At 53.3% G+C, this 53,967-nt stretch overlaps 3 protein-coding genes and 1 non-coding gene across 6 annotated transcripts; 2 read left to right on the top strand and 2 right to left on the bottom strand.

Annotated features, from left to right (window-relative positions):
* Positions 1 to 1,370: 1,370 nt before the first annotated feature.
* RLBP1 (retinaldehyde binding protein 1) lies at positions 1,371 to 6,898 on the bottom strand. Its single transcript, XM_063346478.1, has 8 exons — positions 6,627 to 6,898; positions 5,745 to 5,788; positions 5,344 to 5,472; positions 4,843 to 5,044; positions 3,553 to 3,731; positions 2,707 to 2,865; positions 1,979 to 2,089; positions 1,371 to 1,868 (listed from the first exon to the last, which is right to left on the bottom strand). Exons 2-8 carry the CDS (start codon positions 5,754 to 5,756, stop codon positions 1,710 to 1,712), a joined length of 951 nt encoding a protein of 316 aa, XP_063202548.1. The 5' UTR covers positions 5,757 to 5,788; positions 6,627 to 6,898; the 3' UTR covers positions 1,371 to 1,709.
* Positions 6,899 to 9,337: 2,439 nt separating this feature from the next.
* On the top strand, positions 9,338 to 33,890 carry FANCI (FA complementation group I). 3 transcript variants are annotated; one of them, XM_063346048.1, is made up of 37 exons: positions 9,338 to 9,471; positions 9,649 to 9,721; positions 10,291 to 10,421; positions 10,813 to 10,969; positions 11,050 to 11,107; positions 11,568 to 11,609; positions 12,100 to 12,223; positions 13,223 to 13,308; positions 13,487 to 13,619; positions 13,851 to 13,943; positions 14,443 to 14,579; positions 15,387 to 15,567; positions 16,158 to 16,245; positions 17,176 to 17,306; positions 17,949 to 18,019; positions 18,957 to 19,071; positions 19,456 to 19,578; positions 20,681 to 20,749; positions 21,993 to 22,094; positions 22,900 to 23,079; positions 23,174 to 23,295; positions 23,692 to 23,856; positions 24,407 to 24,586; positions 25,910 to 26,073; positions 26,469 to 26,545; positions 27,014 to 27,130; positions 27,883 to 27,934; positions 28,536 to 28,663; positions 28,782 to 28,850; positions 28,979 to 29,066; positions 29,376 to 29,557; positions 30,186 to 30,242; positions 30,331 to 30,390; positions 31,118 to 31,204; positions 32,165 to 32,260; positions 32,820 to 32,945; positions 33,754 to 33,890. In XM_063346048.1, the coding sequence occupies exons 1-37, from the start codon at positions 9,388 to 9,390 to the stop codon at positions 33,817 to 33,819; spliced, it is 4,014 nt and encodes a 1,337-aa protein (XP_063202118.1). In that variant the 5' UTR covers positions 9,338 to 9,387; the 3' UTR covers positions 33,820 to 33,890. The 3 variants fall into 3 exon arrangements, 2 of the variants coding, with proteins under 2 accessions (XP_063202118.1, XP_063202117.1); XM_063346047.1 differs by having other exon boundaries at positions 29,373 to 29,557; XR_010072454.1 differs by lacking the exons at positions 29,376 to 29,557; positions 32,820 to 32,945; positions 33,754 to 33,890 and having other exon boundaries at positions 32,165 to 32,225.
* Positions 33,021 to 45,612, bottom strand: POLG (DNA polymerase gamma, catalytic subunit). Its single transcript, XM_063346049.1, has 23 exons — positions 45,494 to 45,612; positions 44,441 to 45,091; positions 43,926 to 44,121; positions 43,424 to 43,591; positions 43,017 to 43,163; positions 42,714 to 42,793; positions 42,066 to 42,248; positions 41,770 to 41,933; positions 41,427 to 41,550; positions 41,132 to 41,356; positions 40,871 to 40,991; positions 40,610 to 40,681; positions 40,375 to 40,497; positions 39,959 to 40,119; positions 39,786 to 39,839; positions 39,571 to 39,688; positions 38,937 to 39,072; positions 38,587 to 38,833; positions 37,790 to 37,912; positions 37,329 to 37,500; positions 36,850 to 37,058; positions 35,319 to 35,479; positions 33,021 to 34,264 (listed from the first exon to the last, which is right to left on the bottom strand). Exons 2-23 carry the CDS (start codon positions 45,031 to 45,033, stop codon positions 34,203 to 34,205), a joined length of 3,639 nt encoding a protein of 1,212 aa, XP_063202119.1. The 5' UTR covers positions 45,034 to 45,091; positions 45,494 to 45,612; the 3' UTR covers positions 33,021 to 34,202.
* A 68-nt stretch (positions 45,613 to 45,680) lies between these two features.
* TRNAR-UCG (transfer RNA arginine (anticodon UCG)) lies at positions 45,681 to 45,753 on the top strand. The gene has a single exon. It is a non-coding gene; the product is annotated as a tRNA-Arg (tRNA).
* The last annotated feature ends 8,214 nt before the right edge of the window (positions 45,754 to 53,967 follow it).

The raw sequence follows: 53,967 nt of genomic DNA, 5'->3' as shown, positions 1-53,967 counted from the left end.
CTGTGACTGTCCCAGTCCAAATCCCAGAGGCAGCACTGTGGTGCTCCCATCTGTGCATGTGGGGTTTTTTTTTTTGTCTTTCTCTGTTTTTACAAGTGAGCTGCAATTGATCTGTTTCCCAAGCAAGCTGTGCTGTTGTGTTTGCACTGGCCTGATGGTTGTAGGGTTGTCACACGTGGTTTCCTTGGGATGGCTCCAAATGCTTCCTGGCCCCATGGAGGGCACTGCACAGTAAAGAGCCAAACGCAGCAGAAAAGTGGGTGCCTTTTGCTCTCCCTCTGGGCTCTCACACGAGGCTGCCACAGCCTCAGGCTGGGACTCGCCATGCGTGGACCAGACGTGCTGCTGAGGCTGGAGAAAACAGATTTAACCCCAGTCGCCTCTGCCCAGACAGGCCCCATCCTCCCCGCAGCTTCGGAGCCGGCGTCCTGTTTGGTTTGAGCCTGAGCCAGTGCCCTGATGAATGCAGCTCTTGTCAGCACCCTCCACCTCGGCTGGCTTCGGGTAGGGGTCTGATCTTCTGGCTGATGAAAGGCACCCGTGTGCAGCTGCAGAGCTGAGAGGGATGGAGGGGGGACAGGGCACGCTGCAGGACCAGGTTGATAGAGAAGGTGGTAACCTCTCTGCTGGGCAGAGACCAGCAACTTGCTCCTCTCCAAGCCCTACTGCTGGCCAAGGGAGGAGAAGATAGCCTGGAAACGGGTATCTGATCAGCTCCTTGGAGGAGATGCCTGGTTCGTGAACCAGAACAGACTGCCTTGCCTGGGACACAGCTACTTCTGCCTCCCTCCTCCCCACCCTGGTCCTGCTGACTCCACGTTAGCAAGGGATAATTGGCGTTAGCATCAGGCATGGCTCTGTTTGCCATTGTGGCTTTTGGTGGGGCTTCCCTGACTGAGCTCCCTCTCATGATGCAGTACTAGGAGAAACAGCTGTGCTGAGGCTTTTGGAGGATTTAGGAGGGTATATTCTGCTTGTCTTACACCATCCTGTGTTGAAATCTGTCTCCTAGTCCTAGTTGCTGCTGCAGCCTCTGTTCCTCCTGCCTGCCTGTCTGGCTGAGCTGGAATTAGGCAGAACCAGCTCCGCCTGGGCCCCTTGTTGTGTTCTTGTTTGCCTCTGTTGAGCTGTTTTCTCTTTCTTGGTTAGAGCAGATGACTGATATCTGGGGCTCCTTGCCCAGACATGGGGGGACTCATTCTGGGATGCAGGGAGGGTGGAGGTGACTGGTTCTTTGGCCCCTGTACCAAAGGGCGGTCAATGATGGGGGGACAGTGCTGACGCTCCTGGCCTCCTTAGAACCAGCCAGCAACTGTGCCCAAAAAGCTGCACCCCTGTTCCTTGCCACACGCCACAAGGGACCCCGGAGCTCTACTGTTGAACACTTTATTTCTCCCTCGCTGTAGCCCTCCCTTCCCGGAGCAGACGCTCTCCTTGTCCTCCCACCGCAGCTCCAGGGCATGCTGCGGGAGAGGGATGGTGACCTGCTTCCTCTGCTGGCTCCGAAGGGAAGGATGCTCTGCCCGGGAGGGACAGGGCTGCCAGGCAGCCTGCTGCCAGGTTTGGGGAGGGGAGGGACAGGCGTGGAGCAACGCGGCCAGAGCGCCTCGTCACGAGCAGTCATTCAACCAATGCTACAGTAAGGAGGTGGTTGGGGTTAGAGGGCCACCTCTGATCCTATTTTACAGGGGAGAGGAGCAGACCCCGGTTTAGAGAGCCGTGTCTTCAGCCTCGATGCGGGGCCCAAAGAGCTTCTCTGCAGTTGCTTTGCCGTCGTACTTGGGCAGGTTGCCACCAAAGTCTGCTGGCAAGATGTCAGCGTCGAACTCCTGGTAGAAGGACTCCAGCTCCTCCCCATGCACAAAGACCTGGCGGGAGACAGGAGCGACCCTCAGCAGAGGACCTGGGCAACTCTTCTCAGCTTCTCTATTTCACCCAGGGATAGGCCTCTGCCTCCGGGTCCCTTTCCCACACTCACCCTCTCCAGCAGTTTGCTCTTCAGGAACGGTTTGACCACGTTGTAGGTGGTGGTGAAGTACCAAGGCTGGTGGATGAAGTGGACGGCCTTGAATCGTGCTGGGAAGGAGTCCTAGGATCCCAAACCCAGACACAGGTCGTTACACACAGAGCTGGGCGGGCAGCAATGGACACCCCAGCACTGCCGCAGCTCCCCTCACCAATCTCCCCTTCTCTCTGTGATGGCCCGTTTTTTGTTCTGACACACAGGATCAGCTGTCCCAGTTGGGAGGCTCTTCAGCTTCCCTGGTGCTCCCATTGCTCCCACTCCATGAGAAGGACTACATCTCTGCTGTCCTCCTTCCCTGGAGAGAGCCAAGTGTCTTTGGCCTCTGGTCCAAGGGCAGAAATCCTGGAATGCCCGTGAGTGGGCTGGGCTGAGAGGATGGTGAGGAAAGTCCTCCAGGCCATGCTGCAGGATGCTGCAAGGAGTGGTGGATACTTCTCGTTGGCCATTTGAGAGGGCAGGGAGCTGGGGCTGGAAAAATAGTGTCCCTCTTGCAGGATTTAGCCAATTATCCAGCAAGGGAAGGAGTGTGTGATGGGGAAGAGCCTCTCCACGATGCTTTCTCATGGTGCCACTGTGGTGGCAATCCCAAACCCTGCTAGCCCTGCCTTCACCCTACCCTGAGCTCTCTGATCCCACTGGACCCGCTCTGACTCTGCTGTCTGCAGACTTTGCCACCTCACCTGCAGCATGTCCACCATCTTCTTGAGCTCAGAGGGTTTGATCCCTGATGCCTGCTGCATGGTGAAGCCCTTGAAGTTCTCAATGATGCAGAACCCATTGATCTGGGTCTCTTCGTTTTCCAACAGCTTCTCCAAGATAACGCAATAGGCACGAAGGATCTGATGTGGAGAGGAGAGACAACAGGTCTGGTATTAGGTCTCACCTCCCATAGACCCCAGGAGGTTCCCAGGAAGGGTCCCATGGAGAGTTATCCGGGGTCTGCTTGACTCCAGCCTGCTTGTCACAGCCAGCCCCAGGACTTAAGAGCAGGGAGGGCATTTCAGGGGATGCTCAACAACAACCAGGTTCCCCTTTCAAGGCAGGTGTGTTTCCGATCTGGATCAATGATAACTTGCCACCAAATTCAGAGCTGAGCAAAAAAAAGAGCTGGAAGAAGTTGGGCGTTACACACCTGGAGACCTCTTTGCCAAGAAGCCCTTTCTGTGACCCATGCCTCAGTTTTCTCCTCTTCCCTGTGTATCCCTTGTTTCTAAAGCACCTTGATTTAATGGAGTTGTGCCTTTCTTCACCCCATGTTACCTGGGCTGGGGGATGCACACCCTGAATTTGGCCTGCACCACATCAGGGGGAAGGAAGGGGAACCCGTTGGGATGGACCATGGTCTCCCAGGCTCTCTGGAAGGATAAATTCAAAGGGCTACAGATTTTCTTCAATCTGAGTGGCTGGAGGCTGTGGCCGGACATACGTATATGTGTGTAAGGGATGCTGCACTCAGGTGTGCCAGGCAGGACAAGCCCGGGAGTGGGACCACTCTGCTCCGGGAGTAACGGCTGGGCTGGGCTGACCTCATCGAAGGTGATCTCCTCGTAATCCCAGTTCTCGATGTTGAAGAGCATCACCACCCGGCCGTACTTGTCTCTGCTGGTCAGGATGCCAGGGTAGCCGGCTTCAATGGTGCTGCGCACGGCCTCGGGGGTCAGGTTGTCGAAGAGTTCAGGGTACTGCTGGCGGAAGTTCACATAGCCTGGAGAGAGACAGAAATCAGGTAGGACAATGGCTTGGGAAGCCAGGGCAGCACTGGGGCAGCCACCAGAGATGGGGTGGGCTAGTGATGGTAAAACATCAGTCCTGAGCCCAAGAGCTGCAGACCAGTTGTGCCCGGAGTCCCCATGGGTCAGGTCTTCTCCAGCAAAGGTGGGGAGAGGAGGTCAGCCCTGGCCCCAGCACACTCAGTGTTATTCTCCCCATGCCAGGGGCTTCCCACGCCTGCCTTCTCTCCAACACCTCAATGAGCAGATAAAGTCATTTTCCCCCTCATTTCTCTTCTCTCCTTCCTCCCCATTTGGGTAACATCCCTCAGCTCCCCTCCCTTGGCACCCTGCAGGCACAAAATAAGGAATCTCGTCCTGGGAAAATGCGGGCGAACAAAACAGCTGTCTGGGAGCCAGCGCTGATAATTACAACTCATTATCCCCCGAGCTGACACAAAGAAGAGTGGAGCCGGAGCCAGGCAGGTCCCTGCCGGCAGCCACCCCCTGGGCTGCCCTCCCATTCCCCCTCCGTCCCTACGGGTCACCCCCAATGAGGGGAGGGGGTGCCACAAGCCCCCCCAACCTGCCCCTAGCCCTCGGGGGGTTCCAGGAGTGCTGAGCCCACCAGGCACCATGCATAGAAGCATCAGGGCGGGTGCAGGACCAGCTCCTTACAGGGGTACAAGGGGGTGAGTATAGGTCGTGGATACACACCAAGTATCCATAGGGATACATGGAGGGGGTGCAGCCCAAACCAGCTGGGTTTGCTGCACAAATGAAACAGCCTGCCGCTGCCAAACATGGGTTTTTTTCCATTTTGTCCAGTAAATCAGCAAGGAATGGGACTGCCCTGGCATTGCAGGATGCCTGACACCACCCTCATTTATTTCCTTCCCCATCCAAACGCTTTGCCCTCCATCCCAAGCCCCCAGCCCTGCCTTTTTCTATGTATCCTCTCTCCTCATCCCCTTCCCGTGCCAGGGTCCTACTCTGCCGACACAGCCCAGACCAAGAGGCTGGAAGGAATCAGCACAGGACTGGGAGCTGCTGGTGGATGTGTACCCCTGTCCTCACCCAGCACCACAGCCCGGGACCCCTCCCCACCTTTCAGCAGGTCGTAGGCCCTGTGGACATCAAACTTGCGGGCACGGATGAAGCGGAGGAAGAAGGCGTCGTCCTTCCCCTGCACCTTCTCGGCCACCGCCTTGCACACCTCCTCGCCGCCCGCCCGCTCCTGCACCAGCTCCCGCAGCGCCTTCACCGCCACCTCCCTCTGCTCCTCCTTCTCATTCAGCTCATCCTTTGCCTGGTGGGGAGCAGGGAGGGGACCTGGCTCAGTGATGACCCCCCCTCCACCCCCGTGCACCCCAAAACACTCCAGGGGTCATTTAGGCACCCAAAAGCTGGAGGGGTGCAGTGATGCCCCTTGCAGCATCCCAGCACAGGGAGGGCAGGGTCACCCAGGTCCCCTGCTTGGAGACCCTTTGGGGTAAGTGCATCCCACCCCCCCAAGACAAAAGCCCGGCGAGGGTCTCCTCCAGCCCCCGAGAAGGAGCAGAATCCCCCATCTGCGCCTGCCCCCCCGGTTCCCACGGCCACCCTCACCTTCTGCAGGGTGTGCGGGGGGATCTTCTCACACCTCCCGAAGACGGGGCCGTGGTCCTTGGTGGTGAGGCGCTCCAGCTTGGTGCGCAGGGCCTGCTCCTCCTCCGAGACGATGCGAAAGGTGCCCGTCTGGGGGCAAGGAGAGGATGTAGGGGCTCCCCAGCCAGACCCCCAACTCCCTGCCCCACCACAGGTTCCCCGTGGGGAAGGGCAGAGCCTCCACGCAGGCAGCCGAGGGGGTGCAATGGGGGCGGGAAGGGTTGATTGACCCCCAGACTCCCCGCCACGGGCAGAGAGTTGCTGGGGGGGGAAAGGGGTGCATGAGGTCTGCCCCATCCCGACGCTGCAGGGAGGGGATGCTCAGAGCCCGGGGGATGGGACAGCGCGGGGACAGTACTCACAACCGCAGACATCTTGTCCTCTGTCCTCCTTTGGCCACAATACCCTGGGAGATGGAAGGAGGAATCAGCAGCAGTGGGGATCCCCAATGGCCTTCGCAGCCCCTCCCCGTGCCCCATCCCATGCCCCTCTTGCTCAAGAAGGGGCACCCCAGCCCTCCTCTGCTCCATCGCATTCTCCCTGCTTCTCTGCCTGCCTGCCAGAGGCTGAGCAGCTTTAAGAAACACCAGCGGTGTTTGCGAAAGCAGCTTAAAAATGTGGGTATCGATCATCTGACACCTTCATCCATTCTTCCAGGTCTGCCTTTCCATTGGAGGCTGGGGGCATCTCATGGGGATCCCCAACCCCATGAAGATGCCCTGTGCCATTTCATCTCAGACCACCGTCATACAGGCAGAGGTGAGACCCCAATTCCGGCCAGGTGGGCAGCAGCTCATGCTTTTATGCCTTGTATTTCCACTACACCGTTATCCCCAAGGTGTTTCCCAAACCCTCGAGCCCTGCTCCTCCAGCCCAAAGCCCATCACCAGCTGCACGGTTGGACTGTGAGACTCTCGGCATCTTTCTGACGCCATCTGTGTGAAACACCTTGTTCCTATGCATGAGGAGGAGGAAGCCTGCCTTCATCCTCCCTCCAGTGCCTGACCCTGCCCCTGCCAGGCCGTAGCACCAGCTCTGAGCCCAGGTTGCGCGAGGGATGCTTGGGTCCAGCTCAACCAGTTCCCAGGGGCATCCCCTTCCCTGCCAGCTCCCAGGAAGGGACGGGCATCTCCTTTTTCCAGGCACTAAAAGCAACCCCAGCCTCAGAGGTGCCAAGTTAAGGGAGAGACGGATGATGGTCTCCAATGCAGTTATTTTGAGTAGAAAAAGTCCCGGATACTCACAGGGAGAGGAAAAGTTGAACCGTCCGCAGAGGGTCAAGTGCACAGGGCCGAGAGGGATGCACGGATGGTGAGGCCGGAGTGGAGCAGCAAGAAAGACGGACGAAAGCTTTGTAGAGTCACCGGGTTGGGATTAGACCGTCACAAGGCATCAACTCACTGCAGCTTTGTAATTAAGTCAGCACAACCCAGGCAAGAAACCCCATTAAAACATTACAAAAGGCAGCTGAGGAGAGGGAAGGAGGGAGCCGGGGCTCCCCCGGCCAGCCAGAGCGTGCGTGGAGGGGCGGGCTGGGATGCCGGACCCGATTAACAAAGTATAAAAGCTTCTCGTTGTGTAACTCGCTCATTAGCACGGAGCAGGGGCAGAGGCAGGCGGTGGGCAGCCTGCCATCCCGGCCTGCTCCCCCGGGGAGAGCGAGACAGGTCTTTTCCCCGGCTTCTGCCCTGAAAAGCCTGGCAAGGTCCCGCTGTGAATTTGGCCACATGGGCAGGGTTCAGCTGCGGGGACCAGTCCACAGCAGAGGATGCTCCTAGGGCTGGTCCCACCTGGGGCTCTCCAGCTCCTCCCCAACGAGGCCACCCAAACAAGTATCCATACGGGGACTCCTTTCAGCCTCTAAAATAAAAAAAAATATGGGCAGATATTTTGTTTTACAATGTCCCTGAGTGATGGTTGCCTGCTTGGAGCTTTGGGAACTGGAATCCAGTCCATCCCCAGGGTAATGCTGTGGACCCACAAGGGAGGGAAGCCTCACACTGCGGCAGGGATGGTCCTGAGCCCACATGTGAGTGTACTGGAATGGCAAAATGTGTTTTTTTGGGACATCCACATCCCAGCATGCTGAAGCCACATGGGCAGGGGAGCCCTTGCAGCTTTAACTCTTTTCAGGCCCAGGGTTGCAGGAGCTGGGTGAGGACGGGGCTGTGCATGGCTCCTTTCCCAAGCCCAGGAGAGGAGCTCAGCTGTGTTCTTACCACGATGGGGATTTTGGGGAGGTGGTGGGACCAGGCTAAGCACCAGAGCAGGACTGAAGGGGCTTACACAAGGCGTGTTTTGTAATACCACTGGGATTTACGGATTTCATTTCCACGGGGCTGCCCTGCAAACAGAGCCGAGACCCCGCTGCGAGGGAGGGAGGAGGACGAAGGCACGAGACTCCAGATGAAGGGCAGGGGGGAGCCGGAAGGGAAAACCCGGACCTGTGCCAAGGCCCTGAGCAATGCTGCCGTGGCCAAGGACACCGGGCACTGCTCTCCACTGGAGACCTCCCGATCTCCCTGTCCCCTTCCCATGCCAGCCCTGGCACAAGGCTCAGCTCCCTCCTAGAGCTCGTTGGACCTTTGTCTGCAGCCCTGCGAGCAAGACGGTGTGTAACAGGGGGACATCATCAGCGTGGGAGCTCCCAAACCAACCCAATGGCCCTGCGCTGGGGTGGCAGAGGGGGCCTGCGCTCCCCTGGCCACCTGGGCATGCTGGCCATCATGCTCATCGCAGATGAAATGTTTTTGCAGACTTACGCACAACCCCTGGCACCACCAAGTGGGTGCTTTGTCCCAGGAAAAGCCACAGGGGAGGGTGGCAGCCCCAGGAGGGACCCACCCCAAAGAGGACGCACCCCAAGGCGTTGTGGCTGGAGCCCTTAGGGCATCTCTCGGCCAGGTCCAGTTATGCCCCTCCTCATGGGCCCTGACCCCATGCGAACCTGCTTCCCCTCGCTCGGCAGCGCTGGCCCCTGCTCCCCGTGAGCACGGGGCTTGCGAAAGCTCCCGCGCTGTGCTGGCACCGGATCTCACGGATAAATCCCGCTGCTTAAAGGCGGGCTAAACCTCCTCGTGCGCCCAAGGCCGCCCCTCGTGCCCCCGGGAATTAAGGGGTTTACTCAAAGGTATCTGCACCCCACGTGGGTAGCACTCGCAGGGGCTAGCGCTGCTGCTGCGGGGTGGCCCTGAATGGGCCACTTTGTGCCCTAGTCCCCGCCTTGGCTGCCCGCCCCACGTGCCTGCACCCCACGCTGCCTGTACTCCACACTGCCCTGCACTCCACATGTGCGTATCCCACATGTGCACACCCCACACTGCCCTGCGTTCCACGCTGCCCTGCATCCCACACTGCCCTGCACCCCAGGTATGCACATCCCATGTGCCTGCATCCCATGCTCCCTGCACCCCACGTGTGCACCCCACGCTCCCTGCATCCCACACTGCCCTGCACCCCACGTGTGCGCATCCCATGTGTGTGCACCCCACGCTGCCCTGCACCCCACGTGTATGCATCCCCCACTCCCTGTATCCCACACTGCCCTGCATCCCATGTGTGTGCACCCCACCCTGCCCTGCTCCCCATGCTGCCCTGCACCCCACGCCTGTGCATCCCACACTCCCTGCATCCCATGTGCGTGCATCCCATGTGTGTGCACCCCATGCTCCCTGCACCCCACGCGTGCACCCCACGCTCCCTGCATCCCACGCTGCACTGCTCCACACACTGCCCTGCACCCCATGTGTGTGCATCCCACGCTGCCCTGCACCCTATGCTACCCTGCACGCCACGCGTGCGCACCCCACGCTGCCTGCACCCCGCGGGACTCGAACCGGCGGCTTCCCGGGGTGGGCGGCGGAGGCGGAAGCAGCGGGTGGTGCGGAAGGGAAGCGAGCGCGGGGGGGCGGGAGCTGTTGCCCAGGTGACGGGCGGGCACTTCCGGGCGGGAATTTCGGGGCGGCGGAGCGGCGGCCCGGCCGGGTCGGGTGTTATCCCGGCTCCATGGCTCAGCGCATCCTGGCGCTGGCGGCCGAGGAGAGCCCCGAGCGGCTCCGGGAGGCCCTGCAGAGCCTAGGGGAGCGCGAGGTGCGCGGGGGTCCCGCGGGCTGGGCACTGGGTGCGGGGAAGATCTGGGGCGGGGGGGCGCCGCCGGGCCCTGTCAAGGGGGCCGAGGCGCCGCCGGGCCCTGTCAGGCCCTGTCAGGCGGGCGAAGGTGGCTTCTCCTCAGGTGAAGTGCAGCTCACAGCGTCTCCTTCTTTGCAGCTGGGCGATATGGTGACAAGGCAGGCCCTGAAGGGAAGTGAGACGGCGGCTTTGCTGAGGGGGATCTTCAAAGGTGGGTGGTCTGTGGGCTGCTCTTTGCGGGGTGGGTGGGGAGGGGGGGTGAGTTACAGGCCAGCTGTGTGAAGTAGGTGGTCAGCAGCACAAGGAACTGTCACTTTTGGTAAAAACCAGCCAGACAGGGTTGTCACAAGGAAACATGACATCTGAAAATAGATATGGGGAAATGGGAAACTAGACTAATGTGTTTTTAATGAACCTGCTGTCAGTGAGCTTTACTTTTGGGAGCCCTTAGGTACCTCGGAGTAGAACTGAGCTGGCCAGTTAATTGCCAAGCTGATTCTTCTCAACATTTTGACACTTCCTGATCTCCGGCAGCAGTGAAGCACAGGGTGTGATAACAGGGTTGAGTGCTTCAGCTGTTTTTCTCAAGAGATTCTCATTTCCTGGGCTCTGGTTTTGTTTTTTTTTTTATCTGTTTTGTCAGATAGGTAAATTAGGGAGCTTCAGTCAAGTGACAGTTTAGCCAAACTACAACACCCTGACAACTTCCTGTTGTTTAGCAACATGTTACTTGTGTAACTTCTTTTCCATTCTGTGTTTTCTTTATTTCCTCACTATAAGGCTCCCCCTGTTCCCAGCAAAGTGGTGTTCTCAGGAGGCTTCAGGTTTACAAGCACTGCATCCCGCTAGTGGAGTCAGGGGACCTGCATTTGGGCAAGGCGTCTGAAATCATAGGACTGCTGATGCTGGAGGTAGACGCTCCTTTGGGCTGGCTTTCCTGGAGCCTGATGGGTATCGTTTTGTGTTGATTGAGATACTTCACTAGGCCACTGAGGAAAATGAATTGTGTCCTTTCCATGGATCTGCCCTGGACTAAGCTGATATTGGAATTTGCTGTGTGTGCAAATGTGATTATCTTTGTATATTTGGACTTAGACTCCAAACCTGTAATTACACCAGCTTGATTTACTGCTCTGTTCTATAAAGGACAGCACAAAATAGAGATCTTAGGGCTGAAATCCCCTTTTAGGGGAACATTTCACTGTAAGAAATGTCTGTGCGTTTTGGTGACAGTTGGACATATATGTGGAATTTTCCTCTGCACTGCCTCAGGCTCTTTCATGTCATTGTATCTCCTCCCAGGCTCGCCAGCTGCCAGGCCATGCGTTGGCTGAGCTTGCCACTCTGTTTGTTGATGTTATTAAAGGCGGCAGCCTGTCTAACGGGAAATCCTTGGAGTTGTTTGCCACTGTTCTCACTGCATTGCCCAATTCGAAGGAGAGCCTGGTTTATGGGAAAGGTAGCCGCTCTCAGTTCCTTCCCCCCAGCCTGTCCTCCTTTCCTTGGGAATCAGTTCCTAAAAGACTCTTGCTTTTTCAGGTGAACTGAATGGGGAAGAGTTTAAGAAACAGCTGATAAATACCCTCTGTTGCAGCAAGTAGGTACATCTCCACCAGCTCTTAGTTACATGGCAAAACAATATGCTTCATGTTGTGCTTTGAAAAAGACATCATGATGAGCTGGATCTCACCATCTGTGTCCTGTTCTACCATCTTTGAATCTGTGTCCTCTGTGACAGTGTCTTCTCTGGCTGGAAAGGCAAGGGAACACCCTGTTCCCAGATCTTGTCATAGTGTTTTATGAACTGGTCTGAGGAAGTTCTTATTTTTATTCCTTTCTTGGTATTTGTTATTGTGGGGGCTGGGGCAGTTCAGAACCATTATAAGTTTGAGAGGTCAGGGTGGTGGTGATGGATTCTGGTGGAAATCTGTCTTCTAATCTTAATATCAGAACATTAACAGGGAATTGGTGACAATGAATAATTGTGTATAAGGAGAGAAGCGATAAGAGATAATTCTGCGTGCTCTCAATTTTCTGACGTATTTTTGTTTTACCAGGTGGGACCCTCGGAGTGTAATACATCTTACCAACATGTTCAGGTAATTCTTTTTCCCTTCAACATCAACGCTTTCTTGTGCTGTGGTCATGTCCATGTCCTATTTCACATGTAGTTTGGGGCAAGTATGAATAGGAGGTCTGACCATACCAGGCAGAGCCCCATGGATGGTTGAGTTGATGAACATCCACATTGGATCCATTTGGATACAAAATACAGCTGGGCAGGTGTGTCCCAAAGACTCGGCATGGCATCATGGTTTTTGTTCCATGTGTGAGTGAGCCTTGGCAAATTAATGATACATTAATGAGCAAGCATAATGTGGAGGAGATCTAAACACCGAAGGTTGAAGAGTATACTGGGACAGTGGAAAGGTATTGAGAGATCTGTGGCAACTGCTTCTGGTGAGGACTTTGGGAGCACTCGCTGCTGGTGTGTACATTAAGACCCTTTGGCTAGTTATGGGTTGAATCTGCTGTGGGATTCTGAAGGAAATTAGTGAAAATGATTAGGCTGCATCTTTGATTCAACAGGGATGTTCCACTGTCGGGAGAGGAGCTGCAGTTTGTGGTGGAAAAGGTCCTTAGGATGTTCTCCAAATTAGATCTGCAGGAAATTCCCCCTCTGGTCTATCAGCTGCTGCTGCTTTCTGCAAAGGTAAAAGCTCACGGGAGCTGGCCTCCCCCTATGTATATACCATGAGGAAAAAAAGATGCACAGACTGAGCTATAGGCTGGATTTTGGTGAGGATTCTGATTGTTTCCAAACTGCTGTGGGAAGCAGGACACAGCAGGACATCAGTAGGGTTTTTTTTTTTCTCTAAATTCCTGTACGATGAAGAAGCTGGCTGCTCAGAGAAAGATACAATCTTGATCTTCCTTGTGGGGAAAGAAGAAAACCTTTGGGAAATAAGGGATGAGCACAGACCTAGCAGACAGAAGAGAGGATTGGGTTTTAAAGTCTTCTTAAGTGTGGTTTTGCTGACTCTCTGTGGTCTGCAAACTATAATAATAGCTCATACAGTATGACTTGTCTTGGTTTGTAGTCTGGGTTGTAGTCTGAGTCCTGGAAATGTCTCATCCCTTGTGCTCTTCCTGCAAGCAGAGGCTGCCAATGACGTCTCTGCCCTTTGACAGGGTGATTCTGGCTCTTTTGCTTGCTTCATTTGTGACCGAGTCAATGCCAAAATGATCCAGTCAAAGACAAATTAATATGTGTGTTATAGGAGGTCATTTGGGTCCACTGGCCAAAATGTACTGTTAGATTTAAGGGTTAGGAGTTTGAAAGCCTTCCCAATTGATTATAACATAAAGGATCCTTTCTAATTAAAAAAAAAAAACAAACCACAACCAGAACATCTGAAAGCTTTAACTTCTCCAACTCTTCGATAAGTGCAGTCAAAAGAAATATGCAAACTAAATCTTAATCTGGAAATGAGCGCACAGGAGCCTTTCCCCACCTCAGTGATTTATGACGGGAAATGAAGGATGCCGTTTCATTCTAGTGGGAAATGTCCCTGCCCATGGCAGGGGGGTTGGAACTGCATGATCTTTAAGGTCCCTTCCAACCCGAACCATTCTGTGATTTGTAATAGAGTGTAGTTCTCTGGGATACTGCAGGCCCTGCAGTGGCTTAATGTAACGTCCCGCCTTGCAGGGCAGTAAGAAGACTGTTCTAGAAGGAATCATCAGTTTTTTCAATCAGTTGGATAAGAGACAAAAGGAAGAACAGAGGGTTCCACAGTAAGTTCTTTCTCTGTCATCCCCTTTCTTTATTACCTGGGTATTTGTAATCACCCTCGTCCTGCCCAGGGCTCCTTAAATTTGAATTGTAAAATCTTGTAAAAGTACATCCTCCTTGATACATGAGAAATGATTTATGACTTTGGATGGCTTTCTTTTTTTCTGATAAAACTTACAGATCAGTGGACCTTGAGGTAGCCACAGTGCCCCTAGACCAACTCCGCCATGTGGAAGGCACCGTTATTCTCCATATTGTTTCTGTTATCAACCTGGATCAGGACCTAAGCGAGGAACTAATCAGACATCTAAAGGTATGACAAAGATAGAGCAGGCACTGTTCTTGAAGATGTTGAAGTAGAGTTTTTAAAACTTTATTTGTTGCCTGTAGAAGGGATTTAATAATTTTTATGATCACAATCACGTTCACTTTAAGAAGCGCCATGGTATGTTTGAAGAGACATGTGCCTGATGGCTTGCCTGAACTTGTGGGATGCTGCAGTTAAAGATAACAAGCTTTCTGACTGTTGCTTGCCATTTTCTAGACTGAGCAACAGAAGGATCCAGCTAGAGCCCTGTGTCCCTTCAGTGTGGCTCTTCTGCTGTCGGTTGCAGTAAAACACAGGCTGCAAGAGCAGGTACGTAGGTGATAAGCTTGCAGAGAACTTCTGTGGGGGGATGTACACTGCACTCCTTGTAAAGGAAAGGAAGCGAGGTTAGGTCATAGTCCCATCAGAATTAGGCTTAAAATGGTTTCATAATGCTCATGGGGAGGCAGTTAGATCAGTGGTACACTGTAGTTTACTGAACACTATAAAAGACCCCAGAGCAATATCAGAATTTTCCAGAGTTGTGATTCCTGTGAGTTGGTTTTAGCATGAGAAGAAAAGCAATGTCGTCTTTTTCTAATGTTTTGGCTCTGTGGTGGCCACCTGAAGAGCATCTGGCAGCAAGTTACCCTCCTTGAGGCACTTAATGAGGCTGGTGTATTTGTCCTGAGAAAGAAGTGAGTTAAGATTTTTGGCAGGCTGTACTGGAACTTGTGTTCTGGCTGGTGCTCTTACTGGAACATACCCAAGACTATACAGGTCCCGTTTCAAAGATCATTTCCTCACACTCAATGATTTTATGTTCCAGATATTTGATTTCTTGAAAACATCAATCACAAGAAGCTGCAAGGACCTGCAGTTCCTTCAGGCCTCCAAGTTTCTGCAGGATTTGTTTCCTCAACAATATGATGTAACCACTGTAATTCTGGAAGTGGTGAAAAATAGGTGAGTTCTTGCCACCTGCCGCAGAACACTCAATGGGCTTTGGGAGGGGAGAGTTTCAGCCTCGCTAGAATGCTCTGGGGTGCTAAATACTGCTGACCAGGTGCCAGCAGGGAACGGTGTCAAAATCCAAAATTTTTATCCCAGTTTTTTATTGGTGAATTAAAAAAGCAAAAACAATGCAGCTGTATAAATTTGCCCCCTCTACCCCAAATCTTCGCATCTTGTGGTATGAAGGACTAAATTGATCAGGACCCTGTCTGTTTCTTATTGGTAAAGCAGCTGATGGTATGAGTCATGGTGCTGGCTGTGGTTTGTGTTCTGACCAAGGGATGAGTGATAGGTTCACTATTTTCTTCCCCGACATGGTTAGTCCTTTGAACATCCTGTGGGATAGCTCTGCGATCTGTCACCAGTTGTCCTTTAGTTTGATTGAGGACTTCTTCTTCTGCCTTCCTCTCTGATTTGAAGATCTCGGCATCAGTAGGATATTTGTGCATCCTGACTGTAGCCTACTGTCACATCCAGATCAGACCTGAGTGCATGTCATTCCCCATAGCGAGGAAACCTTTGGGCTGGAACGGAAGTCTTGTTGGAGAATCAGGACTCCGAGATGTGTTGCGCTGAGCACCTCAGCCTAAAGACAGTCATGGGGCTGTGAGGGATGTCATCTCTAGAGTGATCGAACATCTCTCACTGCTGCTTTGGACCCTGGAATGACTGCAGAAGATGTTACTTTAGACTGCTCTAATCTAAACTTTTCCTGTGACTAAGTTGTTTCTTTCCTGGTCTATTTAATGTTTTCCTCAGTGCGTTTGGCTGGGACCATGTTACTCAGGGCCTGGTGGATCTTGGCTTCAGCCTAATGGAATCATATGAACCAAGGAAGCCCTTTGGAGGAAAAGCTGCTGATACCACTTATGGTCTTTCAAAAATGCCAGCCCAGCAGGCTTGCAGACTGGGAGCGAGTATCCTGCTGGAAACATTTAAGGTAATTGTATGTTTTGGAGAGGGTGTTTTTTAGGGGGAGAGAACTCTGTTCTTATTGTTTCTTGGTAAATGATGTCAAAGCCTTGTCTGCTGTATCCATCATGAGTGTTTTACAAACAATACTAGATTTAGTCTCCTATTTGCCCTTGTCCATCTGGAAGAGGCCATCCTCATAAAGACTTAATCCTAATCTGTTCCAGCTACCATGATACTTATGTAATCCTTATTACATTTTGCAAGAAACTGCAGAGAAGGTAGAGAAATACAGAGGTAGAAAGAAAATCTGCCAGAGGTGGCACTGAAACCAGCATCTTCAGTGAAGTGGTAAATTTGTATCCCACAGACGATTTGACCCATTATATTTGAGGGTACTGTGTATACCTCTCTGATGTGCTGGTTCTGATTGGCCTGGGATGAAATCTGAATCAATCTGTGTGAATTTAGCTGAAAGGGGACTTCTGGCAACCAGTCCCAGCTTACCTGTCAGATCTGGATTTGCTTTGCACTGCATGATGCCTGTGCTGTGAGGTACAGGAATATCTTAAATTTATGTAGGGGTTGATTTTTATTTATTGTTCTTTCTCATTTCAGGTTCATGAGCCCATCAGAAGTGATATTCTTGAGCAGGTCCTGAACAGAGTGCTCACAAAAGCAGCATCTCCTGTCAGCCACTTCATAGGTAACAGGAAAGAGAATGTGTCCTGCTCTGTGGACACTCAGAACAAGTTATAGAACCGTAGAATATTTTGGGCTGGAAGGACCTTTAAAGGTCATCTAGTCCGACCCCCCTGCAATGAGCTGGCACACCTTCAACTAGATCATGTTGCTCAGAGCCTCGTCCAACTTGACCTTGAATGCTTCCAGGGATGAACAACCCCAACTCTCTCAGCCTGTCCTCATAGGAGAGGGGCTCCATCCCTCTGATCATTTTTGTGGCCCTCCTCTGGACCTGCTCTAACAGGTCCATGTCTTTTCTATGCTGGGGGCTCCAGAGCTGTACACAGTACTCCAGGTGGGGTCTCACCAGAGCAGAGTAGAGGGGCAGAATCACCTCCCTCGGCCCACTGGCTGCACTTCTTTTGATGCAGCCCAGGATATGGTTGGCTTTGGAAGTTCCTGATGAAGTGACCTGAAGCCAAGAAAATCACTTGTTCCTTCCCCTTTTACTGAGGTGTCAGCTGCATCAGATTACCTTGTATTCATCCCAGGTGAAAAATATGTTTGCAGGCAGTTGCCATGGAACAGCTGACACACAGAAAGTTGCTATCCATCAGTCAGTAACTTGTTACGTGTTCCTAGCCTTGCCTTCCTCCTCATCCTTGGGCAGGTGCTTGGGTGTCACGGGGGGCTGCTGTGATGCCTATGCTGCAGCCTCTTCTCTTATACCTCAGTGCCCTCTGGTGGGGTGAGACCCTTCAGCCTGGTTGTCAGCAGTTTACACTTTGTGCCTGCAGCAGAGTTCAGATTTTCAATGCTCATCCTATCATGACCTCTACATGTGATGGAAGGGCTTTGATTATTCTGTAATTGTTAGCTCTATAGACATCTCTTGCTCAGACTTTTCTGACCCCTTGGCAGCAGCTGCTCTTTTTGTCCTTTTATTTTTCAGACTTGCTGTCCAATATTGTTGTGTCTGCTCCTCTTGTGCTTCAGACTTCATCCTCCAAAGTCACAGAGACCTTTGACAATTTGTCCTTTCTGCCCATTGACACTGTGCAGGGGCTCCTCCGGGCAGTACAGGTAAAGCTTTGCATTTCTTCATGAATATCCTTGCTAGTTTAGTTCCAGTGACAGCTTTAGGGCACAATTATATGCATGATCTAATAACCCTCCTCGTAAAATAAGCCTTCATACTCTGCTGTAGGTTGTTCAGTGTAGCGTGGAACTGCTCTTCAAGCATGGATCTGCACGTGCCCTCTAGCAAAAAGCATATGGTGTGGTCTGGGGTGGTACTGAAACTGCTCTGTGCTGACCTTTCATCTGGAAGATGCCCAGATGCTGCACAGTGTAGAAAATTAAGTATACAATGTTTAGCTGAACAGCTGTAGCTGTCAGGTTGATTTTTCTCCTTCCAAGCTCCATGTCAGTATTTGCCTTTGCCTGACCCTGATGTTACACTTTTACCTGCTTCATCCAATCTGGGGATAACAGTTATTTTCCCAAACCCTTGTTCCGTGTCCTCACTAACCTGCTAAGGTGTCTCATTGCTACAGCTCTCTGGGTTTAATTTTATGTTGTTTTAAAATGTTTTGATTCTCCTACTGTACTGATGACACTATTGGAAATTCAGGGCCAGATGGGCCTGAGGAAGATGAGCTCATATGCCCCAAGGGCTTGGCATGCCTTAGTGCTTTTCTCTCCAAAGTATGTCTTCCTTTCCAGCCTCTGCTCAAAGTCAGCATGTCGGTGAGGGACTCCCTGATACTTGTTCTCCAAAAAGCTATCTTTTCCAGGTAAGCTAGGAAGGGGATTCTTTGAAAAGATTTCTACAACTCATTTATGGTTTTGGAGCAGAAGTATTTTTTGTTGGTTTTGGCTAGGTGTATTCTTACTATATTCTTCCCATAACCAGGTGGTGACATCTCCTGCCCCTTTAGCCCTAGGACTGCCTTGACAGGCACAACTCTACCCACTGAGATGCAAATCCCAATCCCCAGATTAATAGGTTTCAGAAATTCAGAAAGCTGTTGGGAACTCCAAATAGGCAGGCAAAATTAAAATCAGTTCCATCGTGTGTCTACATAGCCGAGTACATCCAGATGCTAAGGAGAGTCTGGAAGGAACCATTGATCAAAATACTGAGCTGCCACCTTCCCTCTCATCCCTTGCAAGGTGGCAGAGAACCAGGCTTGTTGTCTTGGTAATGCTTTGAGCAAACCATCCTTCTGTCTTCATAATGCTGTGACTGTAGACTGTATTTCATTGGGCAGTGGCTGCCAGGTTATGAATACAGAATTCATAATTTAGGATTATTATTCAAGGCAAGGGACTTGATTTTGAGAAAGACCCAGGATTTTGATGAGCAAAGCAAAACACCAGCTTTTTGTGAGGCATTTTCCAACTCTGAGAAGACCTCTGAGACTATCCTATTCCAGTTTTCAGGGGACATTTAATGCTTGGGTCTTGGCCTGGGGCTCTCCCTCTGTGAGCGCTGCAAGGACAGAAAGGAAATTGAATGTTGTGAGAGTGTAGAGCAAAGGAGTTCCCACCAAACTGCCAAGCTCTTCACTGCTTGGGACTGTGCTGCCCTCTTATGAAATAAAGTTCCACTGGACACAGTCACTCTGTATTTGTGGACCATTTTTCATTGCTGAGTTGATCTTGGTTTTACTTCTGAGCTTCTTGCTTCCATTTTTCCATATGCTTCTCTCTTCTCCCCCTGACTCACAGGCAGCTCGATGCTCGTAAAGCTGCGGTTGCTGGCTTTTTGCTTCTGTTAAGAAATTTTAAGGTTCTGGGCAGCTTGTCCTCCTCCCAGTGCAGCCAGGCCATTGGTGCCACTCAGGTAAGTGCTGTTCTGCAGTCCCTGATGTGGACATACGAGACAGTCTCATGTCTACTGTGCATTGTTTCAAACAACTCAAGAGCGGAGTGTTTCCCCAAAATGGAAATATAACCAGTAAGGATTAGCCCTGGAAGGAAAGCTTTGTGAATTGCAACGTTCAAAGAGAAGCTGACCTAGGGACATTGCTTCTCAGAGTTATTCTCTCTTACAGCACCAGTATTCTGGGGAGCATTTACACTGCTCCATCATGATGATAAAGAGCCTAGCAGCACACTAAGGACTATTTCAATGATTGTTTAGGGGCTAGGCTCCTTATCACCTTGCTTCTGTGTTGTGATATTTGAGAATTGTAACCAGTATAACGTGACTAATATTCCCTCTCAGGTCCAGGCAGATGTTCATGCCTGCTATAATTCTGCAGCTAATGAGGCCTTCTGCCTTGAAATCCTGGGCAGCCTGAGGCGATGTTTGAGCCAGCAAGCGGATGTTCGACTCATGTTATATGAGGTAAACACGGTTTCTTCAATCTCATTTTAAACAGTCGCTACCTCTTCTGTAGTCTGGTTCTACTGTAGGCCCAGGTAAATAATGATCACGTTATTGTGGAAAACAACCTGTCATCTCAGTTATGTTCTTCATGGTACACACGCATACCAAGGACTATTTTTTTTTTTTCCCAATACTTCTGATTTTGGACCATTATAAGCCCAAAGACACAGTGATGTATCTTCCTCGTCTCATGCATTGCTTAAGGGCAAAAATGTGTCAAAGTCTCTCTTCTTGTGATGTGGCCTAGGAAATGTGAAGCATGTTTGATGCCCAGTGAGGAGGAGTGTTATAACGGGCACTGGATAGATGCAGAGTTGCTGGGAGTTAATGATGGGCTCCAAAGAAAACCCTGACTGGAGAGTATGGGGAAACTTTCTTAGAGACTGCATCAGGGATCTGTCTTTCTCCTCTTCCTTTTGCAAGTTTCTGTAAAGGCTTGTCTGTCCCTTAGATTTCTTGTGATAAATGGCCTAATATAAAGAGCCATTTTTGGGTGTGTATCTTAGCTCCTGAGGTAATTGTGGGGTACCGCCTTGAGGAAAAAATGTTCAGATCAGAGAGATTTTGTTTCCTTCTTGACTTGGTTGGACTGACCTTTGGTGAGCTGCAAGTTTTGGGTGTGTTCATCACTGTTGCTTTAAGACTTGCATTTGCTTCATCCATCCACTGAGTTTCTCTCCGTCTGAAGGATTTTTGCCTCCTACGGTTTCCCCACTGGCTTGTTTTGCCTTTGAAGCAGGAATTCACAGTTTGAAGTTGGATCTAGTGCTAGTGTTAAATAGCAGTGAAAGTCACTCTGGGCTTGATGCCACTCCTGCTAGGGAGATACAGCTTGTGAGAGGGCCCCTGTGAGGAAATTCATACTCTTACTGATTCATACCTTATTTCTGTGGTGCCTTTGCTTTGCCAGGTATGGGATTTTACACTGAGCACATTGTTACTTCCTCATGGTTCCTTGCGGTGCCAAAGTGTCGTTGCTGTCGTATGACACCAACTTGTTATGCATGTGGTTCATTTGCTTTGTTGTGTAAGCCAACTTGTCCTTCCTTCCTGTCTTCAGGGTTTTTATGACGTCCTTCGCAGGAACTCCCAGCTGGCCAGCTCTATAATGGAAACGCTCTTGTCCCAGGTAAAGTACTGCTCTGTGGCGTGCCTGCAGAGGCTCTAAGAATTCTGCACTGCAACCAGTATAGCAAGCAATTCAGGTTAAATATTGGGAAAGTAGTTCTCCCTTACACTGGAAACATGTTTAAGTGCTGCGGCACTTCTCTGAGGAGGTGTTCAAATCCCTGTTATGTTGAGAGAGCAGACTAGGTAAATGTCTGGAGACTCATTCATATCCTGTTACAAGGTGGAAGAGAAAGGATCTCTTGGAGCTCTTTCCAGCCCTTCAGTTCTGAGATGCTGTGAGAAGTGTGAGCCCAGAGAAGTGCTTTGTGCGCTCCCTGTTCCTTAGCAGTGCACAGCAGTTACCCTCCCGTACTTCCCCAAGGATGTGTGCTGACACAGTAATTATTATTGCTGTCCTCCCATCGGGAGAATACCCAAGCCCATGTAGGATCTGGGAGGATTAACTCATCCCCCAACAGTGTTGCTCATGGCAACAAGACAATCACATTTCCTCAATCCATTGGACAGGCTGTGCTTTCTTTGAGACAAGTAATTTTCTTCCCTTTAATCATCCGTAGAGTTCATGCTGACTAATTCCAGCTTTCCCATGACAGTATAGGGTCTGAGAAAGGAACGTGGGTAGCAGAGGGCACTTAATGGGAACTTAGTGTAAATGTATAAAATTTTATAGCATCATTATATATATACATATATAACTTTCCCTATTCAGTTCTGATCCTGTATCAGTACTTGGAACATATTTCCTTCCTGTGTTGTGCCGAACAGCCAGGAACTGGTGCAAGCATGGTCTGTCATGGGTTTGGTTTAGTGCTAAGTGTAACCTTCATAACTGTCTGCACCTTGGGCCAGGAAGCTGGATTCCATAACAAGGCCAAGCGTTCAGTACGAGTGACGGGCAGCAGAAGCAGTTATTTTTCCTAGCTGTTTAAAGGTTGGGTAGCACTGCAGGTGAAGTGCAAGTGATGTTGCGTGTTGAGGCAACACAACAGCAAGTGGTCAGATAAACTTGTTCTAGGGCAGTGACGTGTCCTGGCTGAGAGGTACATAAGCAACTCAAGAGGGGATTTTAATTACCAATAGAACAGATGACGTGGCTCACGTACATGTACAATCCCATTATTATAGTGCCAGTTTTCACTCTGTAGAATGGAGTACAAAGATTATTGCATTCTGTTTTCAAACGACTTAAGAGGCTCAGTTACCAAGTAACTGGTTATTTTATTTCTGGGTTTCTGTGACAGATAAAGCAGTATTACTTGCCCCAGCCCGACCTCCTACCTCCACTGAAACTTGAGGGATGTATTATGGCTCAAGGAGATCAAATCTTTCTGCAAGAACCACTGGTAAGAGCTATACTGGCTGGCCATAGCTGCAGGCTCGTCTGTTCCATAGCATTTTAGTTGTGCTGCTACATGAGCTGAATACCTTGTATTTCTTCAGCCTCTTCTAGCCTGGAGCAATCCTTTTAATGACAATAGAGCTGGGCATCTCACCCCTGCCTCAGGCTATCTATTAGACCTCCGGTAGCGAAGTAGTTTGGGGAACCTGTGTGAAAAATGCTCCAGTTATAGCGTAGTTCTGTTATCCTCTATTGAGCTCACTCTGGGGTTTTTTTTTCTCCGATTTAATTCCACATAAAATAGTTGTTCAGTGTTTGTGTAGCAAGGGGAGAAATCTTCCCTTTGGTTTTGCTCCTTTGATATTGTTGGAGATGAGACCTCAACGATTCATTGGATTTCTGAAGGAGCAAACTCAAATTAATCACTTTGCTTTCCCTTAAGGAAGCTTCCATGCTGCGCTGCAGTAGCATACCCAGGAAGGAAGCAGACACTTCAGCTAGAGTGAGAGCCCTTTTGGAAATTCCCTTTCCATCTCCTTCAGCAGCTGAGGGAGCTGGGTTGAGGGAGCAGTGGGAGTTAAGTCTTTACATCCCATATAGACGAGCTCAGGCAGACAACGTTGTCTGAAGCTAGAACTGGGTAGCTGTGTGTGGGATTACAGATCCCCTCATTCTGGGAAGGACGCATGTTCTTGAGACTCACGTGAACCTCGAAGGCAGCTACGGCTCTTTGCATCTGGCCTGTGTCCACTTCTACCGGTGACCTCCAGCAAGAAGGCTGAGTGTGACTGTGTGGCTGCTTTCTTCAGGCCCATCTGCTCTGCTGCATCCAACACTGTCTCGCCTGGTATAAGAGCACTGTGCATCTATGCCAAGGAGCTGAAGATGATGAGGAGGAGGAGGATGTGGGATTTGAGCAAAGCTTTGAAGAGATGCTAGAATCTGTCACACGACGAATGATCAAGAGCGAGTTGGAAGACTTTGAACTGGTAAACCAGATTTTCAGTTTGACTCAGTGGAAGAAGGCACTGAGTTCTCACCAGGTTTTGAAGAGATTTTTCACTTGTTTCCTCTACCTCTTAGGATAAATCAGCAGATTTTTCTCTGTCTTCTGGTGTTGGTGTAAAGAATAACATCTATGCCATTCAGGTGATGGGAATTTGTGAGGTCCTGATTGAGTACAATTTCAACATAGGGAATTTCAGGTAAAACATCAAATCTTACCCTCCAGCGCTAGCTGTGTTATACTGTGCCTAGCTCTTCAGAGTACAGCCTCATTGCAAGCACAGGATAATAGTGCCAACATAGCATCAGAATGGTGTTTTCCGAGTGTGAGTGCCTTGTGGCACAGACATTCACAGAACCTTGGGGAGTGTCTTCCTTTTGAACGTTGTGTGTTGTGTGAGATGGGATGTGACGTCTTGTAGAAGAGCAGGTCAAGGAGGAATGGATGAGGTATACACTGTTAGGGAGGCAGAGAGATGTCCTATGTCATGGTTTTACAATTTAGAAAGTTTCATTTGGCAACTGAAGTTTCCAATTATATTCCAAACTATAAGACTGGATTTTCTCCATTAATGCTTTCTACTACTTTATTGCAGTAAGAACAAGTTTGAGGATGTCCTAGGCTTGTTTACATGTTACAACAAACTCTCTGAAATCCTGAAGGAGAAAGCTGGAAAGAACAAATCTACCTTGGGGAACAAAACTACACGGAGCTTCCTCTCCATGGGTTTTGTATCTACTCTGCTCACAGCTCTGTTCAGGTGAGAAGCTGTCACACCTGGAGTAGTTTTAAGGCCTGTTCACAAGCTGGTTTTGTGGTGTCTGCATGCTGGCTGTCTTGCGCACTGCACACACAGTACAGGCATTTTCATTTCTGTACAAAGCATGCATGGTAATAGCACTTCTTGTCTGGAGGGAATCATAGTCCAGGCAGGAACCATAGCTGTGCAACTCCTGGTACTGACAAACCAGCTTTCGCAGACCTTGCTTATGACTTGTAAGACCTCGGAGGGTCTCTGCTCCTCCAGTCCTGGGCTGTCTCAGACAACAAACTCCAGTGTTTAAGCTCCAGTTCTGTATGGAACAGAGCCAGACATCAATTCAAACCGTGCCTGTTAGTGTATTTGGAAAGGCTGGTGGAACTCTATCCAAGCGTTCACTACAAGCTACCAAAACAAAGGGTCTTTTCCATCCTGAATTCAGCTAGTGATTTTATTTGTAAATGCATATGTAGAATTTGAATCTTGTGGGCCATCCCTGTGCTTTTTCAGTGCAATCCTCAGTTCTGTGACAGTGCTCTTGATCCTTCAGGGACAATGCCCAAAGCCATGAGGAGAGCCTGGCGGTTCTGCGCTCCAGCACAGAGTTCCTGCGCTATGCTGTCAGTGTAGCTCTGCAGAAGGTGCAGCAGCTGGAGGAGACAGGGCAAACTGATGGGCCAGATGGACAAAATCCTGAGAAAATGTTTCAGAACCTCTGCAAAATCACACGGTGAGTCACTGTGACATGTGAAGACATCAGCCCTAAAAAGCAGCAATGCATTTTGGGAATTTTTGATTCTTAGGTAGGTTTCTGAAAGAATAATGCAGTCTATAACTGTTTCAAACAGTTATTATTACTGGGTTGAGATCATTGCCTTTCTTTGCTCCTGAGAAATCAAGTGGAGGCACTACAGTTTCTGTGCCAGAGTGAGTGATACAACTCTAATAACAGTACTTGGCCTGGAAGAACCAAACGCCATCAAACTCTCATTTTCAGCCTCTTTCTGACTTTTGGCTCATCACTCATTGTCACAGAGGAGGTAGGATGGTTACAGGCTGGATTCTTGAGGCTTCTGGGATGCAAGAAAGTTAAAATTCACTTCTTGATACAGTATAAAACAGATGTAAGAGGGACACAGGCTTTAGAAAACATTTGTTTAGGACTTTTGCGAGATGCTTGAAGACATTCATGCATCTAATCCTTTGGAAATCCAAGAATGTTAAGCATCTAAATGTCTTTTGGGATCTAGGTCATATCCGCATGGGGTCTTTTCAGATCCCAGTCAGCAGAGAGCACAAAATGCAAATTACCCCTGCCATGAATAATGCCTGTTTTGTGTCTCGCCCCAAATAATGGAGGCTATTTTTGCTGCAGTCATTAGGACTACATGTGAGCTACATGTTTTGCGTGATTGGACATTGAAATAGAATCAGATCATCTGTGCAGGAGACAGAACTAATGAGAAGAAAGTAGAGGGAACAAAAAAGGGAAGAAGTGGGCTTAGGGGAGCAGGAAAAAGATGTTTGCCTACAAATAGAAAAGTCTCCTTTGGGCCAAACAATTTTGCTTTCTTTAAAGCTTTTCCCTTTGCTTCGCCTGCCTTTACCATTCTGATTTTATTTATACAGAGCCCTGTAGAGATACCTGACATTTCACCAATTCAAACTGCCAAGAGAAAAGGTCTTTTTGTCACTGACAGATTTGACACCAGTGGTCAGTGTTTTGGTAGTAGAAGGAAAGCCAGGTGGAAAAAATGAGCGTATAAAGATGGACTTGAAATGGGATTGGAAGGTCTCTTGGCACCCGGAAAGAATTAAATTATTTAGCCGTGCAGGAAGAATGCAATAGCTATTTTGCTGACAGCGAAACAAAATCTTCTTAAAAATGGATCTCTTCTCCCCCCGCTTCCCTATAGGAAAAAGACCTTCCAATTTAGTTATATTAAAAATACGATCCTAAGAGCAGAATCTGTGATTAGCCCTGTTCTCGTTCTTGCACTGCGCAGCCAGCTTTACTGGAGCATGTGATGTTAACTCGTCTCCCGTCCCTTAGGGTTCTGCTTTGGAGGTACACTTCAATTCCCACTGTTGTTGAAGAGTCGGGGAAGAAGAAGGGCAAAAGCATTTCACTTCTGTGCTTGGAAGGTTTGCTGCGGATCTTCAACATGGTGCAGCAGCTGTATGCTGCCAGGATCCCCCAGTTTCTACAAGCCCTGGGTAGGCACACGGTACAGTTCTGCTCTGGTTTCCAGCCTTTGTGTTCCAGTGCGGGCAGTTATGGACCCAGTGCTCTTTATCTGTAAGTAGAGTGAGGGGTCTGGTCCTTGTCTCTCAGTAACAAGGTGAGATTAGCAGCATTGATTTTCATGCCAGAGATATCTTTACCTGCTTTTATAGAGCTCTCAGTCTGTCAGCAGAGGATAGCTGGGGTCTGGTATAGCATTCGTCTATTTGAAGTTTGCCTTTAACACATTTTTGTGCTCACCACAGTTTTGCAGTCTGTATTCCTCCCCTAGCTGTGAGCAGTTGCAGTCTTTCCCACTTTTGGAAATAAATCCTGTATGCTGCTCTTGGCATTTAGCTTTTTTTCTGCACCTCTCTGTCTCTGCCAGATATTACTGATGGTGACGCAGAAGAAACGGATATTAATGTCACAGAGAAAGCTGCCTTCCAGATCCGACAGTTTCAGGTAAGTACCACTGTGTGCTGCAAGTGTTCCAAAGCACTGGTAATTCTGGCAGAAAACGCCGCTAGCTCTCTGTTGCTTGACCACAGGATCGAGTATGTGATAGCAATGGTGACACTGATTCACTGGCAGTTCAGAAAAGCTTCTGATCCCTACGGAGAGCTTCTTCAGGGTGCTCTGCAGAGCTAGATTGAAGTGCACATGTATTTACAGAGCAATAGGGTCCTTCAGTGCAGCATAAACTTCCCTGAGTGTTGTAGAAGTCGCACTGAATCATATGCAGGCCTCTATGTAAGCACTCATAACAAAAAACAGCACTCGCTTTTTAGAAGAGTCCTCTTTTCATATTCTTTGTCACTCTCCTTGTTGCTGATTCCTTTATCTGCTGCAGCTTCTAGTTATTAGCTTCTTAAAATGGCCCAGCGACAACCATGCACGCTCAGGGACTCTCTCTTTCGTTCCCATGATCAGAGGTCCCTGGTGAACCAGTTCAGCAATGCTGAAGATGACTTCAACTCCAAGGAAACGCAGTCACTCATCATAGTTCTCTCCACTTTGTCCAAACTCCTGGATCCAGCCTCTCAGCAGGTACTTCACAACCTTCATGGGGTGGCAGGGATGGGTGGCATAGGTATAGGTGTGGCAAGAAGATTTATCAGATTGGGTTGACATCTGAGCGCTCGGCCATGTGTGCGTGTTCTGCCTTCTGTGGAGCATACCATGTCAAAGTGGCAGTTTTGTTACATTGCCAGCATTCTCCTGTCTCACGCCTGCAAGGGCAATTAAAAACAACTTGTCTTCCCACCCTGCTCCTGAACATTCTGATCCTGCCTTTGGGCACCTGGAGTTTGAATGACTTGTTTGCCTGAGCAGGGACTCCTAACAGAGCCTAGTTGTGGTATGGCTTCCGCATGGGAATAGAGCGAAAAAAGGCCAGCAGACTTGTGACTATTCCAAAGTGGCTGAGTGTCTAATTCCTTCTGTGCAAGGAGACATTTTCTAAAGTGCCCCAATTTTACAAGCTAGGGACTGCAATAAAAATGTGCCAGAAGTCTGGAGTTATTATTTACCTTAAATTAAATGGAGCTGTTACTCTGTCCAAGGGAATGTATACCCATTCCCCGTCTCCTGGATCTCAGCATTTCACTTGTTGGTAGGTTCAGTGTCCTTTGTGGAACTTGGCAGAGCATGGCTGGGTGCCTTTCTGCCAGAAGGGGACTCTGCTGGTCTCCCTTTGCTGGTTATTTGGGGGGTTGGGGTTTGGGGTTTTTTTCTGATTATTAGTTTTTGTGCTGTGAATTCTGTTTCAAAGATGTAACATCGTTTCTCCCCTTATGCAGTTCCTTCAGTTCCTGACTTGGACAGTCAAAATTTGCAAAGAAAATGCTCTTGGTAAGTCAGCTTTGGGGAGCATGTTTAGGTGTGATGTGTCAGGTCTGATATCAGACCTTCAGATGCTCTGCTGTTGTCTGTCCTGTTTTTACTTCTTTGTTACAGGTATAGTCAGGTCTCATTCTGTGGCAGATTGCCGTGACACTGTGGTTATTAGCACAAGTATTAGGGAAGAAACTCCATCTCTATAAATATTAGCACTGCTGAAGAAAGAGAAGCCACTTACTTGAGTTTTCTCCCTTGTTATTTAGCACATCTGTTGCTCAAATCTGGATTTATACTCTGGAAAGATATTACTCTCACCAGAGTCTGTATTGCGTTTCCTCAGTGCTTCTGGTCATCATTTTTCAATGGGCTGAGGGCTCCAGTGTGCCATACTTCTCCTTGCAGTATTATATGTGATGCCCAATGTTGTAAACTCTGCTTTTGTATCTGCAGTATTTTGACAGGTTTTTCACCTACTGTGTATTGTTTCTGGGAAGGCACGCTGTTAAATCCGTACTGAATCTGAGACTTTCCCTCACTGGATGTCTGATATCCCTAAATAGCTAGGGGAGCTCTGCACCTGGTAATGTGTTGTTTTCTTTTCCTTTCCCCACAGAGGATATCGCTTGCTGCAAGGGTTTGCTGTCTCTGCTCTTCAGTCTCCATGTTCTGTACAAGAGTCCTGTCAGCCTGCTGCGGGAACTCGCACAAGACATCCACGCTTGCCTGGGAGACATAGATCAGGTATGATGCAGAAGCAGCCTAACTCTTCATCACTTAGTGCTGTCAGAGCAGAATTGAGTGCATCTCTGGCACAAATTACGTTTTACTCACCAGAATTTGTTTTCTCTCCTCTGCCCAGGACATTGAAGTGGAGAGTCGGTCCCATTTCGCCATAGTGAATGCCAAGACTGCAGCCCCTACTGTCTGTGTGAGTCAAAATAGTGTGTATGGAACGACCTGTAGTGTCCCCGGCTACTCTGCTACAAGTGGCTTGTAGATTCCTGTTGTGCCAAACTCCTCCAAGAACCTGTTTTGTTATTGGTGTTTCTGTCTTAGTTGCTGGTTCTGGGTCAGGCAGATAAGGTCCTCGAAGAGGTGGATTGGCTTATCAAGAAACTCACTAGTCTGGGATCAGACACATCAGGTAATAAAAGTGATCCATTTCTTACTGTTACACCTTTGTCAAAACCTGATGAAGATAGAGAGCAAAAAGATATTTGGGGGTTTTGAGGTAGCATCATCTGAGGGCAGGTTAAACTCTCCCTTGAGCTGGTTCGACATGAACAATGTAAGATAGAAAGTGCTGTCACAAAATCCCTCCGGCGATTGTTTTCCCTGTGCCAGACCGGTGCTTTGTGCACCAGATGCAAAGGGGGTCTTTTGAACTTCCCACCTGCATAATTGCATTCATTAGACACTCATTTACCAGGTATTCATCTCTTTCTTCTAGAAGACTCTTCTCAGGCATCAAACCAAACCCAGGCTCTGGAGAAAGGTGTAATTCTGCAGCTGGGAACTCTGCTGACAGTTTATCATGAGCTGGTACAGACAGCACTCCCTGCAGGGAGCTGTGTGGACACGCTGCTGAGAAGCCTCAGCAAGACATACGCAATTCTCACCTCCCTCGTCAAACATGTGAGTGCTGCTTTGCTGGCAGTGGGCTGGCTGGGATCTAAAAACTTTTTCCCCATCTGCTGCAGCAAGCTCACAGTGACCCCTGGCAGCAGCTACGCTCAGAACTGGGCTGTTGATCTCTTGCAGGAGTTAAGTCCTTATTCTGTTGGCTTTCATGCCCTCAATTTCGTGACCTTTCTGGAGCAGTGATAGTTGTACCAGTGGAGATAAAGGAAAGCTTCCCTCCAGCTGAATTTGGCTGCGCGTGGCCTGGAGCGTTTCTTTCCAGTGTATCTTGTAGGTTCCTCTGTACGCAGTTGTGTGCCACAGTAGATGACACCAGTGATGTTCGCTCAGTTCTCAGTAATCCTGCTTTCGCTACGCATTCCCATCTAGGGCTTGAAGCATCGGACCTGAGGGAACTGGGACATGAAAACAGGCCAGAGGAGCTAGTTTGAGACAAGGTGGTGAATTCCCTTAGCTCTCTCACAGCTCTGGAATGCAGACATGATATTTGGGATATAGCAAGCCACTGGGGAGGACAGTTCTTGCAAATCCTGCCCTCCCCACTGTGCCGTTGGACAAACTGCCTTGAGCCCTGCCTGGAAACAGCGTATCTAGAAGAAACTCTCTTATGTTTTCCTTGCAGTATATCCAAGCTTGCCGCAGCACCTCAAATACGATTCCAGCAAGGCTAGAAAAGCTGGTGAGTGTGAGCGAATTGCGGGAGAAGGAAATGGCTCATTGCCTTGAGCTGGGAGTAACACCGTCCTCTCTGGTGCTTTGCTTTGCAGGTGAAGCTCTCGGGTTCCCATTTGACCCCACAGTGTTACTCATTCATTACTTATGTACAGGTAAGGCCTAAATTAACTGTGGCAAAATCACAGTTGGTCTTTCTGATGCTGAGTGGTGTATCCGCTACAATACATGGGCACCTTTGGGGGATTATTAATCTTCTTGACACGATTTGAGTTTCTTAAATTTCAAGCTTTACTATGTCTAATAATATTATAAGACATTTCAGCACTATTGGGACCAAGCATGCTGATTTCTGCTTGAGCGGGGAAGGGAGAGTGTTTGGGGAGATGCTTCTTGGCTTTTATTTTCCCCTCTCTGTTCATGTCTTTTTTTTTTTTTTTTTTTGGATGAGATTAATACTGCTGTTAGCCACAATGGCAAATAAAGGTCAACACCACTGCAGTCATCACAGTGTGAAGTAACGTGGGTGCCAAAGACTGCAGTGCCAAAGATGGGATTTAGCTGTTTGGAGAGGAACTGGGTGCTTGAGTGAGGAATTGCAGAACAGACGTGGCACGTTAGGGAAGGTGTAGTGGTGTGCAGAGCTACCCCTCCTGGGGACTTCGCACACATACATATTTCTGAATGTATAAATTATGAAATTAGTTTTTGTTTCCTTATTTTTTTGAGATTACCCCCCCATTCCATCCTTGTATTACTACCTTTCTGTTTTCTAGCTGGTAATGCTGTTAGTTGGCCAGAGTAGACTTCTCTGGCTTTACTTGCCTGGCCTTTCTTCTCTAATTGTCCTCTACTGCCTCATCTCTTGTCATCCTCCTTCAGAACATCCACAGTGAGAGCTTAAGCTTTGCAGAAGAGAAGAAAAAGAAGAAGAAAGAGGATGAAGCTGCTGCAGTCTCCACAGTCATGGTAAGATCGACTCACTCTCTACTAGAACAAGGGAGAGGGCCTGCATTTGAATTTGGGATCGTACCGCAAGGTCCGTGTTACCTGGTGGCTTCACCAGTCACAAACTGACATTTGGGCCTTTAAGTAAAAAACTAGTTATCATTTGGGGCAAGCTATGAAATTACAGAAATGGGCTAATCTGTTGGAACTAATACTGCACTCTGTTTAAGTGCTTCTTAATGTTATCAGTACATTAAAGACAAAGTAGTGTATTCCACTAAAGGAAGGCAGTTGACAATGACTGCTTTGGTTGGGAGCAAGTGAGCAGGCTGGCAGGTTCCTGGTCTTTTATGCCCTTTGTTTGTGCTCCCGGCCAGCATTTCCTCTGTCTCGTCAGCTGTCCCAGACATTCCTCTGATGTTAAGGTTTTAAAAGCCACAAGCATGATCTTCCTGGCTGTTCCCTGAGCATACGGAAATGAACTGAAATGCTGCGTGTCCTTTTACCACTCTGTCACCGTGGGGAAGAAACACCAGTGGTGGTAAATAAACAGGGCAAAGATGTGCTGAAACAGGGATGTGCTCATTGCCTGGCAGGCACGCGCTTGCGATGCCTTTGCAGAGCTGGGGCAGGGGAAGATCTGCTCTGATGGCTGTCAGGCATATCAGGGCTGTGGACTGCAGGCCGAGTACAAGACAATACATGGGACAGCCTCACTGCAGAACCATCCTGGGAGTCAATTTCAAACCAGTAACAAACTGGCAAGGTTTGCTGGGGCAGGACTGACATGGAGCAAGACACTTTTCTAAACTGGAGTCACGCTACAGCATTGTTGTCTTTTGGGGGAGTCTAAGCTGCTGATACAAATATCGGTGCCACACTAGCGCCATAGCAGGCGTGCCTGTTAATGATGTCAGCACCAGGGTATCTTCAGGCCGTTCACTTCCAAATCTGACCTTCCGCTCTCCTTTTCCATTTCAGGCGAAGGTGCTTCGGGAGACAAAGCCAATCCCAAATCTGATATTTGCAATAGAGCAATATGAGAAGTTCCTTATCCATCTCTCCAAGAAATCAAAGGTAATGCAAAGCGGAGCCCTTCTGTGACCCGAATTGAGTGGAACAGTGGTATTGTGATGTAGTAGAGGGCTACTGCAGTTCCACCTTTTCAAATCTCCACTGCTGTTCCAATTGGGAGGCGTAAGGACCTTATACCTCTTCCAGCCTTTACGTGAGCTCCTGGCCCAACACTACTGAATTTCTGTCACGCTGGTACCAGCAGGTGGCAGTGGCAGTACTGCCCGTGACCCAGCATTCTCTGGGGTTTCTGGTGGAGCAGATACTTACACACCTAATGCCAGCTTTCCTCATCCCACTCCCCCCAGTCTGTTTCATAAGCAGGAGGGAAGTGTACCACGATGAAATACTACACCAGAGTGAGAATAACTGGTAATCATTTGTCTCTTATGAAAACATAAATGCGCCACTGGATTGCATGGACTTTTTGCTTCAATCCTGCATTATTACTGTGATGGGCTCCGTCCCAGTGCTGTGCAAAGGGCTAAGCAGGGTAGGAAACAAAACCAAGATGCTAATGGCATAATGTCCTCTCCCCCTGGTTTCACCTTGGTTGCTGCAGGTGAACTTGATGCAATATATGAAGCTAAGCACCTCCCGGGACTTCCGCATCAACGCATCCATGCTAGACAGCGCCTTGCAGGAGCATAACACAGAGGATGCTGAAAACGAGCCAGACAACGACCAGGTCAGAACTCATTTATCTGCTGTTACTGATGGTTTTTCCCTCTCTTGAGGCCAGCTGTAGTTGTGACCTGTTCAGGTATATGTGAAATCAGGACAGTTTGACTTCCCTGGGTTGGCTCTCACTCTAATACTACACTGATAAACAGTTCATCTGGCTAATGTCCCCTACGCTCTAGCCCTCTCCCTTGAGTGACCTTCATGTCTGTATCTCTGGTCTTAGGGAACTAAGGCTGCTCTTACAGCCTCATTGTTTGCCTCAGCAAGCAGAGGGGTCTACCAGCATCACCTTTGAGGACCTACTGGCTGGCCAGGATCAGACCTTTGCAGCACGATACAAAGTGGCTTTGCATCTAGGTTAACTTCTGTAGCTAAACAGCTGGCGGGGCAAACTCTACAAGGCATCATTCTCCTCACACCCGTCTCTTCTACTACACAGTGCTGGGGAAGGTAGCACAACCTGTGCTGGATAGAGAGATAAACAATCTACTTTGCTGATTGTCCAGGTTTTTATTGGTGCTTCTGTCTGTATTTTCCTGAGTGTTTCAACAACCAAAACCCAGCACAAACAGTCCCTGTCCTGTGCCATTCATAACCTGTGGTCTGAGTTCCAACACAAACTGGGGCAGGGGGGCCACGGGGAAAGTCTCAGTGGGTGAGAGGAGTCCCATGTTCACATCATTTTGTTAGGGAGGAAAAAGAGCTAAATCCTGTTCTGCACGTCTGCTTTCTTGCTTTAGGTAAACATTCCTTAGACTAATCCTACAAAACCAATCATACTCTGTGCTGCTGCTCTCTTCTTCCCCCTCCAGAGCAGCACCGCAGATCAGACAGATGAGAACCAGGAACCCAAAAAGAAAAGACGGCGAAAAAAATAAAGCTGGGGTTGCTGCTGCTGCCTTTTCCCATGGTGCCTCTTCTGTGGCAGGCTCACCTTGGTCTTGGAGAACTGCGTGTAGGGAGATAATGGTTTGTTGTTTCTCTTGCCAAATACTTCAGACTTCTTCCTTTGTGCTCATGGGTGTTTAAGCAGCAACTCAGGCCACTGTCTCAGGTTTTACAGCTGGCTGCTGTGCTCGGAAGCTCCTCTGCTATTTGAATGTGCTGCTATCAAAATCATCTTCCCCAGGAACATCCCTTCTTACAGCAAAAAGGAAACAGAGTGACCGGGCTCAGTCCCCGCCAAAAGATCTCCTTCTGAAAGGACAGCCAGGCTCTGGCACGCTCTCTGGACAACTGTCATTCTGGCACTCTAGCATCATCACTTCTTCTCCAGCGAACCTTTGGTTATTTCAATTAGCTGATATATATCCAGTGCTTCTCCTGGAAGACAATGGGACAATCAGTTCCCTTCATTCTGCAGTACGCTCAGAGACTGTGTAACATAACAGTGACAGTCGTGATTTGCTTTTAATTCAGAGCGTGTAACACAAAAAGCCCTAAATTTATTCAAACTTCTGTTTTGGGTGGTGGTGTGAACATGAGTTGTTCTGCCTCGGAGCTGAAGCGTGCTGCTGCCTGAGCAGCAGAGAGGTGATAGCTCCCTCACGTGAGGCTGGCTGTGCTGTTACCTGTTTGTTGACCCTGACACGATGCACTTGTTTAATTTGCCTTGTTCTTGGTGCGACCAGAAGTGTCCTTTTTTGCCCGCAGAACACAAATCTTGTTTCTAAAAGCACCCTTTGCCTGTAAGATGCCTAATAAAGGTCACCTAAGGGTGGAGTGTCTGATGTGTTCAGTGACTGAGAGAACAAATCTGAGGGCGGGTTTTTCTTATCTGAGAAAACGCTGCCGCACAGCGAGGAGGAGCTGTTTAATGCAGCTCCCAGCCAAGAGTTAAAAATGTTTGTTGGCAGCAGTTACAGGATTATATGGAGTGCAGATAGGGACGAGTGTAGACCTTGGGATTGTTGGGGAAGAAGACAGCAATGCCAAGGTCTCTGAACAGAGATGCACTGAACTAAGGGGGAGTGGGGAAGGAGAGAAAGCACCGAAGACTAGAAGGGCAAAATATACGAGGTTGTTTCTTCTCATTTCAGAGAAGGAGCAATTCCATCTTGGGCTGTGTTAAAAGTGCACAGGAGGGCTCCTCTCTGAGGGCATGCAGTAACAGAGCCGAGCCTGACTCATTGCTATCGGAAATATTTTGAAGCAGCAGCACAAATTACTTGTGAATTGCGAAAGGAAAGAGGAGCAGAGAGGGGCTGGCCCCAGGGCCATGGCTGCCCTGCAGAGCAGCTGATGGGTGGGGAAGCAAGGGGGTCCACAAAGGGAGGGCCCCACAGGGAAGGGCTGCTTAGGCCAAGTGCTCTGCCTAAGCCAGGGGGCTTGTGCAGAGGGGATTACAGGGCGGTGAGTTTGCATGGACACCACTCACCTTGAGGGATACCGTATTTCTTTTCCATGCCAGTTGGGTTTGATGGCGTCACGCAGTTCATGGTCACCTCTTTCCTTAAGCACTGGTCAACATCCACTGCACTGAAGAATGCCACCGACTGTGGCAGATCCTGCAGGCCCAGTTTGTAGGCAAACATGCACCTGGAAGAACAAGAGACCAGGTGGGACAGTGCTAGACATTGCCCTTAGCCTTGTCACACCTGGCTTTGACCAGCCAGACGTCGCTAATGGGTTACTCTGCACCCATGTCACTCTGGGGCTGGAGGACAAGGTGCTTTGTAAGTGCTGGGTGGACGGAGGGTCAAGTGTTGCTGAAGTTGTACATGGGAGGAACAGAGAACAGCACGTTGAGCCTCTTTGAAGAAAGGGAGGACCCGGCCCTTCGCTGCTGGCTAATCCTCCCAGGCAGAGCCCATGCTGAATTTTCCCAGCAGGAATCCCTGTGCACGCAGGAGCCAGCACAAAGGTACGAACGTCAGGGCGCCTGCCCCCGCTGCGCCCACCGCACCGGCACAGGAAGGCTGTCTGCTGTATCTGAGAAAACAGCTTGGCTTTGGCTGGCTCCTGTATAACCAAATACCCCACGGTGCCAGGAAGGGGATCTGGCAAAGCTGGCTGTGCCGGAGCCACACTGAAGGGAGGCCGTTGAGGTCAAGAGCTTTCCAGGCTGAGCTTTACTTTGCATGGGGCAGGGAGGCTCCGGGAACACCCCTCACTGCAGAAGGGGCAACAGCGCCGGTGCTCACAGCACAGAAAACGGGCCGTGCCCCTCGCTGTCCCCTGAAGGCAGGGGGATGTGGCAGAGCTACGGGCAGAGGCCTGCGTACGGCCAAGGACAGTGAGCAGAGCACACAGAAACAGGAACGCAGATATCAATACTGATGGAACGAAGAGGAACTGGTTCAATATAAACACGGAACAAGAAAACAGCTTCGCGGGCTTATCTTGGTGGGAACTGAACAAGGTGACTGGGTTAGTGATCCGAAATATGTGTTTACTCGCCTAGCAGGTGCATGGAAAGTTTTAGAGCTCGGGTATAAAAGCTGAGGCCTGAGAAGCAATAAATGATTTCATGCTTATCACAGCTGGAGTCCGTGCCTTCATACACCACAGGGGGAGAGGAGGGATGGGGACAGTTTCAGGCTCCCAGGGGCTCAAGGGCTGCTGCCATGTGACGGCCGCAGACCTGAAGGGAATAGGACACGATGCACTCGCATCCCAGAGGAGCGGAATGACTGGCAGGAGCCAAAAGCCGAAGATATCCCCCTTTTGCCAGCACGTCATCCCTGGAAATCAAAGCCGAGCTCCATTTATAGCCACCCGAATCACACGTGAAGGAACTGCAACCTCCAGTGCTGCCCACTTCCCTTGAGCAGAAAACTCCTCTGCACCAGCTCGGTGTGGGCAAAGCTAACCCCTCTGCTGTTACCCCAGTCCCCTGAGCTTGCCCTGTCCCACCCCAGAGGCGCTGGTGCTTGTCCCCAGGAGGCACCACAGCCGTCCCACCTCACCTTGTGAGGAGGTTGGTGATCTGCAGGGCCAGGGCTGCCCGGTAGCGATCCTGCTGCTGGACCAGGTAGCGCACCTCATCGTGGATGCTGATGCAGAAGCGCCCGTTTATGTCGAACTCCTCAAAGAGCCACTTCATGGCGACCAGCATGAGGTGCAAGTAGTCGACAGCTGAGCTCTGCACCACCCAGTTCACTCTGCTGGTCAGAAACTGGTGGAAGGAAACAGACAAATGTTCAAGGACATCGGGGTCCAGGGCCTGGTACCAATACAGGAGAGAACTCCTGGGAGAAGTCTGTTAAATTCAGGGGTTTTGGGTTTTCTCGACAGCATGCAGATAAAGAATAGGGGAAGGGGTTTTTTTTCATGGCTTCAAGAGCCTACTGGGCCTCCGCTATCTAAGAAGGGCTGAACTTAAGATTGCCATTTTGGAGAAGACAAGCAAAGTTGAGAGCTCAGCAGCACAGAGCACCATCCTTACCTCCCCCTTGGCCACAGCGGGCTCCAGGGCCCTGCTGATGTGACAGCCCAGCACCGGGGTCTGCGGGGACGGGGATAAGGCGATGCTCTCCAGCTTGTTGAACATTTCGGACTCAGTGCCTCCAGCCCACACTCGGTGCTGCACCACATCCCACTTCTTCTTCCTCCGGGACCTGGTGGGGCAGAGGGGAGGTTTGCTGGAAGCAAGGGACGGGGCTATAAGCCCTGTTTGAGAGCCTCAAATGCTTTGGGGCGGCCAGATGAGCCCCTGCAGCCTCCTGCTGCTAATTGCTCACTGGGAGAGACTGGCAGCCCCCAAATCAAACAGACTCAGCCCTGGGAGAGCAGGGAGGGAGGATCAGGACCATCCAACCCCGTCTCCCTTCTCCGCCCGCAGGGCTCCAGCTCCCTCCTCCTCACACCCCAGTGCCACCAGAGCCATGCAAGGTCGGAGCATCTCACCTTTTAATGGCTTCTCTCTGGAGCCGTTGGACATCCTGGGCCGATACCGATCCGTCCTCCGCCCTGTCCACAGCCAGGTTCAGCTCCCTCACCAGCCACTCCCCGTCCTTGGAAAGATGAAACCTGGAGGGGACAGTGACCCACACCCAGGTCATAGAATCATAGGATGGTTCGGGTTGGAAGGGACCTTGAAGATCATCCAGTTCCAACCCCCCTGCCCTGGGCAGGGACACCTCCCACTAGACCAGGCTGCTCAAAGCCCCATCCAGCCTGGCCTTGAACACCTCCAGGGATGGGGCAGCCACAACTTCCCTGGGTACAACCTCCCTGGGCAACCTGTTCCAGTGTCTCACCACCCTCACAGTAAAGAATTTCTTCCTAATATCCAATCTAAATCTATCCTCTTTTAGTTTTGACACCGTTGACCCTTGTCCTATCACTACACTCCCTGGTAAAGAGTCCCTCCGCATCCTTCCTGTGTCCCCCTTTAGGTACTGGAAGGCTGCTATAAGGTCTCCCTGGAGCCTTCTCTTCTCCAGGCTGAACAACCCCAACTCTCTCAGCCTGTCCTCATAGCAGAGGTGCTCCAGCCCTCTGATGATCTTTGTGGCCCTCCGCTGGACCCGTTCCAACAGGTCCATGTCATTCTTGTGCTGAGGACTCCAGAGCTGGATACAGTACTCCAGGTGGGGTCTCACGAGAGCAGAGTAGAGGGGGAGAATCACCTCCCAGGTCCCATGGGACATGGCCACCATCCCCGTCCCCACTCACCCTCCACCTCCCCAGACGGCACCCACCTCCGGACGCCCTTGGTGACAGCATACATCTGCTGAGCCTTCTCACGCGCCTGCTGCTGTGTCAGCCGATGGTTGAACTGCATCAGCAGCCGCTCAGCAAAGGGCTGCCCGGCCCCGTAGATGCGCCCGTAGTTGAAGACTTTGGCGTGCTCCCGGCTGATGCCCACCGTGGCGGCCGTCTTGCTGTGCAGGTCTGTGGCGTTGCTCTTCTTCCCCTGCAGAGTCATCCAGCCAAAGGCCGTGCAGCCTGCCGGGAAGGGAGCAGGGGTTGGACACCACACAGAACCGGACTCAGGGGATCATCCCGCTAACCCAGCAAACCCATTCCCCACGGTGCAGCCCCAGCTCACCGTGCATGCCAGCGAAGTGAGCCTCGCCGAGGACAGCAGCTATCCAGAGCTCCTGGGAATCCACATCCGCGCCCACCAGCGAGTAGCCAGGTGGCACCTGGACCATGGCTTTCAGCTCGCTGCCCACACGGTCGGCCTGCGGGACACAATGCCCAGCTCAGTACAAGCCCTGTACCTCCCTCTCCTCCTCAGCAGCACAGGAGCAGCCTTCCTCCTGCAGCCGTGGCGTGCTGGCTCTCCTGGCGCTGCCCCATGCCCTAAACTCTGCTCTGGAAGTAAAAACCGGGTTTAACACACGCGTGGGGCATCAATCACTTGGTCACTTGCCCCACGTTCCTCCAGCACAGAAGAAGGGGAGCTTGGGGAAGGACAGAAAACGGTGCTTCGCTGTTTTCTTCTCTTTTCACCAAGTTTTGAAGCTCAGGAGCCTCTGCTGGCTCTTTCCCCTCTCCCAGAGTCAAAGCACATCAGCAAGAGAAGGGCCGCAGCACCAGCCCTGCCACCTCAAATCCCAGCATCCAGCCCCAACTCCTATTTTTAACCCAGGCTGCTCCCACCTGGGTTGGAAATAGGAGTCCGAAACGCACAGAGGGTTCCCCAAAACACCCCCACAAGGACCCAAGCGCGGCCATACCCGGGCATTGCTGGCTGTCAGCCACGTGGGCTCCACCGCCCGGCGTGTGATGGTGCCCGCAGTCACCACCTGTGGCAGGATGGCTCCATAATCATCCTCCTCATTATAGTCAGGGTGCCTGGGACAGAAGTGAAGGTGAGTATCATGCTGCAAGAGCCCTCCCGGCGCAGCGTGGAAGGGATCGTGGCCCCAGCTGGGGCCATTCCTCACCGTACCTGGTCACCACACGAGGCAGCTCCCCTTTCTTCAGCCACACCACCATCTGGGAACTGGAAAGACACACGGCAGGCAAGATGCTGAGCCCCCCTGCATCCACACAACCTCCCTCGGCCACCACACTGCCTCCACCCGCAGAAACATCACGATTCAGCTGAAGGCAGCTGCTTACCTGATCCGCTTGTGAGCGTTCCTCCAAAATGAGATCATTTTGTTAATTTCGAGGGCTCTGGTCCCATGGGTGCGGCCCACAGCAGCCCGCAGGGTGCCGTCCTCCATCTGGGGCAGGAAATCCTTGGCAAAAGGGCTTCCCACGTTGTTATTGTTCCCATCCTTTAGCAGCAAAAGAGGTGCCAGGGCTCAGCACACCACCACTCAACATCAATAAAGCGCTGTGCATTCTCCTGCCCCAGCTAGAGATGCCTTTCCACCCCCATACCCCATGGGACAAGATCACAGGGGTCCCAGGAGTCCTGGCAGCACTGGGGTGACAGACAAGATGACATGGTTGTCCAGCAGGACCACGGGAACTGGGATGCAGGGTGGCTGGGAAGCCCCCAGGAAGAACCCCAGGAACACCCAACTTGCCTTGTGAGGCAGCTTGAAGAACCAGCACCCAGTGATGTTGACATCGTTGTAGGGACCATTGCCATGGTGGTACGAAGGCTGGTTCCTCGCCTCCACTGGCTCACACAGCACATCCAACTCCTCCTGCAACCAGCAATGCAAAGTGATGTCAGGAACCCCCCTGGCACAGGAGGAAGGGGAAATCGAGGGAAGAAGGACCAATCTGCCACCCCATAGCACTGTAAACCTCCTCTACCTGTGCCAGGCTCTGGTCTGCTCTGCCCATTTTCTCCTCCACATCCACGTCCAGCTGGCTCAGCTCCTCCACCTGCGAGACAGAGGGACCACAGGGGAAACCGGATAAAACACCACTTCTACGGTGATTTAATGTTTATTAAAGAAAATTTCTCACTTTCAGTCCCCACAGCCAAGCACAGGGCTGGTTTTCACAGGCGCATGGGAATAAGCCCAGCCCCACACCTCCTTCCCACCGACGACCCTCCATCCCTTCCTTCACCTTCTGCCACATCGTGCTGCCATCCATCACCAGCAGCTCATCCTCCATGGCGGCGTCCGGCCCCGGGGGCTGCTCCTTGCCTTTCTCCAGGCAGTGCTGCCTGTACAGGTACTCGATCACCCTGGCAGGGGAGAGGGCAGGGTTCACGCATCCACAACAAGGACCGAGGCTCAGGGGCAGCACCTGGGCAGGGTCCTGGGAAGCTCCCGAACCCCTCCATGGGGCAGCCCCTGGCTCAGAACCTCACTACATCCCCCTCACCTGTGCGGGCAGGGAGGACCCTCCAACTCCAAGGGGCCTTCCAGCACATTGTCCTGCCGCCCCGGCACCAGGTAGCCCCAGCCATGCTTCTCCGAGTAATGGAGGGGGAAGCCGTCCCAGGCCAGGCGCATCAGCTTCGGGGTCACCCTCATCTGCAGGCTGATGAGGCTGGGTCCCGGCACCCATCCCGCCTCCTCCAGGCGCGGGCACAGCTTGCGGTACCAGCTGGGGAGCAGCAGGGATGGGTCAGAGAGCGCAGGGCAACCCCTGGGGACACCCAGGGTCCCCAACTCACCCCGGGTGGCCCGGCAAGTGCTGGAGTCTCTTGGGTTGCAGCACGACTGTCTCCTTCAGACGCTCCAGGCAAACCTGGCTTGCGGGGGCTTTCAGCTCCTCATCCTCCCCAGGGGGGCCGGGGTCTGGTGGGGCAAGGAGGACTGGCTGACAAAGAGCCCTCCATGCCACCCTGCTGGGGACGGGGACCTTGAGACAGCCTCCCCCACCACACACCCCAGCAAGAGACACAGGGCAGCAATGCTTCACCCTACCAGTGCCAACAAGCCAAATCCCTTTGTCTGGGTGCCCAAGAGAAGGCATCTCTTGAGCATCCCTTGTCCCCAGGGACCACCTGTGCTCACCTTCCTGACACACCTCCACGGACCCATCTGTGCCTGCCACTGCCGCAGAATCTTTGTTGTTCTCGTCCTGACCCTTCTTCTTCTTCTTCTTTCCTGGATTCTTCTTCTGCTTAAACTCCTGCGTGTCCCACTCAAGATCCCAGAGCCAGGGGTCATCCCTGTACCTGCCGACACACCGCTGTCACACTGCAGCTTTGTTCCCTTCTCCAGCACCCGTCCATAGCCTCCCAGGGACCACTCAAGATCTGGCCTCCACCCTGAAAGAGGCAGGACCTGCTCCCCAAGCCCGCAGGTACCTTTCCTCGTGCAGCAGCTGGCAGGCCTCGTTGGCCAGGTTCATCAGGGACTTCTTCATCTCCTTCTGCAGCTCCTCGTAGATGCCCTGAGCATCATCCAGGTACCTTTTCCAGTTCCCGTTGACAGGCAGGTAGGACACCCCCATCTCCAGCATCCCTGCAAACGTCACAGGGTGGGGACACCTAGAACCCGAAGCAGCGAGGAATTAGGTAACTGCTGGAGCATTTGCCCTGGAAGTGCCAGACTACAACAGACACAAACGTGTCTTCACCTAGTTTCCCAGCCCCACACACCTCTTGATGCTCTTCCTCTAAACCTGTACGGATCCCTGCATCTTCTGCCTGCCTTGCACATAAATTGCTCCCCTAAAAACAGCCCCATGAACTAACCCCAAAGCTGCATCACTGTCATCTGCCTCATTGTCTGCTCACCTCCTCCTCCAGTCACACTGTGCTGCCAATTATTCCTTCTGACCTGCAAAAGGGGGGGGTCTGAGGTTCCCCCTGAAATGGATTTCAGGGCTCCCCAACCTCCCACTGCCACCCCAAGGACAAGAGTAGCCGCATCCCGTCCCCAGAGGAACCACAATTCTCCCCGCTGCCAGCCAAGACCACAGCCAATGCCAGGCAGAGCTTGGTGGCTCTCACCTCTCCATGAAGAGTGGCAGCTGCTCCTGAAACACCTCGTGGGTGGCCTGGACATCACGGGCACAATACGACATCAGGTCCTGGGGGCAGAGGCAGGTGAGAGCAGGCAAAGCAGCCACCCTTCTGCCAGCACAGGGCAAGGCACCGGGGCTGCAGGAGGATGGGGGACACCACAGCCCCACGCACACCCAAATCCTTCACAAGACAGGGCAGCAAAATGGAAACTATCCCAGCAGCTGCTCCCGCCCCTCTCCCACCTCCAGCTCCCGCTGCCCATCAGGATGTTGGGACAGCCGCTCGCACCTGGAAGTGACTCCTGATGTCGGCCATGGTTCCCTTCACAAAGAGCTCCCGTGCTTCCTTCTCCAGTGGCTCCCCCCCAACATACAGTGCATGCACGTCCGCCAGGTTGTTGATGCTGCTGACGTGCACCCAGTCCCACGAAGTGACCTGCGAACGAGAAGAGGGGTCAGATGGTGCAGGATGAGGACAGGCTGCAGCTGGGATCAGGAGGGGTAAAGGATGCCCCTGCTCCATTTTAAACCAAGGCCAGGTCATCTGGAAGGCGCTGGGAAAGATTCACCCAGCAGAGACGCTCCAACAGCTCCTACTCTGCTGGTACAGAGCAGACGGTCCCGGTACCAGAACAAACAGTCCCATCACAGGATCAAACAGTCCCCTGCCACCCAGGCCACAGCTCCCTTACTCACAGCTGGCCCCTCCGTTTTGCTGCGCGTTTTCTTCATGTGCTCCTTGACCTGCTGCAGTCCTTGCCTTTTGCCATGCTTGGCAGCCATCCAGAGGCTGCGCTGGAAGCCCGTCAGCCCCGAGATGGCCATGTGCATGCTCATGGTGTCCAAGAAACGCACCCGGGAGCCCTGGGACACATTGGGGGAAAAAGTGCCTTAGCAGAGCTTCTAGGAGGATCTGTTCCATGATCTTTCCAGGCACAGAGGTGAGGCTGACAGGTCTGTAGTTCCCAGAATCTTTCTTTTGACCCTTTTTAAAAATGGGTGCAATGTTTCCCTTTTTCCAGTTCCCAGGGACTTCACCTGACTGCCATGACTTTTCAAATATCACGGAGAGTGCCTTGGCAACTACATCGGGGTGGCTGAAGTCCCCCAGCAGGATGAGAGCCTGCAAGCACGTGCCACAATAACCCTGAAAAGCCAGCACAAATGACTATCACAAAGCAACAGCACTGCAGATTACCTGGATAAGGTACTGCTCCTTGATGAATGCCCGGTCGAAGGCCACATTGTGCCCCACCACCACTCTCTCAGGCCAGTCCTGCTTTCCAGCACAGCTGGCGCCTGCCGGGCTCTCCAGGGGAATGAGGTCAGCCAGGGTGAGGTGGCTGGACCAGGAGTAACGCTGCTCCAGCAGCCGCTTGCTGCACCACGAGTACCTGCAGATGACATACAGCACCCCACAGCCATAAAAAATAAAGTAGGGGCTCCCAGGACCAAAAGCACCTGCTGTGACATGGGGTTCTGAGCAGGATCCCACCCTGGGAGGGAGGGAGGTGACTGCCAGGGTGCACTGTGCTTGCTAACCAGGACAGACATCCCACATCCCAGAGCCAGGCTTCACGGCTTTGCTGTTTTCCCTGCAAGCCAGTGGTGGTTTACAGGAAGAGGCTCTGTTTGGGAGCATCCCCATCCTTCCCGAAGCTGTCTCCCCCCACCACCACGACCCTAAGCATCACTGCCAGCACCACATCTCACCAGGCGTGTGGCGAGACCGCCACAGCCAGCGTCGGGCAGTGGCCATCAGCCACGCACACCTCCACGTCCAACACCACCGCCCGCTCCTCAGGGAAATCGACAGCTTCTGCTTGCCCGTCAGGGCCGTAGCGGGTCCAGCCGAGCTGCCATGCCCACTGAGCAGGGACGGGGGGCAGCTCGCACTGCAGCAGCTCGTTGGCCGCCTCCAGGTAGGGCAAGCTCTGCTTCTGTGCCAGGATGCGAAAATGCTCGTCGATGTTGTCCCCGTACATGCGGGGCAGCTGCAGGTCCACGTCGGGGAGCGTGGAGGTCTCCTTGCCCCACAGGTCATGGCGTTGCAGGTGCTCTACACTTCTCTGGATCTCAGCCGCCGAATAGTGTACCTGGGCCCCCCGGAAGATCTGCTCATGGAGGGTCTTGGACAGCATCTGGATGTTGAGGGGGTTCATGCGCCGCTGGCCCTTGGCCGGCTCCTGGGCCGGGTTCTCCGGCAGCGGGCAGCTGGCAGAGGAGCTGGAGGTGCATCTCCGGGGCCTGGAGCTGTGGGCTGCAGTGCAGCCCCTCACCGATCTCCTCCAGGGCAGGCGCCTCATCTCCCCCTACTCTGGGGGTGCGCCTCCAGCAGGGGCTGCCCCCCCCGGGCGGCCAGAGCTGCAGGGAGAGAGACAGGGTGAAGCTCCGCGCTGCACCCCCGGGAGCCCTGCAACCCCCCCACAGCCGTGCACACACCCCCTGCAGGATGCAACCCCCCCCCCAAGGAAAGCACCCCCCCAAGGACTGCAACCGCCCCCCCACACGTATGCAACCCCTGCAGCCACGTACACCCCCCCGCAGCCGTGCACACCCTCCACAAGTATGCCCCCCCCAGCCTTACACGGCCGTACTCCCACACACACAACCGTGCCCCCCCCTTACACAGCCGTCCCCCTCCCAGCCGTGTCCCCGCCTCACACGACCGTGCCCCCACCCCCCAAACGGACGTGTTCCCCCTCACACGGCCATGCACCCCCCCAAACGGCGGTGCCCCCCCCACCCCTCTCGCCCCTCACTGACCTGCTCCCAGACCCGCACCGCCGCGGCCTGGGCCGGAGGGCGGATCCAAACCGGGGCGCCCGGGGGAGCTTCCGGCCGCGCTGACGTCCCGTCCCGTGTGTGTATGTATTCGCCCCCCCGCCATATGCGTGGTACAGTCCGCCGACGGTGGGCTCAGTAGTGCACGGAGGAAACCATCGCTAGCGGCGGCCGCGTGGCCTAATGGATAAGGCGTCTGACTTCGGATCAGAAGATTGCAGGTTCGAGTCCTGCCGCGGTCGGCGGAAGCGCCATCGTGGCGCTGGTTATTTTGCCCCTCCCGGCCGTAGCCCGGGACTGAGGGCGGTGGGGTCAAGGGCACCCGCGGCCGCGTTTTGCTCGTCTTTTTCACCGAAGAGGAGAAAAAGGGTGAGAGCGGCTGCGAGCACGGAGTGGCAGACCAGCCTCCTCCCTGTACGTGTCACCCCGTGGCAAGCATCATGGGCATGAAGTTGGGGGTTGCCAGCACACCAGGAGCCAGGACCCGCACACCAAAACCTCACACCTTAAAACTCCGACGCCTTGAGGGTGGCTCGGGACCAGCGGTGGGGTCCAGGGACCCTCGCCCAGCCAGGGTGGGTGGTGTGTGGGCACAGAGGTGAGAGCTGGGCATGGGACGCGTGTGGGGACAGCAGGAGACCGCACTGCTGGGGCATGCGACACGGGTGGGGACAGCTCAGCCAGCGGGGATGGAGCAGCAGCTGGGGAGCCAAAGATGACCATAGGGTGTAAGGAAGGGGCTATAGGGTGCAGAGAAGGTCACCCTAGGGTGCAAGGAAGGGGCTATAGGGTGCAGGGAAGGGGCTACAGGTTGCAAGGAAGGGGCTACAGGGTGTAAGGAAAAGGCTATAGGGTGCAAGGAAGGAGCCATAGGGTGTAAGGAAAGGGCTATAGCGTGCAGGGAAAGGGCTGACGGGGCCATAGGGTGTAAGGAATGGCTATAGGGTGTAAGGAAGGGGCTACAGGGTGCAGGGAAGGGGGCATAAGGTGCAAGGCAGGGTCTACAGGGTGCAGGGAAGGGGCCATAGGGTGTAAGGAAGGGGCTACAGGGTGCGGGGAAGGGGATAAGGAGGTGTCGAGGCCAGGGCATGTTGCTGCAGGCTCCCTGCCCCCCGTAGGGGCTCTTCTGGCCTCCCGGCCGAGGCCAACCTGACCTTGGCATCTTGCCCTTGCCGAGCCGTGCCAGACCGAACCATGCTGTGCCTCATCGAGCCGCCAGGTGGCGCTACGGCCCCGCCGCTACCGGCCGCGCCGGGCCGGTTCCCACGGGGACCGGGGGCCGTCGGGGCGCGGGTACCGCATCCCGCTTTGCCCTCCCGCTGGGGCACCGGGAAGAGGGGCACCGGGCACTGAGACACACCCCCCCGCGCCCCTCCCGACCCCTGCGGAGCTCCAAACCCGCCGGCAGCGTGGTGGACCCCAAGGTGCTTCTCCCCCCCCACCTCCATCCTGCACCCCCGAGGGGTGGGAGCTGTGCGGCCTCTGGCCCCACAGCTCCCACCCCTCGGGGGTGCAGGATGGGGGCGGGGGGCAGCTATGCCCCCTCCTATCCAAACAGACGGTGAAGAACGCACGGCCACCCCCGATTCTTGAAGTGCGGAGCCGGCAGGGAGGGATGCTCCGGGGCTGCGGGTGCTCTGGGGTGGGAGGGAAGAGCCTTGAGCTGCGCTGGGGGGAAGCGGGGAAGGGTTTGGGGACCCCCTGCTACGGGTTGGCTCTGGGGAAGGACCAGGGTGCGGGGGACTTGTTCTTCCTTCCGATGCATTGCATTAACGCCGGTCTCCTCTTATTTAGGGGCTTTGATCTGCTTCTTTTTAACGTTTTGGCGAAGAAATACATGTTTAAAAAAAAATCCAAACTCGCCCCACCAAAAAAAATCTCTTCCCTTAAGAGGGAAAAAAGATGTAATTCTCCCCGAAATTATTCTCCACGCTTATTTCTGAAGTCCTCCCGCGTGGCAGCGCACTGAGAAGGGTGGATGACAACGAGCTTTGCCCGCAGCGAGGACCGGGCCGGGGCTGCCTGTATCTCACCCGGGTGCGGGCAGGGAGGTTCGGTAAGGCTAGAAAAAAAAATAAATCACCATCATAAAAAACCCCGAAATAACCCCCAAAACCCACCGTTTCAGCAGGGCTGGTCGCAATGCATGAGTCGGGATGGGGTGCGTAGGGTTTGGGTTTTTTTTTTTTTTTCTTTGTCTCTTGGGGAAACATCCCCACCCCGGTGCGCCCCGTCGGGGCTGGGGTACGGGCGGTGAGAGATGCGACTTCACCCCCCCCACCCACCCCTCATCGCTTGGAGAACCCGCTCCCCGCCGGGAGCTCGATGCCATCGGTCGGATAATGGGGCGGTGGGACTTTGTTTAACCCCGTTGCCCCCGGGGCCAGGGGTCAAGGGCTTCCTCTTCCCCCGGAGAGGCCGCCGGTCGCACCGGGAGGGCCGCGGCGGGGAGGGGGTGGGGGGGGCGGCGGCCGCCGCCCCCCCCACCCCCTCCCCGCCGCGGCCCTCCCGGTGCGACCGGCGTGGGACCCTGCAAATCGCCATCACCGGAGACACCGGTTTTAACGAGGTTTTAACCCCAACTCCGCAGGCAGAGGTATCTCAGCTGCCCCCCCACACACACCTCCCGGGAGCCAAGAAACAGGAGAAACGGGCAATTTTTATAGGTGACGTACGGGCTTACGTGGGAATCCATGCCCAGCACCGCTCTTCCAGCTTTTTTTTTTTTTTTTTTCTCCTGAAATAACACTTCCCTGCAGCTCGTACCCCCTTTTTCCAGCTCGCACCCCTTTTTCCAAGCTGAGAGGGAGGGGAGGAAAAGGGAAAAGAAAAAGCAGCCCCCTTACATCCCTCTCTTTTCCTGCTCGGGAGACGAGCCCCGGAGCTGGGAAAGAGAACGATGGAGAGAGCGAGGGGAGACAAGCGGGAGCCGGCTCCGAGGTGGAGGGGTCGGGGGTGGGATGGAAAGGAGGGGGACGGCACCCTTCTTTGCGGGATGAAGGGAGAACCGGCGAGGGAGGGAGGCTGGCGGCACGGCGGGCATCCGAGGTAAGTCGCCCTCCTGCCCGCAGCGGTGGTACCGGAGCACGGGAGCTGCAGGCACGGGGGGAGACGCCTTGGGGGTGCAAAGGAGCCCGATCCTGGGGGGTACCCAGGCCCGGTGCTGCCCCATTCCCACCCCCGGGCCGAGCTCCTGCGGGGCCGGGGATGCTTTTGCGGCGGCGGCGGCTCCTGGAGAAATCGGTGCCGGTTATCCCGGCCCGGGGACTGCAGGCAGCCGCTGCCCCGCTCCCTGCCCGCTCCCTCGGGGCTGGGCCGGGGTCCCCCCGGGCGGAGCAGCCCCCGGAGCCCGCTCCCAGCCCCCGGGGCTCCTCCCGTGTGTGTCTCAATTCGCTCAGGCTTGACTTGGCAATAAGCTCTCTCAATAGGGTGACAATAGAGCCCCGGTGGGACCCGAACAAAGAATTTGAAAGTAGTTAAATTGCAGGACACGTCCATCGCCTGGGTGCTTGAATTAAAAAAAAAAAAAAAAAAGAAAAAAAAAGAAAAAAAAAGAAAGAAAGAAAAAAAATCGGAGAAAAGAAAAAGGAGAGAGACTTTTCTTTGGGCTGGTGAGAAAATGCTCAGGGTAAAAGTTGGTTTGGCGTCTTCATTTCATCGACAATGGAGCAGAGCTAATTCAATAGGAAACGCGGGGATTTTTTAATGAAAAGACCGCCAGGGTTACACCGAAGTTAAGCTCTTGTGAATTAATTATTAGGGCAAATAAACTGGGGGGGGGGGGGAGCGCTCGGGAGGGAGTGTTGCAATTTCTTAATATTCTCCTTTTCGTGTTTAACGACAATGCCATTAGGTTTTCGACTCTGGGTGAGCAAAAGGATTTCTTACACTCCCCGGGAAGAGAAGACGCTTTTTTTTTTTTTTTCCTTTTTTTTTTTTTTAATGGTGTTACTTAATTGCTTTTAAAATAAAATACTACGGAATTTGGCAACGAGCTCCGGTTTCTGCTGGCGGTGGCATTTGGGGTTATATTTCCTTTCGTGGCAACTCGCAGATGCAAAAAAGGAAAATAACGGGGGAATTTAAAAACACGAATGTAAAGGCGAGGCGGCGTGTTCGGCTGTTGCAGATCTCTCGGGCTCGATCGGTTTGTTTTTTTCCTACATAGAAAACCCGTCTGGGGATCCCTGTGTATTCATCGGGGCGGCGAGAGACTCCCCAGAGCCGCTCCGGGGCATCGGTGGAATGAATCGGAGATTAAAAAAAAAAATAAAAATTAAAATAGGAGCCAGGTTACACGCAGGAAGGAAGAGGAGGAAGCAGAGTAAAGGTGTGCCAGGAGGGTTATGGTGGTGGAGGGGATTTTTTTTTTTTTTGGGGTGGGGGGCGACGGGACTTTTTGCCCTTGCTGCAAAGGCTGCAGGCGAAGTGATATGTGTGTTAATTCTATAAAGGAGATAAGGAAGATGGAAATGGAGGGGGAGCGGAGGAGGGAAGCGCAGGCTGTACCTGCCGTGCCCGTACCCCGCTTCCAGCTCGCCTGCGGCTGTCGGGGCGAAGCCATCGCCGGGGCTCGGCCTGGACGTCAGGGGGAGGATGGCACGGCATGGTCCGGCACGGCACGGTCCGGGCCGTGCCGGACCGTGCCGTGCCGTGCCGGTGGAAGGCGGCCGGGGGGCGGCGGGGAGCTGCCCGGGGCACCGGAGGGCCGCATCTCGCCGCGATGTGCGGGGGACGGGGACACGGGGATATCGCCGAGGGGGTTCCCGGACTGCAGGGGTGGGGGGGTGGGGGTGGTTGTCCTCCAGGAGAAGCGCTCCCCGGGGCCGGGGGGGAGGGCAGAGCGGTGCGGCGGGACGCCCAGGTGAGGGGCGGCGGCCCCGCGGGAGCGGGCGGTGTGTGTGGGGGGGTGTCTCACTGGCGGGGGGGGGGGAGGTGGGGGTGTTGGGGCTCCCTCCCCCGCTCAGCCCCATCCCCGGGGGGTAATTAAGGGGTGAGGCGGAGGGGCTGCGCTTTCTGCTCGGCGGAGCCTGCCAGCCACCAACCCCCGCCGCCGCCGCCGCCGCCTTCCTCCCGTCCTCCCCCCCTCCTTCCCCCCGCCTCCTCCCCTCCCCCTCCTCCTCCTCCTCCTCCTCCTCCTCTCCGCCATGGTTGGAGTGAATAGGAGGCTGCCGGGCTGACGTCAGTGCGGGCAGAGCCTGCCGCCGGCGGCAGCTCGCGGCCAGCAACCAGAGCCGGCACCGGCAGCCGCCGGGAAGATGCGAGGAGACCGGGCAGAGCCGCCCCCGCCGCCCCGGCCCGGGGCTGGGGGTCGCTGCTCGGGCCGGGGACAGCCCTGCCCGCCCCTCTGCCCACCCCCGGGGAGGATGGGGAAGGGGGGGTGTGAAGGCCCCCGCCGCCCGCTTCGCCCAGGGACCGCCGTCCTGCCCTCGGCACGGCTGCAAGAGTGAGTGTCGCGGCCGGGCATCCCCGCCTCGGCGGGGCGGCCCTGGGGAGGCGGGAGGGCGCGGGGGGGACTTTTCCCCTGGGACACACACACACACACACACACCCCCACACACCCCGGCTGCCGCGGGGGGGTGGGGAGGCAGGGAGGGAGGGGGGGAGACGGAGTTGGGCCGGTCCCCACCGGGAAGTTGGTGCCGGCACCACGCGGGACGGGGACAGGGACAGCCCCGCGCCGCTCCCCGGCCCACCCGTGGCGGGGGACGAGCGGGGGACACGGGGGACCTTTTGCTGCCGGGGATGGATTTGCTCCGGCAGCGTCTCCCCGGCTGCCCGGGACGCTGCAGCTCGGCATCGGGACGTGGGGCGGGCTGAGCCCCGACGGGGCGGCGGGGAGCAGGGGACGAGCGCTGCCGGGGGGCTGCCGGCTTGCCCCCAAACCTCCCCGCTCGCCGGCCGGAAAGTCGGCACCGGAAAAAACGCCTGGCGAGGTCGAGCCTCCCGGGGTACCCAGGCTTTAGGCCGCGGGAGAAATCCCGGGCTCCCAGGGAAATTCTTCCTCCCGGTGCAGCGGGGGCTTATTTTGCGGTGGAGGGGGGGGGGGGGGGCACCGAGGCGCCCCGATCCCCCTGCTTGGATTTACGGCCGAGGAGCAGCAGCGGGGCCACCGCTGCCCGTGCCCCAATCTGTCTGGTGGTAGAGGATTTATTTTATTTTTCATTTGCTGTATCTCTTTTCTTGGCTTTAAAAAAAATATTTTCTTTTATTTAATTTCTTTCTTTCTTTCTTTCTTTCTTTCTTTCTTTCTTTCTTTCTTTCTTTCTTTCTTTCTTTCTTTCTTTCTTTCTTTCTTTCTTTCATCTCTTTGTTTCTCTTCCATTTTTTTTTTCTCCCATTCCTTCTTCCCTTTTATTCCCCCCCTTCCCGCGAACGCTTATTTCCTTGGGCTTTGGGGGGTTGGGTTGGGTTTGGTTGGGTTTGGTTTGGTTTCCCCACCACCACCCCGTATCTCGCTGGAAGAGAAATGCGTTTTAGGCCTCAGCCTTAAGGAAACCCGAATCATAGCAGTGCAGGTGGCCTGAGACCCCGCACCTGGCCGGATCCCCTCGACGTGCCTCCACCTCCGGCCCCCGGCCGGGCGGGCAGAGCCTCGCCCCGCCGAGCCAGGAGGGTTCGGGACCGTCCCCGCCTGGGTCCCGGCCCCCGACGGCCGGAGAGAAAAAAGAGCAGCCGGGGGCTGGGACGCCGCTGCTTTGCCTTTTCAGCGCCGGGGTTTGCTCAGAGGCGGCTTTTAATTGCTAAACAAAGCCACGCGTTTCCCTCACGCCCGTCAGGAGCTGCCGCTTCTGTGCGAAGCCCCGATTGTGGGAGGAAAAGCCAAAAAAACCCAACAAACCAAAGAACAAAAAAAAAAACCAAAATCAAAAACCACCCAAAAAGAAAAAAAAAACAAAAACAAAAAACCAAACAACAATTATGAGAAGGTGCAGCTCGAAGTGGCGAGGCGCGGGGGGTTACTCCAGGTTGGCTAAAAATAACTTCTCCTAATTAAAGAAAAGTGACGTCAGACGTGCAGGACGTAGAAGAGGGGAAGGCAGCGGACTCGTTACAGGGCGATCACGTTAAATAATTCAGGGCCGGCCCGGTGACCGGACGGGCGCTGGGCGAGCGCGGATCTTCCCCGAAGGACCCCCCGCCCTGCTCGGCGCCGGAGTCGGCCGGGGAGGGAGCGGGCGGCGGCCAGGACCGCGGTGCCACCCGCGGGTGGGCGCGGAAAGTCCGCGGGCGGTGCAGCACCATGGCCAGAGCCGCGCCGACAACGCCGGCCCTCCCCGTCCCGTCGGGCCGCCCGCAGCCCCCGGGTGGTTTCTCTGCCGGGTAGGACGCAGGGGAAGGACGGTCCCACGGCCCCCGCCTCCCCCGAGGGCAGCCCAGGTGAGGCAGGAGGGGGGGGTTGCCTCCGGGCGCTGCCCGCTGCGGCCGCCGGAGCCCCGGCAAACCCCCGCCGATCCCTCCCCACGCTGCTCGCTGGTGCTCTGCCGCTGTGCCAAGGAGCCATTTTGTACGTATCCTGCTAAAATTGCGCCAAAAAAAACCACCAACCCAAAACCCCCAAAAATCAAAATAACCAAAAAAAACCCCAAAGCCTAAAAACCCCCCGAAATACCCCAAGAGCAAGGTGCAATTTTTTCCCAGGTGCTGCGGCTCTGCCTGCACGGAGCGGATCGAAGCTGGGGCTCTGAGCAGAGCAAGGCATTGCCGAAAAGGAGCAAGGGGAAAAAAAATCATATTATATATATTTCTGCCAAGAAAATCACCTCCTTTGCCCGGCGGAGAGGGGGGAACCCCGCCCCCAGCCCCGAGCACCCCGGCGAGGTGCGGTGCCTCACCCGCAGCATCCTCGCCCGAGCCGACACGGCGGCCCGGGGACTCTGCACGGCGGGCGGGGACCTCGCACGGCGGCAGCCGGGCAGAACTGCGGCTCGGCGGGGCTGGCTCTGCCCGCCCCGGCCCCTTCGCCACCGCCGCCACAGGGACGGCGGGGCCGGAGCGGGGCCGCATCGCGGGCGCCTTCCCCCGCCCTGACCGGCAGCGATCACCCTAACAGCGATAGCGATAAATTAGGAGAAAATCCAGGGGTGGAAAATTAAAGGGATCCGATTCCTGGCGATATTTTTTTTCCCCTTCTCTTCGGGGCAGACTAAAATAAACCCCAGCCAAGAGCCCTCCCGAGCGGCCGCGGGCCGCAGGGAAGGCACCGAGGGTCTGGGGAAGAAGCAAAGATTTTTCACCACCCTCCGCAGCCCCGTCGGGGCGGCCGGAGCACCCCCGGGCCCGTTTCTCGTTGGGCAGGAGGCAGAAGGGAACCGGCAGTGAGCGGGAGCCGGGCAGGGCGGCCGGTCTCGGCCGGGCGCGGAGCGCAGCGCCGGTTGGCAGCGGGGCTGGCAGCGCTGATTCTTTAGCTTTTAGCCTAATTGAGCTCGTAGATTTTTTTTTTTTTTTTTTTTTTT

Source organism: Chroicocephalus ridibundus, chromosome 9, assembly GCF_963924245.1.
Source record: "Chroicocephalus ridibundus chromosome 9, bChrRid1.1, whole genome shotgun sequence".
NCBI classification, from domain to species: Eukaryota; Metazoa; Chordata; class Aves; order Charadriiformes; family Laridae; genus Chroicocephalus; species Chroicocephalus ridibundus.
The sequence above is the reverse complement of the archived record's forward strand: the minus strand, read 5'-3'. Positions and strand labels throughout refer to the sequence as shown.

Bases quoted from the DNA above. Each gene is read 5' to 3' on its own strand.
- RLBP1 (XM_063346478.1), bottom strand. The intron at 2,866-3,552 runs GTCAGCCCAGCC...TCTCCACATCAG, and splicing joins AGGAGATCACCTTCGATGAG to ATCCTTCGTGCCTATTGCGT. The intron at 1,869-1,978 runs GTGAGTGTGGGA...GTCTCCCGCCAG, and splicing joins AGAGCAAACTGCTGGAGAGG to GTCTTTGTGCATGGGGAGGA.
- FANCI (XM_063346047.1), top strand. From the start codon at position 9,388: ATGGCTCAGCGCATCCTGGCGCTGGCGGCCGAGGAGAGCCCCGAGCGG. The intron at 13,620-13,850 runs GTATGACAAAGA...GCCATTTTCTAG, and splicing joins AACTAATCAGACATCTAAAG to ACTGAGCAACAGAAGGATCC. The intron at 13,944-14,442 runs GTACGTAGGTGA...TTTATGTTCCAG, and splicing joins AACACAGGCTGCAAGAGCAG to ATATTTGATTTCTTGAAAAC.
- POLG (XM_063346049.1), bottom strand. From the start codon at position 45,033: ATGAGGCGCCTGCCCTGGAGGAGATCGGTGAGGGGCTGCACTGCAGCC. The intron at 40,992-41,131 runs GTGAGGGGGATG...CTCCCCTGCCAG, and splicing joins GGTCCTCCCTGCCCGCACAG to GGTGATCGAGTACCTGTACA. The intron at 37,913-38,586 runs GTGGGTGCCGTC...TGTCCCCTCCAG, and splicing joins GTCACCAAGGGCGTCCGGAG to GTTTCATCTTTCCAAGGACG.